This window comes from Ambystoma mexicanum, chromosome 6q (genome assembly GCF_040938575.1).
Source record: "Ambystoma mexicanum isolate Mex_15411 chromosome 6q, UKY_AmexF1_1, whole genome shotgun sequence".
NCBI classification, from domain to species: domain Eukaryota; kingdom Metazoa; phylum Chordata; class Amphibia; order Caudata; family Ambystomatidae; genus Ambystoma; species Ambystoma mexicanum.
In genome coordinates this window covers 1,527,712,396-1,527,784,484 of record NC_090937.1, presented here as the reverse complement: position 1 = coordinate 1,527,784,484, position 72,089 = coordinate 1,527,712,396, and the positions used below count along the sequence as shown (strand labels likewise).

The following is a 72,089-nucleotide window of genomic DNA, read 5'->3' as shown; positions in this document are numbered from 1 at the left end:
CAAAGGAACACGGAAGGCTAGAAGGTAGCAGTGCTGAGCTATAGGTGCTAATGTTACCTTAACGTTGAGATGCGTGGCAATGCAGTCCAAAGTGTTCTTTATGGAAATGCTGCTCATACTGCAACTCTGCTGTGCCTACCAGTGTCACATCCCTCTGACGACTAGAGTGATCAGGACACAATAAAGACATGGCCAAGCATGTCTGCCATGTTGGTCGAGGGGCTGAATGCCGTGAAACGTATAGCCCTGAAAGGGTGAGTCCTCCACCTCCGCCACAAGGACCACCTCAAACCCGGGTAACACATGACAGTAAGGTTATGAATATCAATTAGTGGTTGCGGGTAGGTAAAATGCAAAGCACAGCACAGGGCTGGGAATTATCCATCCACGGTTACAGGGGGGTAAGAATACAAAACACAGAACAGGGCTGAGCATGACAATTTAGAGGTTGCAGGTAGATAAATGCAAAGCGCAACACAGGATGCAAAAAGTCAAGTCAGTGGTTACAGATCAACGCATGTTATGGGTTGACTTCAGAGTGTTACAGACAATATTAGTTGGCAGAAGCAGTGGAGCGGCAGTTTTTTTCACGGCAATCTGAGACAGGTGTTGTAATGTATGGCTTGTCTTGTCCTGCCCTGCTGGCCATGGATGCATGCTGGTAGAATGTTGGTGAGAGTTATGATTGGCAGCTCAGGAGAATGTTGGGTGAGTGTTGTAATTGAGTGTTCCATGTGTGTCATTTGGTGACCTGAAGTGGTGACGTGAGGATGGCCAGTGGGTGTCTGTGTGTCTACACACCTGTACCATAGGTAAAAGTAAGTGGAACTGTACACATGTAAATATGAAAAATAAAGACTCCTGGAACTACCACTGAGGCTCTGCAGCAGGTCTGTGTGTGAACCCTTGAGCCCCATATGACAACCACATTGGTTGAACCCAGGAAGGGAACGGGAGCAGACAGAAACATTAAACCAAGTAAGTAGAGCTGTGGAGGGGTGGGGGGCGCGAATCAGTCACCCACTGTTCCAGAACCTGTGTTACTCCATCCTTACCTAGCGCATGTAAAAAAGTGATAGCTCCCAGCAAGCAGCAGAAATGTTTACCACACAAGTCAGTGATGTGTGGGTCCAGTATCAAGAGGTTATACCCAAAAAGATTGAGGAAGAAAAGACCAAATCCCAAAAGACCGAATTTGCAATGCCCAATTTGACTGCATATATATATGGGGGGAGGGAAATGTTAATAAAAAATGTTGAGGGGTAAGGGGACAGCGGTGGGGGTCTCCCCCCACATAAATATGCAGTTAAAGGGGGAGAAAAAAAGTTAGTCTTTTGGAATTCGTTTTTTTTGTTCTTGGACAATTGGTGGTAAACCGTATGGAGATATACCCCTCACTCAACAGCTGCAGTGCCATCACAAGCTGCGTGTATGTAGCCTTACCTGCGCACAGGGACACTGTTATGTTCAGGCCCGGGGCGGCCCTCCATTTCATTGGGACACCAACAGCATGGAGTGTACACAATCTGTAGAACAGGCGGGAGCGGGCACCCATGCGATGCCGGTACAGTGCGGGATTGCAGACCTTGGAAAGAGCACTGTGAGAAGCGGAAGAGGCCAGTGGGCAGCACGCAGGATGGCCTCCACCGGAACAACCAGGAGCTCATTTTGGCTCCATGTTCCGCAAAGAATGATGACGTTGGCCAGGAGTCTAATGGTGCCATGTTGACATCGTCATGGCAACACCAACAATTCTAGTGGATACAGAGGTATTCAAGGAAAGGCACTTGTAACGTGCCTGAGTGTGAATACAATTGTTTTTTTATGCAACACGTCTTCGTTGTTGGAAGCGGTTTCAGATTAGACTCATTACTGTAAGGAAGGCATGGCATCAACAGTAAGACAGACACAAGTGATCACAATTCAAGGGTGTTTATTGAGCTTCAACAATGGTGTGATAAACGCCTATCAAACCCTAAATCTACAGATGGAAGCAAGCTACGACCATAAAATAATAATAATGCAGTTCTAGCAGAGTCTCATCAAATTAAAAGGCATATACTAAAAAACTATTGCCAATCCTTATTGCTAAATACAAATTGTGTGAGGTAGTATTCATGTTCACACAATGATATCTCAGGATGTTCTAGTCGTTGGCCTCCGTTGTCCACGTTTTCAGCACGGGACAAGGAAGTTCACTAGATCAAAGCAGATACTCAGTCTTCTCCTGCATGAGGATTCGGTTCCATTACTAGCATCAGGGTCTTCTGTGTCCAAGTTTCTTTACTTATCAAAGCCTATTGATTCTGAGGGCCTTATGTACCAAAACAAAACACAAAGTTCCTTTCCTCTTACAAGTACTCAATTCAGGTGATTCACCCTGGATCCCCCCTCAGCCAGGCTCAGATCCCTTTTATATCACGATTGTTACTGTGGATCCCCCTCTTCTGGGCTCAGATCCCACTTTTTACAATGTTCAGAGAATATTCCTTCTCGGATGACTCACAGTTCACCCCGGAACACCCTTAGTCAGGCTCAGATCCTTACAGGATCCAGCAATGGCAGTGTCCTAACCACCTAGATGACAGATCGCCGGCGACTAGCGGGTGAGACACCTTCTGGTTTCTCTCATTACACGCGCGTAGAGGATACCATGTGTATTAAGGCACCGTCACTGGGTTGAACAGAAAAATCCAGGTTATAACTTAATGCATCGAGGAGAATCAAGGAATTTCAGTTTTGCAAATCGGTGGAAATAAAGGGAAGTTTATCTTTTAATGTACTTGTGTGACAATCAACAGCCTCTTGTTTTTGGCAGATGAAGGATGGTCAATATATTCCTGCCATTCAAAAAAGTATTTGGTTGGTTGATGTTTATTTATTATTCATAGTGCGTCTGTGTTGATCACACCGGCACACAGTGAGGTTGGATGTATCAATTAAGTGGAAAACTTGGAATTTTGACAACATTCTGCAATTATGCTCTTCGGGAAGAACTTAGGCAAGCGCAACATCACCATATGTTTGTGGTTAACATATGTATAATGGGATAGAGGTGCAGCAAAGTGCTTATTGCAAAAAAAGTTATCTTTAAGGATGTTTCATTTTCGGTTTGAAATGAACTTTAAAAAAAATAATTTTAAGGATGTTTCAGTTGCAATGTTTTGGGATGCTCCATCTTCAAGGCATATAGGGCTGCACAAGAACGTGTTTACCTTTTTTTTAAAGGAACTACTAAGCAAGAATTTGGTGAAGAAAGTCTGTACCTAGCTACGGTCATGTTTGTATGTTGCATTAGGGTAATACTCATCCTAGTTAAAATCATCTTAAAAGTGCGATTAAAAGTGTTTTATTTTATTACAGTTTGGGGTATTGCAAAACAATGTACAAAATGAAATTGCAAAAGAATGTACATCATATTTACTACGGAAAAAGAACTTAGTGAGGGTGTATTTGAAGCATTAGGGGAATGCTCATTTTATTTAAGTCTCAAGCCATTCCTGAAAAGAAAATGTTACACTGTTTCATATGTATTATTATGCGGAGTAGGAGGTTGTGTTTTTATAGAGATTTGTGACTTAAAATTGTTTCTTTGTGCAGTGTGGGCTATTGTCATGTCAACGTTGTGTTAAATGTTGCGCCCTACCTTGGTTTAAGTACCATTTGACGTCATCTCACACCTAGTGCCCTCATGCTTTTGGTGTGTGATTGTCCTGCTCGTGAATTGGACAGACTAATCCAAGCATTCCTTTGGGATTAAAAAAAACCCAGGTTGAGAATATGGAAGCTGCAACTACCTTTAGCTAAAGGTGGATTGGGAGTACCAAATTTTAGAGCATACCATCTGGCATACATTACTAATTTCATGGTACCCTTTCTTGAAACTCCAAATGATGACTGGTTGATGGCAGAAACTAGTTTCAATGGTCCACTGTCGGCGAGAGCGATCTTGACCTCAAATTCAAGGCGGTGTTGCGGAAAAGATCCATTGATTGCTTGTCTGAGACAATCTTGGAAGGAGCTGAGTGAACGGTTGAATGTGGATGCGCTTAAAGATCCTGGTGCGTCCGTAAGGATGAATGCATCTATTAAAATAGAGAGTAAAGTGGTCTTTTGGCCTGAATGCTTTCTAGGTGGAGTTCAATGGATAGATGATCTTTTTAAAGAGGGGAAATGGTTGACAGCTAGAGAAGTTCATATACAGTTTAAAATTGAGAAATTCAAGGTGTCGGACTACAGGAAACTCAGGATTGTGATTGGCGAAATTGATTTGGAGAGTAGGCTAAATCTAGACTTGTTCACTAAGAAGTCAATGATGGGGGAAAGAGGATTAGCGAGCCGTGTCTATAATATGATTGTGGCAGAATACAAAGGAAACAACTCATTAAGGGAAGAAAGGAGTAGAAGAATTGGCTCTGAAATCTCCGTAGATTTGTGGATGCGAATGTATGAAAATGGACGGCTCTACTCACTGGGTCTAACAGAAAGATCAAGACGGATTAAGATTCTAAACCGGGTCTATTGGACACCTGAAAGATTATGGAAACGAGGTGTGATATAAAATTCAGACTGTTGGGCATATGTTCATGAACCTGGCACCTTTGAACATATGTTGTAGGATTGTAGGAAGGTGAGCGTGTTTTGGACAGAGAAGGGTGCAATGTGTGAAAGGGTGATTGAAGAAAAGCCTGTATTAGACTTCAAAGCAATGGTTTTGGGGAGTGATGTAACATTAGAGGATCTTACACAATGTCAGAAAAAGTGGTTGTTTAGAGGTGCCATGATTGGAAAGAAAGTAATTTTAAGTAATTGGAAGACTGCTGTGAGTTTGAAAATTGAGAGATGGTCATCAGATGTGCTTGCCCTGGCAGAAATAGAGAAGGCACTATACAGAGGGGATGGGAAAAATGCACTGTATGAAAAGATATGGGGTAAGTTTCCTTCGCTGTACTAAAATATGTAATATGAGAAAGTTTGCTTGTGGGGAGGGGGTTCTGGAGGGGTTTGGGGGGTAGGGAGATTTGGGAGGTGGAGCAGATTCTGAAAGGGATAATGATGTAATTACACTGTAAATAGTTACAATGAACAGTATGTTTGACTGAATTTCCATTGACAATGTAATTGAATAGCTATTAATTGATTTGTATATTGTAAAACTGTAAATAAAAGGTTAAGAAAAAGGAAAAGCAGGGTGAAAGGAATTTTTTGAATTTTGTAGAATTGTACTGAATAATGTATTTCTGCTACAAGATGTAGGCTTGGTTTATGTTATCAGGAGCCCTAGCACTTACGAGTTGGAATGAGGGTGCATCATGCTCCTAGCTCAAGGTTACATTTGGTTAGCCGCACTGCCTCTTCAAAGAGAAATTGAGCAGTTGCAATTGATTAGTATAAATGGTGACAGCCTTTTCTAAGGAGCCGATTGGGCACATTTAGTAAGGTTTTGGACTGCCCCATCAAAGGTAATCATGTGGGCAATTAAAAAGGACTTGAGTTTTGATGCATCTTGGGATATGTATATATGTTGGCCAACTGGTAATTAGGTTTCAGTATGTAAAGTATAGTTAATATTTATTGAGTGTTTTAGAATGTTAAAACTTTAGCTTGATTATATGGCTCTGCCGGGAGCACCCCAAATGTTGGATTTGTCATGTTTTGTTGTTTTTCTGTTGTGTGTGGGGGGTAGGTGTAGTGGTATTTATGATGTGGTGCAGTAGGATGTATGCCGTTTACTCTGGAATGGCTGTTGTTACAGTGCATACTTGGTGCAGTGTTGTGAGGACCAAGTGTGTGGAGTGTCTTTTGTGGTTTACATTCTTGATGGGAACTGATGACTGGTTGATGAGTGGAGTTAATTGTGTGGTTTGAGTCTCTGCTTGTGAGGGTAGACGATGGCAGATTATGCACTTCTTCTTGTGTTGCTGCTCTAGGAGATGGGTAGCACCACCCTCCCTATATGTTAGTGTGTTGATGTTGGCGGCTTGGCTGGTCTGCTCAGGTGCTGCATCCACGAGTAGTGATGTACCCTGGTACGGTGGTTGGGTAATCTGTAGTTCCTTCCCATGTCATATGTTTCCTACCTCTTGGTGTGTTTGGTTTGCTGGGTGTTTTTCCTTGTGGATAGTTTGTGCCATTTTGTGACAGGCATTGTATCGGGGGGTAGCAGTCCGGGATGGAAGATTTTTGGTTGTGTTGGAGCAAGACTGTGACTGTGCATCTGAGAGTGTGTTGCAGAGTGACTGAGGTGTGCATGTTGCTCTTTGTGGTGTTGGACTTTGTGTACGGACGGGGGTGTTGTAATTTATGTCTAGCCTTGTCCTGTCATCCTGGCAATGGATGCATGCTAGTTGAATGTTGGTGAGTGTTATGATTGGTAGCTTAGGAGAATGTTGCATGAGTGTTGTAATTGAGTGTTCCATGTGTGTCAGTTGGGGGCCTGAGATGGTGATGTGAGGATGGCCAGTGGGTGTCTGCGTGTCTACATACCTATACCATAGCTAAAAGTAACTGGAACCGTACACATGTAAATATGTACAATAAAGAATCCTGGAACTACAACTGAGGCTCCGCAACTGGTCTGTGTGTGAACCCTTGAGCCCCATATGACAATCACAACAGCGGGCAAAGGCAATATCAGTGAAGGGGATACAGCGTCCCCCATAGCCAGTGGCAGCCACAGCTGCACCTGAAGGACAGAGAATTGAAGCAGAGAGCTAGGGAAGAGAAGGAGAGAGGCGAGTGCAAGAGGATGGAGTGACTGAATAGAGCTGACAAGAAGGCAGCTAGCCAAGAGCAGCAGCAAAGAAAGTAGTGAGGAGAGATTGTGGGCGAGAGTAGGAAAGAAAGATCAGACATGGTAACGGAGGTGGAAAGGCCTCCTTTCCTTACGATGAAAGGAGGAAACAGAGCAGCACTGTGGGTAGATGATGGGAGTCATGTGTAGAGATGGGTGTTAGAACAGCTCAGGAACTAGTAACAGAGACGTGGAGTTGGCTCTGTTGCACCCTCCACATCCGGACAGGCCCAGACAGAGTTAGAAAAGACCCTTATAGGTGGCCATTGGAGGGGGCCGGCACCGATTGCCAGCTCCCGGGCCACAGCCGGTCATTGAAGGCCTAAGCCCATCCGCAATCAGCAGAGGTTGGCTTGACATGGTTGCAGGCCCTCACAGTCATTCTGGTCACAGTGGCAGCCATCTTAAGAGGGCACACCACTCGTAGTAGTAGTGATCGAGTCTATGATAGAGTCATGACAATAAAAAATGCCACCTCTCTGTGATGTAGCCAGACTGGGCCCGATCACGTGGGGTAGGGTAGACCTGAGCCACGTGACTCAGGCGTAATAAAGATTCACGTGGAAGAGTTAATTCCTGCGTGATCAACCAACTTAGTGAGTCATGTGCTTTCATTGCTCTGTGCATGTGTGGGAGAACGAGTGAATGAGCGAGACGAATGAATGCTGCCCGACCTCCTAACACACACCTGAGATCAGGAAGAGTATATCACACTGGCGACGAGGATTCCAACACTGTGCACGTGTCAGAAAAAAAAAACAACGTCAACTACGTGCCGCGCTGCTGCCTGCTCAACGTTCCAGAAGGCCTAGAACAGCTCAGAAACACAGTGAGCCGCTCTGCCTGCCCAGTATTCCACACCATGGACATCTGAGGGGCCCAAGTGAGGCTCAGAGACTGCCCATACCATTGTTCCCAGGCAAACATAAAAGGGGACACAGTGGTGCACCCAGGTAATAGAGGACATACCTCCATCCCAACTACAGCGACGACGTGTGGAAACGTGCTGCCACGGGCACAGCAAGAGGGGAAAGAAGTGCACAACAAAAGGCATGCAACAGGCGATCAGCAGGCCCAGGCCAACGTAGCGAGGTGGGCCAACATGACCAGCCCATCCAGAGCAAACAGTGACAGTACTGTGAGAAGAGACAGCATTTTTCAACCAGAGAGCCAAGAAACCACACAAACTTCCTTAGTGAAACCATTAGACCCTTATACTGCGGGAGCTGCCCTCAATTGGGGAATATATCTCCAACAATTTGAGCTCCACCTACCTGGCTGTGAAAGATGGCCTGAAAGAACATTTCTTACCCCTGGCCAACCTGGACTTTGACCGCATTGTGATGACCAGCAAAAAGCAGTGGGAGGATGAGTCGCTAGATCATTTCTGTTGGAGGCTGCGAAACCTGGCCAGTACCTGCCAGTGGGAGAATGAAGAGGGGATGGTCCGTAATCAGCTCATCCAAGGCTGCAGTCCGGGGAAGCTGGGGCATCAAGTACTCTGCAAACCGGGGCTCACGCTGATGCAGATCCTACATATGGGCAGATCCTATGAAATGGCTGACAGCCGTTCCACCAGAATGGATGCAGCGGCCAAATCAGGAAAGAGTGAGGAAGCCTACGCCATTGGGCAGACAGTGAACAATGGGCCCCAACGTCCTAGATGGACCCAAAAGAAGAACGACTCGCCACAGCAATGTCAGAAATGTGGGTATGACCTTCAACACGCAAGCGAATGCCCCGCAAAAGGGAGGGTGCGTGGGCGCTGTGGGAGTGCAGGCCATTTTGCCAGAATGTGCCGGACGGCAAATCCAGTGGCCATCCCACGAGGTCCAAGCAGATACAACAGTAGTGGCCAGTGCAAACAGAAAAGTGTGGACACGGTAAAACAGTAGCTCCAGGAGCTAGACATCGCTGAGGAGAAGGAAGGAGATGAAGAAGTATTCTTCATATCGAACATTGATTCCTTCTCCAAGAAACACAGGCAGCTCACGTGTGTGGTAGACATCTGTGAGATCCCTACCCTAGTATTAATCGACATGGGTGCGTCTGTGTGTGTGATGGCAACACGACACTACGAGGCACTGCTCGGACTATCAGTACTGGCAGAAACCAAGGCGAAATTATTTTCCTTCAGAGGTGATCATCCACTTCCACTCCAAGGGTGTTCACAACATCTATCACTCACGCCGACCACTCGATCAAAGCAGAATTCTTTGTGACTAATGTCAGCCCACATTCGCTCCTGAGCTGCACCGCGTGCGAGGCGCTGGATATAGTGCACTTAGCGCTCTCGGTGTACAAAACGGACATCCAAGACATCACCAACCGACTTGCAGACCTTTCCAAAGGGGTTGGCAAGCTAAAAGGGGAGCCGATCCGGCTACACATTGACGAGTTGGTGCGCCCAACAGCTTTGAAGCAGTGACGCATACCCTTTTACTTACGAGCACTGGTGGTGCAGGAACTTCAAAACCTTGTGGATCTTGACATTATTGAGAGAATTGAGGGCCCTACACTATAGGTGTCTCCCATCGTGGTGGCGACCAAACCAAAGCAGCCGGGGGGGCTGTACGCATTTGCGTAGATATGAGGCTACCCAACCTAGCCATCAAGAGGGAACGCCACCTGACACCGACGCTAGATGATGTGGTGGGGGAACTGCAGGGTGCCAAAGCTGGATTTGCACTCAGGATACCACCAGCTGGAGCTGCACAAGGACTCCCGAGACATCATCACATTCACCACCCACAACAGCCTATATCAGTATAAACGGCTGAGTTTCGGGTTCTCCTCAGCCGCGGAGGTATTACAGAACGTCATCAGGGATGCCCTCGCCAGACTGAAAGGTGTAATCAATCTGAATGATGACATCCTGGTTTATGACACTACTGAAACTGAGCACATGATTAGGCTGTAGAAGGCGTTGGAGAGGATGCTTGATCTAGGTCTGACCCTGCATCGCGAGAAATGTGAATTTCTGAAGGCGAGTATTGAGTTTTTCAGATTCATTTTCCACACCGGAGGGATCTCACGTGATCCACAGAAGGTGAATGAAATTCAGGATGCAAGGCACCCAGACACTCCCTCCGAGGTGCGCAGCTTCCTAGGAATGGTAAATTATTGTGGACGGTTTATCAATAACCTTGCCTCCCTCTCGGGGACACCGAGCAAAGGTATTCTCAAATTCAGAGGGAAGCACTAGCCATACTGTGGGGCTGCAGGCATTTGAGAATTTTTTTTTTTCAGTTAAACATGTCTCAGTCATCACGGACCACAAGCCTCTGATCCCCATCATGACGTGTGCATCCTCCAAACCACCACCGAGGATAGAGAGGTGGATGCTCACCCTCATGGAGTATGGCGTAAAACTGTAGTACAGGCCGGGTACACCCAACCCTGCGGACTATCTGTCTGGCCATCCCAGGGGCAGTAGCTCACAGGCAAGACAGGCAGCAGGAGACTGTGAGGAAGCCATTCAACATGTAGTGGAAGCAACTATGCCAATAGCTCTGACGCTGGAGGAATTGGCCAAAGCATCAAAGGCTGATGGGTGTTTTCAGCTAATCCAGAACGCAGTGGGCAGCGGGGACTGGAAATCGGCACTGGCGGACATGTTCCGAAAAGGAAAAGACATCCAACACGACCTACAGTCGCTGTTGCGCGCACTTCATGAACTGTCCATGTCCAACAAGGGCCTGCTACTGAGGGGGAGGCAGATTGTAATCCTGTGAACTGGTGGAAAGAGTATTAGAACTTGCACACAGTGGCCATCAGGGCACTGCCAAGACAAAGGCACAACTAAGAGCCAAGGTCTGTTTCCCAGACCTTGAGAGGAGGGTCGACGAGTATATCCACTGATGCCTGTGGTGTCAAGCACCCGCACCCCTGGTCAAAGAACCATGCATCGAATCTATGGAGAGGCGCGACAAGCCCAGTGGTACCGTACATGCAGACTTTGGATCCACTGGAAGAGGAATGGACTTCCTTGTACTCATTGACCAGTGGTCTCGCTACCCAGAGGTGGAGCTGGTGGAGTCCACATCCAGTGACCAGACCATGCAAGCGATGGACAAAATCTTTGCAACCCATGGTTTTCCCCGGGTATTGTGTTCGGACAATGGTCCCCCATTTCACGGCCGCCAGTTTGCCACCTTCATGGACAAATGCGGGGTCACGCACAGGAAAGTAACTCCTGGCTGGCCGAGATTCAGTGGGGAGGTGGAGCGCTTCATGCGGACTCTCAATAAAGTTTTCCTGATCACTCAGAGCCAAGAGAGGGAATTGAGAAGAAACCTGTACCAATTCCTCCCCTAGTATCGCTCCACACCCCATCAGTCCACAGGGGTGGCCCCAGCGGAGGCCCTGTTCAACCAGTGCCCGAGGGGTTTGATACCCGAAGCCGAGGGATGACCTCCCGGGGCCATTGAGGACCACAAGACCATGGAAGAACGGCGAGTGCGCAATGAGCGTGAAAACATCCGGAGGCATTTAAAACCGGCAAGCATTGAAGTAGGTGACACTGTCCTCGTGCGGAACTGGCACCCAGAGGGGAAGCTGTCCCTAAACTATGAGCCCACCCCCGTGGGCGTGACTCATGTCAACGGGTCCATGGTGACGTGTCCAACAGAAGGGGGACGATCACTCGTATTTCTTTAAGAAAATCGATGCCCGTGATCCACTGGAAGAACATATCAAAGGTGGGTCCCCTACTTAATCCCGCACCAGGATTTGAAGAAGACACTGGAGACCCCGAACCAGAGGAACCCCACTGTGATGGTGGCCAAGAGGAAGGACGCTACCCCCGCCGCGACGGCCGAAGATGTCCGACCAGGTTCAAGGTCTACATACTGGACCCGAATCCCTGAAAAAGGAGGGACGTTACGGAGTCATGTGATGTTAAGTGTACGCGACCCTATCGCTAGCGTCATGCATGCGTGTTAAATAAAGGGGCCGCCCATGCTCAGCAGAGCCCGCAGGGAACCCGTAATGAGCAGACGTGTGTCGGAGTCATTACTGAGGTACGTTGGCTGAGCCTTCTCACACCAGGGGACTCGGGGCTAACATAAAAATACAACAACACCCACCAAAAGTGTGTGAGCTGAGAGGTATGCTGAAGTGAACATACGAAAGGAAAGCAGACGGCCCAAGCATGCACCACGATCTACCTGCCCCCATTGGACCACTTGTATACAAATTGCACGCACGAGAACAAGTGCATGAGGGAAAATGCAGACAGGGGGAGCAAGTGGGAAAAGCATAGGAGCTGCTTCTGTGGGTGTAGGAATAAATAGAATGGAAGTGAGCCTATGATTCTGTGAGGACCTGAATTTTTCTCCCTATTCATACAGTGAGTGGCCCCAACATAATTCACCACAGCGTATTATGTGCTGCTTGTAACGGGGGTGTTTTTACTTGGCAATTGGGGCTTTCTATCAGAAGTGTGTGCTGTTTGTCAAGCACTGTTTAGTGCTGCTTATAATGGTGATTTTTTTCTTCGGTAAACTCTTGGGCTTTCTGCCTCATCACAGCAACCAAAATAGATTTTCTACCCCTCCTTCCTCTCTTCAGCCACAAAGGGGCCTTTCTTCTTCGCTCTCTTACACCCCCTCTGCTGTTGCCTAGGAGATCAGCAGGTCCAGAACTGTCAGAAATTACTATGGATATAGAAAGAGGACAAGTCTTAACATCACTAAGCCAATCTAAATGCCTATCAAATAGAAGAGTACATTATTGAAAGTGATATTCTGTCAGTTGCTGAAGGGAGAGTACATAAGTATAAACTGATAAAAGAAAGGTATTGCATAAGAAATAGTTAAATATGGGTTACGTTGCTAACATTGACCAAACGCCGGTTCCCATACCCTTACAAAAGTAAAACATTTACTTTAAAAATGGTCGCTATAGAAGAAAAACAAAAACGTTTAGATAATATTAAATCTAGTCTATGTCGAAAGAAGAGGCACGGATGTTTTCTTTTATGACAGATATTCTGCGTATGAGGGTGGCCTTCTAAGCTGTCAGTGCTTAACAGCGTAGCAGCAATGCTCTGGCCTCCTAGTCCTTCCTCGGTTTTTTCTCATGAGACATTACGTGGATACCGATGCCCCATTGGTTCGGCTTGGAGCCAATCAATCGTATGCTTTGCGCAGAATGGACGGCGGATGACAGGAGGGCTGTGCAGTTAGTTCCTCCTCCAGCCCGTCAACGCAGTGCGCTCTGCAGGGGCGGGCGGGGGAGGGAGGGAGATCTGGTGCAGCAGCAGCAGCCGGGGAGCGATCGCGCGCGACGGCTAGGGCGGGGGAGTCCTCCTGCCATGGCGCCCGAGGACGAGGAAGAAGAGCAGCAGCAGCCGCGGAGCCCCACCAGCCCCTCCTCGCCGCGGTGCACGGGCGCCTCCGCCTCGGCCACTATGCGCTTTCGGCAGCAGCGGCTGGACTCCCTGAAGAAGAACCGCCCCCGTAAGTGTCAAACGCCGACCCTGAGGTTTGCTGTGCCCCGCCCCCCTCGCACCCGCTTCTGGTCACCCCATTCACACCAACCCCCCATGATCATGATTTCATTCCTGCAGTCCTGTCTTGCGTCTCTCCGACCTGTCGCTGCCTTGGCTTGCCTGCTTTTGTTTTGTAGCTCTCTAGCCCCCCCCCCCTCCAAACCTTCTTCCTTGAAGCCATCTCGCACTCCCTACGCTCTCTATAACACGCCAGAAGCCCTTAGGATTTCCCCTCTTGCCCTACGCTTCCTCTCTGCAGTTTCCCCGCCTGCCATCTTTCCCTCCCTTGCACACGCCTTCTGCTCGCTCTTCTGCATCTTTCCCAGCCTCTGTGCACACACGCCCGCCCCCCGCCCCCATATCCAGAGTGACAGCATGTATAGGGCGCAGCTCTTCCCCGTGCCACTTCCCATCCATCGCCTATGTTACGGTGCAGTGGGACCCTGTGCAGAGCCACACGGATTGTGCCCGGGTTCCTCTATGCTCCGCCTTCCTTCTGCACGTGAATCGATAGCTGATGACCAGGCGGTCTTTCTCTCGTGGGTGTTGGGAGAGTGGAGCTGCAACCTGCTTGTGTCCCACGCTCAGGGGACTATCGAGCATTGCAAGAGGAGAGAGGGAGCCACGAAAAAAAGTCCTGCTACTTTCGCCCCAAATGTACTGCTTGCCATTCCATATGGTCTCATTCGCGCTCACAAACCGCCCACCCCTGCCCAATCTACTTTTTTGGTAACATTGGTGGCAGATGGCATTCTAACACATCATTACAGATGCGGGAACCCCATCTGTTAAAGTGCTGTCCAGGCCCTCTTGGGCAAAATACAATTAAACCTCCTAATTTGCATATGGATTGCACCAACAGAACTGACTTGAAAGAAAAGGACATGTGAACGAGCATCATCAGTCTTTGATACTTTGAGGCAGCATGGGAGTGACTTTATAACAAGTTGCCATAAGCAAGAGAAGTGGCAGATAACTCTGTGGTGAAAAATACCTAAATTGCACTATTGTTATATATGCAGCGTTTCTATAGTCTATTTTTTAAATAGCATGACATATTAGCGTAAGCTCTGAAGTTAATCACTTAAATAGCTGCAGACAAGACGCTGCGATGATCTGCCCACGATAACACACTTTAGTTAAATGGTGAAACTGGGATGTGGATAATTCAAGCAACTGAGCACAGGGTTAGTTGATATAGATATTAAAGATTTCCCTTTGCATTTCATGTGTTCAAATACTTTATTTTTAGCAATGTCTTGGAAGCAACGCACATTACATAATAAACTAGATTTTCACAAGTAACTTTACACTATATACATCATTGAAGAAATATGTTGAGCAATAAGAGGATGGCTTTCATTTTATTCTCCCCACCCTACATGCAAAGTCACAATAGCATCATACAGCTTAATGTGCGCCTACCAAATCAACTTTAGGTAAAGCCATCATCATTATTTTATAAAGCCTTCAGCATTAAGCACCCTTCTCACTGCTGATCACTCATTTCTATGCACATTTCTAAAGGGACAAAATTGGGACACCTCTCCCGTTCGGAAAGGGTAAGGTGTCCTGCTGCCAGGACAATGCGGGTGCATTGTCCTCCCAGAGGTATACCTTTCCTGTTGGGCACCCTCATTTAGGTGCCGAATGGGAGAGGTGTCCCGGTCAGACTCTCAAAAGAGCCTGTGGAGATGGGGGCAGCTTGATTTCCCCCCCCCTACACTCTGCCCCACACTCGGTACGCCACTGCCCACGTTCCAAGTCTTCTGGGCAGGATACCGCCATGCTTCTTACAAAGGGAGGCAGTCCTTCCAACGCAGCTCTTTTAGGATTCCCCACTATTTCTCCCTGCGTGTGCCCTGCTATGATTCTCCCTGGGACAAGCCACATAGCTGCGAGTCCTTCTCCCACCCAATATTTTACCAGCTTTGCCTCCTCCTGCTCGATATAGATATATATCTATATACTTTTTTTAAGTACATTTTTTATTGATACAGTTGAAAAAGAAAATCAACGTTTCAATATATATTTTTTCAAAATTGAATCGGCCATTCAATTGATTAGCTTACAATGTCATCAATAAAACAATTATTACAACACTTTCTAAAAGAAAACTTGAATTTACATAAATCATTTATTTAGCACAAACAATCATAGCATAATTAACATAAACATTTTCAAAGTTGAAAATCAAGTTAGGCCAAATTCAAATATAATCAACTCATGACAAATTGCGAAATGCTCAAAGCTCTCATCTTTCAATAACGTCTTCTTCTAAATTAAATTAATGCATTCCGATCCAAAAAGACTCATTTCGCTCGCAAATATTGTACATGTATGTTGATTTAGTGTTATGTCATCGTAAATATTTTATAGTTAACAGTGCAGCCAAAATGTGTAAGTGTAGTTAATCAACTTCAAAAACTGCAATCAAAAAGTTCTCTGTGGCTGTTCTAAGGCTAGTATTTGTTGTACTTAAAAGTAGTTGCAATGAAGTTTTGGCATCAAAATGGTTTAGACGTACGTGCTGATCTGAAAATTACTTAACTCTTTGCGGAAATAAGGCTAGACACTCGGTCATCAAATGTTGTACGTTTTCTTTTTGCTCTTTGATCTGGCAAAAACAACAAAAGTTGTTTTCTTTAGTGATAATAGAGCGTTTAGCCATAATCTCTAGTGGGCCATAGATTTAGACGGAAACGCAAGATAGAGGTTCTGAACAACGGCGATGGATACTTAAGGAGATATGACTCTGCCATATGTGGGCGTTTGTTCCAGAATGGATTATTCTTGAAATCGTTTGTATTGATTAAAAAGTCTACGAGTTTCAATCCAGTCCGCAAGATATAGTTTCATTTTTGCTTGGTTGGGGTCCATAATGAGGACTTCAGTAGTTATGTCAGCGGTAGCAAGGATCTGGAATATTAACTCTCTCCTCTGAGCTGGAAATTTGTGATCAGACAAGAGAATGTAATCAGAGTTTTTAGTAGTGTTAAAGATTTTGAAGCTAAAAGACGATTTCTGAAAAGTGCACTTAAGCGCCACTGGTACATGCAGTTTAAAGATGTTAACCCCATTTGGTCCCAGATTTTGTCACTTCTGTTTGGTAATATTTTGGTAACTAGAACATTCCTAGAGACTTGGTGTAAGGCCCTGGTTGTTTTATTTTTTAAGGGAGGTGACGGACTGTGCCCGATGCATTATAGGCTGATTTCTTTGTTGGATGCCTCAAATAAAATTATTCTAATGGAATTGCAACAGGGGGATCCCTGTGAGGCAGGTTTCAAGAAGGGGGTGGAAACAGCTCTAAATAGATTTGTTTTGGCGCTTTTTGCTCAGAAGGCAAGGGATCAGGGGAGGCCTGTTTATTTGGCCTTCCTGGATATCAGAAAAGCTTTCGACCATGTTAGCAGGGCGACCCTCTTGAAGTCTTTCTGATGGTGGATGTCCCCAAGCATCGATTGGGATTTTGCAGGCTCTCCATCGTGGAACAAAAATTCAAATGAGACTGGATTCACATGGTGCCTTTTCCCGTTGGAGAAAGACAAACCAGGTACTGTGACAGGGGTATGCCTTTGGACGTTTTTTTTTAGTTTTTTTTTATATATGCTTGGCTTTTGGAAAACTGCCAGGACAAACCTACCTAAGTTGGGAAACCTGGCAGTACAATACTTAGCGTACACAGACAACGTTGTCATCTGTGATAGGACTCCGATAGTCTTGCAAAGAGGCTTGCTGGCTGTTAAGGTTTCTTTAGTAAGATAGACCTCTTAATTAACACCTTGAAATCTAACATCTTGGTGCTCAACAGGGTGAAGAGGAAATGGAAAAAATGTGGTTGGGATCTGCAAGGTCGTTTTAGAGGTGGTTAACATGTATAAATATCTGGGCTTGTGTATTTATGCTGGACATGGAAGAAAGGCCCCTGAAGCAGAGTTAGTCGCAATCTTAGGCAGCGACTAGTTGGCTGATCCAATTTGACAAAAAGTTAGGCAGGGTCTCATTTTTTATCTGAGAAAATTGTCCTGAAGTTTGTTTATGGTGCCCAAACAAGGGAAGACTGGGTTTGCTTGGCAATGTTAGAGGCTAAGTTGTGGAGCAGGGTGCTGCGCCTGTCGGCCTCAGTCCCAATCGCTGGAATTCTTTTAGAGTTCGGGCAATTGCTAAGACTCTGACTGGGGAAAGCTTCAGTTGTATGCTGGCATAGTCTGACCGCCTAATGCCTCGTTATTTGTCTACTTGAATGAATTGGGGCATATGGTGTACAGAGACTTTCTAAAATTTCCTCAATTCATGAATTGGCAACAAATCCTTTTTAGATATGTGTGGATACAGCAGAGGGCTGTTCTGTTGGAACCTCGTTGTTATAACGATCATTTTACTTGGCCTTTGAAGAATTATAACGCCCAAGCTGCATACCTGGAAAAAGTATCAGTCTAGGGAATTTATGATCCAAATGTTGAAGTTAAAGTTAAATCTGTTCCCCACTATGGATGTTTTGGGCAAAAGGAGAAGGTCCCTCGGCGGGGGGGCGGGGGGGGCTTGAGACGGGAAGCCTCTGTAGGCACTGTGCTTTATATGATGAAACTCGAAAACATTTGTGTGCATCTTGCCCAGCTCTGCGTCTGTTGTGGGCGGAAAACGCTGCGTTGAGGAGGATTTATGGATTAGAATCCTTAATACAAATAATCTCCCTGTCTTTTAGATTACTGAAATTATTGAAAATTGTTTTAGTATAGGAGAAAAGTTTCTTGCTTTCCTTTCTCATTCTCCTCTTAGTTTCGCGCAGATATTAAATGGATGGGACCTCATTTATACCCTATGGTCAGGTCGATTGGGTTATTTACTGCTCCATGTTATTAGTATATAAACTTGCTGTTGTTTTTTAGTATTTTTATACAGTGTTAACCAGAAGATCAATTTGGACTGCTGGTGTTAAGATTTGTTAAGATTTTAAACTGTGAGGTTTATCAACCATGCAAAGATTTGAAATTGTAAGTAATTAACTCATTTATTGTACTGTCTGTGATTTTAAATAATTGATGATTGATGTGTGAACATTTCAGTTTTGTACTAAACACCCTATAAATAAATAAAATATCACTAGCCAGTCACGAGTACAAATGTAGCACCCTACTTGAGGGCATTGCCTCTAGTAGGTGATGCCAAGTGAGCGGTCAGAAAAAGGTACATTTACCAAAAAAAGTTATTCAATTTCTAACCTGAACCAAAAGCAGAAGGCTTTACCTCAAAGTCGCTCAGGAGACAAAAGCAAAAAGAAAAAAAGTATCCTATACTAGTCTATAGGAGGAAAGGAGCACAGAGAAAATATTTCCTCACAGAGAACCTGCCTTTTGCTCTTTGTCAGGAGTTGGTGTCCTGCGTTTCATGGGGTTGGAGAGGAACCATCAAATTCGTTACCAACTAGGCAATCATCTTCCTTTTGCCATATCCCCATGAAGACAGCAGAAGGAGCCCAGTGCCACAATTGAAGTGATTGGTTTGGGCCAATACACACTTGTGTGCAGACAGAGGCCTGTGATCCTCATTCCCAAGGCTCATTATTTGGTGACAAGAGAAAAAGGACAACTAAAGCAAGGCTGAACTCTCTATGTAACAAAGTCAGAGTTGGTTTGGTTGTCCATATTCTATCTATTGAGTAGGCATCATGGGTAAATGCATCCTGATTACCCGTGGCTTCACAATCCTTCATACACGCACCTTTTTTTCAAACGACTGTTATCGCTTCACTCTAAACAACTGAACCAAATAATTATCAGTTATTGCTAATCTCACAGCAAATGTAAATAATAGACTCTACGAAGTTATCTTTAGAATATCAAATTCAATTAAAAACATCCAAGCCACATTTTCCTTAAACTCCTATCAAAACGTTTGGCAGCCTGCCACTTCTGACATATTACCAGTGACCAGCAGTAGTAATTACGGTATCTTGAGATGTTTCATGCCAGGATTAAATGGACAGAGACTCTTCTCTCTTTTTGTTTATTTTTATGGAATCCGTGCAGGTGTGATCACGTTCTGAAGTTCATTGTAATATACTAGTATGGAGTGGTCTGTGTGGGGGGTCGTGCTTTAGGATATGTCTAGAGTACCTATATCACAAGAGCGTTCTCAACACAAGAGCTTTGTCATCTACACAAGCAATTCACACATCTAAGTGGCTGATTACAACTGAGTCCTAATGTACTCGGTGACCTGTTAATATATATTCGTTCAGTTAGCATTATTTTATATATATTTGAAGTGCTGAGCTGTCCTTGTAGTTTTGAATGTTCATCTTCACTTTAAAATTGGCCTACTCCTTCTGTGGCATAGTGAGTACTTTCCATGCAGTGCTCCTCCAGCACAGACTGGGCACCAAGAAGAAAATACTGGCAACCTCTTTGGAGATGATTGTGTACTGTGGGGTAACTGCACTACTTATCTGTAAACCTTCCTTTCTGCAATAGTGATTGTTTTATACAGCGTGCTTTTTTGCTCCTTCATGAATACAATTAACAAATGTTCCACAGAGTAATACGATCTATTTCAATATTCCTGACTTTCAATCTCTGGCATCTGCAACCTGTTAATTTTTCAATATTTTTGTCTCCAATAACAAATGCTAAGCAAAGCTGTTGTATTCATGTCCTTAAAATTCTACAATGTGTTGGAATGGCAGATATTTAGAATGGTAGCATTACCGCCGCTGGGATTTAGAAAAAGATTACAAGTGTCCATGGGGCATGATAGTTGGTATCTGTGTTATGCAATAGTTTGCAGTGGCTCTTGAGTCAGTAGGAGGCTCTTTAGGATGTATCTCTTTAATAGTAACCCCAGAGATTTTTTTGTTTGTTTTTTGCTGCTGTTTGCCAGGGCCCATGTTAGATGTCTTTGCGGATCCGTATTTGGAGGGGGAGTTGGGTGGGATTGCAGGCAAATACCACAAGGTAAGACCCTCTTTAAAATACCAATTATTAGTGATTTGGTTCCCTTCCTTTCAGAAGTAACCACCCTAACAATTTGCTGACAGGGGTTCACCACATGTTTTTCTCCCATGTCTAATTGTATTCATTTAGGGCTGGGCGATATGGACCAAAGGTCATAACTCAACATTTTTGAGGTGTATCTCAATATTTGACCTCTCGATATTCATTGCTCCATTGTAAGCCACCAAAAACATTTGAGATGTCAAACACCTTTTATTTAGAAGACCTTGATCAAAATGAAGTGCAAATTGTCGCAAAATATTACACGGCACAAGGAAGCCAGGGATCTCCTTCCCCCTACAATGAATGTGGCGCACAAATAACACGCTTTAATTTTTACCTCCGATTCTTTCTTAAGAAGGACTCCAACCCGTCTCGCACCCAACCTCCACAAACACCCTGTGTCCTCATGGGCCATGAATCGGGCCTGTGTGTATCAATAAGATATTTAATGACAATTGGATTAAGCAAATTACAACAGCCACCGATGTTGTGGTGACCCAAAAATGCAGTGACCTCCTATAAGCGACCAGGTTAAGTTATTATGTCCCAATTACTTTTTTTAATGGTAAAACAGAATAAGAACAATTCACACACAATGATAGCACCGGTGTTAAGCACTCCCCCTGCAACACTCAACCTTCAATGGAAGGCAGTGGCAGGGAGTAAGACTGCAGGGGATAAAATTAGTTTTGGTGTGATGCCCACAGAAACAAGATGTGAAGCCAGCAAAGCAGGTGAAAATCAGTTTTTTAGAGCACAGTGGAAGAATCGGTTTTTGTTATTTCTCATCACTACTATGGGAAAGAGAGAAAACCTGGGAACTTGCTTGCTTAACTTTAGAAAGACAGGCAGGGCTTTTAGGGAATACCAGTCAGCACGCAAGGAGAAAATGGGTTTTAGGATATGCAACGCATGGGCAATGGAAAGGGAATGCAAATGGAAGTTTGTTTTTACCACACAATAGGGAAAGAGGAACAGAAGGGCAAAATCGGTTTTTCGGGTGTCAAGCTCAATTTCAATGGAAAAGAAAATGCAAATGGAATTCGTTTTTACTGAGGTTGCAAATGAAAGGAAAGGGGCCAGCTCACAGAAGGAAAATTGGTTTTTGGTTAGGATGACGGCTGCAAAAAGAAATTACATTTGCAAATAGAAAATAGTTTAGCAGGGGACAAATTAGTTTCTCAGATCACACAGGCATTAATTCCTTTGGGCTACACTTTATAACTATACCAATTCACAAGATATGGGACGAGATGGTGGGTTTCGAATTCCCACCATACAAATTCTCTGAAATAAATGGGGAAGTTAATTTATTTACTTGCAAATATACACTGAGGATTTACAGACAAATGAGGGGGTTTTCAGTGGGGATTTGATAACGTAGAAAGGCAAAAAAAAACATTCTTCAATGGGGAGATGACTAATGCACTGACAATTGGGGTTTGAATGGGAACTACATCTCTATCAGTACTCTCTGTCTACTCGGCCCTTGCGACTCTATTATTTCCTCGCTCTCTCAACTTGGCTGGCTTCCCTTCCCCTCCCAACTTAAATTCCAATTCCTCTGTCTGGTCTTCAAATCACTCCACGACCTTGCTCCCCCCCCAACCCCCATCTCTCTTCTCTTCTCTCATTCTACACTCCCTCTCGTCCTCTCCGCTCTGCTGACCTCTTCTTGCTCACTGTACCCCCGTCACCATGTGCAGCCTCTCGCTTCCATTCCTTTAAGCTCTTGGCCCCCCTACCCTGGAACTCCTTACCTCTCTCTATCCCCACCTACACCTCCTTCCGCACCTTCACCCCCCCTTGACCCTCTACATCTCTCCTCTCCATCTCCCTGTTCCTCACACCTTCCCTTCCCTTCTCACATCCACTTGACCTTATACCACATATCTGACATTATTGCTCCTCTTCCTTTTTACCTCCTCCCTTCCTTCTCGCCTTTTCCTCACCTTCACTCCCAAGGAAACTGTTCTGCCTATTAAATCGTTTTGTATCATGATTGTTAACCTGCTTCTACTATTTTTGTACCTGTTATATTGCAAAGCGCTTTGGCTTAAAGCGCTATATAAACTAAATAAACATAAACATATTGGCTGCAATGCTATGAGAATGAAGGACTTGTGCAATTTTAGGGCTGGGGTTATTGCTACTTACAGGAAATGGCTGGACTGGACATCGGAGGGCATCAGAGCACCACTGCTGGGACAGCTAAGGGGGTCAGTCAAGCTTTTCCTCCAAGGGGGTCCCCAGTCAGCTACTAGGTCTTCTGGACCCTCTGCAAGATTAGGCCGCACTGCTTGGATGTTTCTCCAGATTTCAGCATGTAGATCACTTCCGGGGTTAGTGGCAAGAGTCCTGATTTGAGGTGGAGTTACCTAGTTATAGGTCAAGTGAAATCACTAATGTGTCATAGTTCCCACAGAAGGGATTGGTGGAGTGTCACTAGTCCACACCCATCTGTGTGCTGATAGGTCCAGAACATGTAGGAATGTTTTGGGATACCGGGGGAGACCTATCATCTTCATTTGACAGGTGGTCTTGGTCTGGTTCAGGGACATAGAAATCTCACTGCATGACAAGTGCCCTGAATTTTCATATTTTGACACATATGACAGCATTTTCGAACACTAAATTTTGCTGTGAGTCCACTGACCTTACTTAGAAGTTAGTATTTCATTCCTATGTGGAGCTACAGTTTTTCCTCATATACCCCAGAACAATATATGTGAAAAAGAGGGCGCTTGGTGGCCGGAATATGAATAATATTTTACATTGTTTCCTCAAATTGTCATATCTCTCAACTACACCAGGAGTGCCCCATGATGTTTTCCTAAATAACTTGTGTAGGTCCCACAAAAATAGTTTTTGGGTGATCAGGAAGGCCTGTTTGACACCTTTTTCGGAAATTCAACGACAACTCTTGTGGGATGAATATGCTTGATTTTATATGATAAAAACCATGTCTCCTCTGTTATACAATGAGCAGCCCAAACCTCTCTTGGCCACGCCCCCCCCCCTTTTGCTGTCCTGTTCCTGGCTGTGACGTCAAGAGGGGCTTTGTTTTGGGATTAGATTACACATTCCAAGAAATAATTGCCAGCTAAGGCAAGTTCTATCGCAGCCTAAGTCATGAAACTGGAGAGCAGACCTGCCTTATCTTGTCTACAACGTGAATGAGATCTGTAAAAGTCTTTAGGATGTATATTTTAAGAGAAATCCCTCCTGTGTGAAGCTTACATGCCCGTTTTGGTCTCTATGCCAACCAAGGGAAAGAATTTAGTTTCCCATTTGAAGAACTAACAAGCAAAGAAAGAAACGAAACCAAGATTAGGGCTGCCCCCACTTGGGCAACATGGCCTTTTAACTCAGTTTCATTTTAAAACAAATTCTTCGAAATGCACACAATTTTAACATGTAAAACCCTTGCAAAGTAATTTCCTGCGCCCAGTGGTGAAAGAAGGGCAACATAATTACATTTTTTAGAGTCTTTAGTGCACATCTGGCTGTGCATAGTGTCACTTTAGAGGCAAAACCGAAATATAATTTGTCAGTTTCAGCCGTTGAAAGGCCTTCATTTTACTGTAGTTCAACATCACCTTATGGAATCTGTACACTATTTTCTGTGATGGGTTCATCAAATGTGGAGTCCCACAGGGATCCTGCATTTCTCCCACCCTCAATAACCTGTTTACAAGGCCTCTGTTCCAAATCTTGGATGCCTTGGGCATCACATATACCAACTATGCTGATGACACACATGTCCTCATCCCACTTACAGGAGACTATGAAGCCGATTTGGCCACCCTCGAGTCCATCTATTCCACTATCCAAACCTGGATGGCCGAGAACTGGTTATGCCTCAATAGGGAGAAAACAGAGCTCTTGATAATGGGATCACCGGCCACACTCAAGAAAATGGACAAACAATACAGTTCCTTTACTATTGACCACTCGTCAATCCCCGTATCACAGGCTGTAAAGACATTGGGTGTCTACCTGGACTCGGACCTCTTGATGAATAGGCAGGTCAATGCCATTTCCTCGACTTCCACCTATCACGCCAAACTGATTAACACTGCCAGACCTTATCTCTCAAAGACCAACTGCCTCATCATTGCAAGAGCCATAATCAGATCCAGATTAGACTACTGTAATGCCCTCTTCCTAGGGACTTCCAACAAAAACCTCTCCAAACTGCAGATAGTCCAGAATAACGCCCTTAGGGTAGCTACTTGCATCTCCAAAAGGGAACACATCTCTGAGACCAGACAGCAAGCTCACTTGCTCCCAATTAGAGCATAGTCTTTAAAGCCCTTGCTCTAACACACAAGTGTGTCAACAACCGTGCACCCCTATACCTAGCCCAAAGAGTTGCCAAGCAGGTTCCCACCAGACCTACCAGAAGGCCTATACAAACATGATCTCTGTTCCTAAATCTAAGAGAATGCGAGCAGGAGGCTCCAGCTTTCCAGTACTGGCAGCTACACACTGGAATACCCTCCCTCCCCTAGCCAGAAAACTTGAATCGCGCCTTGCTTTTAGGAAAGCATTCAAAACAATGCTGTTCACCTAACGGCCTCGCCCCTTCAATGTGGCTGATTTGTCACACCAGCCTATTGCTGTTCTGTACACTTGAAATGTATCTTGCTCACTGTAACCGAGAGCTATATCATGTCTATTGTATGAAGATCTCCATTTGCAATAATGCTTTCGCATGTTTCCTGCTCACTGTAACCATGAGCCAAGCATACTCGCGTAACTAAGACAAATATGTGCAAATAAGACAACTTCAGCAACAGCGCCTCGATGCCTGTGGGCTGTAAGTCCGCTTTACAAATAAATAAATGATGGACAGAAACTGAGTTCATATTTTAAACATCTTGTACACATTTTGATGAAAATTACTTAAGTTTAAAGGGAGAAACAGAAAGATTCCTTTTATTTAATGTTTATGCCATAAAACAATCTGCTTCACTGCAACTGCAGCACACAATGATGACATGCCATTGGGGGTTTTGTGGACTGTGGTTTCTGCGACTGTTATTTCAGCGCTACAAAACAAAAAACCTTGTTGCTTGTCTTTTCCCTTATGCCAGGCAGTTGGCATTATTAAATGTTATGACGTTTTGGGGCTCGATTTCACTCCCTTCTCGTTTTTGATATTGTAGCCTAATTTTCCCCATTAGTTCAGGGCAGCCCTCATAACTGACTCTGGCCTTTGAGTATGGCATCAGGGGATATTTTCACCCCACAAAATATAGGGTTCCTCTTTCTGTTTGAGAATACACACAGTTGTGTAACTCTCAACATGTAAATACAAAAATTGTAGTATTTTATAGTGTGTGATCTATATATCCATATTGAAAATATGTTGCTATATCTCAAACTCGCTATATCGTTTAATCCTATTTGCAAACTAATGCTCACAAAGAATGGACAAATGAAGTCCGATTAATTTCTTTTTTTAAATTTTTTTTTAATTGTGCTTGCACGCCAACAGACACCATCCCTTTATGCCCAACCACCTGAGCCAACTCACCTGCCCTTATATTACCCCTGTGGTCTGACTCGATCCTAAACATGTAACTTTTGCTTAACTTTTCCTGCACTACAACACAACATTGGGCACCCGTGTACACCATTTTGAGTTCTTCCTCTATTTCCAGTTCTTTCATGCAGTCACATGATGTTCCTCTTCTGGGACAACTGCCTCGATCTGACGACATCTGTTATTCACCTTTAGGTGTGGGCCGTTGGGCCACCCATGTACATCTGCTGGGGCATAAGCTTCCTCCATTGTGAAAACCGGTATGGGCAGGCCGTATCCGAAGATGGCACCTGGCTAGCCTTCACCCAGTGCAATTCAGAGCCTCCTAAGCCTGGTCTGAACAGTCACAAGCCTCACCTTAGAGCCCTAGAGTGCTACAATTTAAAGCAAAATAACACATTTTTGTGCTCATATGATGCTTGTAATGATTCAGTATTTAATGTTCATGGCAATTATCCTTAACTAGCATGCCCCTCCCAACATTGTCATTTAACCACATGTCAAAACTCGTATGGTAACTTTATGGCACTATGCCATCACTGAGTTCCCCCACCTCACTCCCTCGGGGCAGGGGGGGGAGCTGCTAACATCATCCATCTTTCATGTTGACTGTTAAACTGCTATTCTGGGAGCCCTCTTAGCCACCTACATCTGCATCCTCTAATATGTGGATGATCCTGATACCTCATGATCTACTCCTTCGAGCACATCCACAGGCTCAAAACCTACCTCTCGCTGGTCCAGCCTTGGATGTTCATTGCATTCTTGAAGCTCAACTCCTCCATGACCGAACTCCAACCCTTCACCAATAACGTGGATCACCCAGACATGAGACCTGGCTATCAACCATGAACCCTGATACTTCACACTCGAGCTCACCTCCTGCCCCAAGCCCCTTGGGAGTGACATCGATAAACACACATGGCTAAGAAAACTCAAGACCACTCGGAATCGGCTCTCCCTCCTGCGGAAAGTTAAGCCCTTCTTCCTCTGGACAGTTTTATATCCACCGCACAAGCAGTGATCCTAACCCACCTGGGTGTGGGCAATGCCCTCCTCGAAGGCTTGCCGTCGTCCTCCCTTGTGCCCCAGAGAAGTGTCCTACACGCAGCTGGACGCCTGATCAAGGGTCTACACAGATATAACACATCACCACGGCCCTCATTGACTGTCAATGGCTCCCACTGCACACACAAACCACTTTGAAGTCTTGCTGCATCACCTATAAGGCAGTTGCCCTCAAGTCACCCAGCTCCCTTGTTGAGAAATTCAGCTTCTCCGGCAGACGGCGCCCCATCAGAAGCCAGGGCAAATCCACAGCTGCATATAGGAAAGGAACAGAAAATAAGCTGCTTCTGCCTATGCCCCCAATACTATGGAACATCCTCCCTGTCAGCATCAGAATACTCCCCACAATTCAAGACCCACCTCACACTGAAGAGATGCCACAGAAGGAGAAGGCCAGTTTTAAAGCGAAGATGAACATTAAAACTACTATCAAGGATAGGTCAGCACTTTAAATAATGCTGAGTCAATATATAATGCTGTGTCAATATATATTAACAAGTCTAACAGGTCCCTGAGTACCTAAGGACTCAGTTTTAATCAGACATTTAGATGTGTGAATTGCTTGAGTAGATGACCATGCGCTTGAGTTTAATAAGTACTCTAGACTTGTCCTGAAGCACGACCACCCACACTAGTATATTACAGTGCACTTCAGAACGTGATCACACCAATTTGACAAAATAACAGAAGAGCCATTTAATCCTGGCAGGAAACATCTCCGAGACCGTAATTACTACTGCTGGTCACTGGTTATATGTCAGAAGTGACAGGCTGGCAAACGTTTTGATGGGAGTTGAAGGAAAATGTGACTTGTATGTTTTTAATTGAATTTGGTATTACAAGGGTAACTTCTTAAAGTGTTATTTGAATTTGCTGTGAAGCTAAATTTCTTATTTGGCATAGGTGTTATTTAGAGTGAAGTGATAACAGTAGTTTGGAAAAAGGTGCATGTATAAAGAGGATTGTGAAGCCAAGGGTAATCGGGATACATTTACCCACGATGCCTTGAGAAAGGAGCTTGCCAACTCTGAAACACTTGTTGGCTGGACTGATATTTGGAGACTCGATGGCAACGTGCTTTCAAATGAAGCAATAAATGGTGTTATATGATGTACTTTGGTCATTTTTGCTGCATGGAGTCTCGTATGAACCCTTCTATCAATGTATATTGGTTCCAGTCAATCTTTCACATTGACAGTGAGCTTTAGATTCACTAACCTAAACTGAAACACTTGAGTAAATGCCGTGTTTTGCAGTAGCAATTTGTTGCTACTTTTTTAGGCATGGAATTGCAAGACAGTTTATAAAAATAAATTAAGTCGGCACAGATTGGCCTTTGACAAACCGGATATAGTTAGGTTGTAATTAGTTCCCCGATTTACTTTCGGTTTGCAATTATTTGAATACGCACTTTTCTTTGCTAGCACTACCACACAGTGCTTTGGCACTAAGTGTTGAAGAGATGATTACTGCTGCACTTGTTCTTCATTAGCCTATTTGAACTTGCAGTGAACAGCGAAAAGTGGGTAGACAGCTTTCTGTGCAACATTTTATCAGCAAACTTACAGAATTGCATAGCAAAATGCTATGACACTAATTATGCATTGTATTTTTTTTAATTTGTTTTTGTCATTCACATTTTTATTGCAATAAAATGCTGCGCATTCTTCGCCCTGTTGTAGACTCCGTGGCTACATGCCGAGCTCTAGTTTTCTGTGGCCATATTTAGGCCATCCAGCTTTTGGATTCGTGGACTTGTCATTTTTTTCTTTTTGGAATTTTAGAAAACAAAAGATCCCAGCTTTCCAAGCAAAAACAGAATCTGTTCGCTGTCTCACGCATGGCCACAGGAAGCGTGAGAGCTCTGCACGTGATTTTATATTTCACGGCAGTGGCTTGGATTTTCAGTGACAAATTTCAGTTAATCAATGTTTATTCGTGGGAAATGATTGTCATTGAGTACAAACCTGCAGTGATGGTGTTTGAAAATATTTCTTAAGCATAGTTGGGATTTTGAAGTTTCCAGTTTGGATTAAGTTGCAGTTTAACACTTTTGCTCGCAAAACCATCGTAAATGTAAGACAGTGTAAAACGAAGTATGCTTTTTAAAACCAGAATTTAAGACTAAAAGGATGAGCTCAATCGTGCTGTGTCCTTTTAAACATCTGATCTTGGATGTGAGGGAATGGCATAGCAGGGTTTGAAAAGATTCGATGCAGGAGCTAAAACCAGCTCATGGCTGTGGGGTATCCCTCAACAGGCAGGAGCTACTTCTGGGGAAACAGGAGCGAGTACACCACACACTGCAAATCGAAACTCCACATGAGATGCACACTTTACCTTTTTGCTCATTATCTATAGTCCATTATGATTAAATGTGTTATAGATGTGTCCTAATGGATCTTTATTAACATTCTCAAACGCTCAAAGTTAATTTCGCTTATGCATGTTTCTTTAGGCACATGTTGGCCGTGAAACAAAAGGAGCTCCTGGCTTCAAGCTAACCAGGCTCTTCTAGGCTAGTAGCAGGAGTTAAATGGCTCCCAGCTATTTCAAATCTACACCTATCTAGTGTCCTCTCTGATAGCTTTGCTTATGGCATTGTTTTTTTTTTCTGTTGCCCTTATTACAGCGCACATAGCCTGGAGGCATCTAGGCATTAGTTACTTAGTTACAGAAAGTGCATAGTACATTAGAGAAGTGCAAGAGTACTCAAGATTGTTACAGACGGGATAGGTAGTGCATACAAACCAGCAAAGCCTCAAATCCTGGTGAGGGGGGGCTACATCCAATGTACGGGTACAAATAGGTAAGATGCAACATGATCTAGATGCACAGTTTGTGAAAGCCTTGTGGTGTGGGGGGCTACATCAAATGTACAGTTTTTTCCTTTCTTCAATCTCTTTATTCAGATTTAGTGAACGATGCAATCCCCGTGCAGCCCAAACTAAGGACAAAGACCATGCACTTTCAATAAACGTATAACATTGGTGCGTTGCATTACATCGGAACGATCAGGCTGCATCAAAAAGCATCAGGTGTAGAGACGATCGATCTACAGAGTTTGCCCTGCCACTGACTTGCGTGCTACCATTTTAAAGGAATGGTTCCGTCAAAAATGTTTATTGGCCCTACGGGTCGGCCATGTGTTTTTAAGCCTAAATCGCTTGATTTTAGAAAAATTTCCTATGGACCTTACCTGAGTTTTTGTCCATTAAATACACGTGAAAACAGGCAGTAGGGCGCCACCATTTTGTGATAATCCTATCACTTGCCGCATCGCCCTGGCTGACCTGCTTTTGCGGCACTAAATCATATCCCCCACCCCTGAGCCTGTCATCAGCAGACGCGTACCGCCCATTTCACAATGCCAAAGCACGTCTCGTGTCAACATTCGCTGCGTTTCAGCTAATGACGTGTCGCCATGGAAATGGCAGGACGCCTCTTTCCTCAATAAGTGTAAACAGACCGTTTCACAACACACAGCAGCAGATTTTCGATTCCATTCCTCTCTCTGTTACTTTGAGTATTCTGTGACTCGTTTCTGTGCTCTGGTCAGCTACCTTTGTTGCTTGTACCCCGTGTGAACAGATACCAGTACCACCGCTATAAATTATTTGTGTTTGTTTAAAACACAATGGCTACAATAATGCCCTACATGTACGAGCCCGAGTATACTGAAGAGGAACAACTGGAAAGGGAAACCCGCGAAAACGATGGGTCTTCGGACGGCAGTTGGGAGGACGATTCAACAGCTGAAGAGCCTGGACCTAGTCGCATGGACAGTGTTTCTACCTGGTGCATTTGCAATCGGGGCAAGCTAATGCTAACCGAGGACGATAACTGCTGCTGCTGTGAAAACTCGGGATGCGTGGCCTACATTTCGGAAGGCGAGCCACGACCGCAATGCATCACCGAGCTGCCAGACTTCAGGGCAGCCTGCCTCACACGGTCCGTGTTGAGGAAAATGATGGTGCTTATGCACGAACTTCGCGCAACTGTTCGTCCTCGTAATCCGAGTAACGAGTAAGTATACTTGTTAGGATATCAATGTTACATATATATGGAAACAGGTTGCCCAGAGTTATTGCATATTATAATGTTAGTATGTTGCAGTTTGTCTGTGCGCTTGGAATGTGGATCCTCAACCTCAGGGGTTCCAGGTTCCGAGCACGGGGTGAGATTGGAGAGAAGACAAGGCTGTGGACGGTGGTTGAGTTCCCCCCGGGGGTCGTCCCACAGACTTAAATAAAAGACTTCTTGGTGGTACACTACTGAGTTCCTGGTGATTATTGAACTTAACAGCTGGCGACGAGGATAAAGGATTTTTCAGACGACCCCCGGCACGATACCAGCTAGAAAGGCTACGGATCGTAAAATAAAAGTGAGCGGCCACGCATCGACATACGCTCGGGAGCCACAGGATAAGAACTGTTTGAAATACAGGTACCGGCGATAACTATATTAATTACAGAAAATGACATTTTGAAGGAGCGGTAGAAAAGAAGCCAGCACGCGAAGTGTTTACATTTAAAGTTGAAATACCTGCGCGCGTATTCCAACGCGACTCCGCTATACGCACCGATAGCGTTCCAAAGCAGGACCCAATGACGTGACAGAGTCAGCTGAAAAGAGGACCCTACGGCGTGATGAACGCCGTGATCGACGTCTACACGCAACAAAAGAGAATGCACATATGGAGCGGTAGCCAAATGTAAACAAACGAAGAACAATTCAGCACAGCGGAGCGCTCATCGACGCATTGCGAGACGATTAACAGAGAGTGGCAACCAGCTGGACGCCGGGCGAGTTTGCGCTCCAACGAACTTTGCAAGTCTTGCAGAACAAGCGGACAGCCCCACATACTATAACCTAGCTGGTGAGTTACAAATAACACAGCTATTTACATGAGTAATTGAGGGAAATTTGGCAAATAAATAAACCAATCGTACCACAGCGTAGTAACTACAGCCACTGGCATCACAATATAATGGCAAATGTTCCAGCTCCAGTGTTTTTCTTACCTTCACCTGGAGAACCCAGAGTACGATGGATAGATTGGAAAGAAGGTTTCCACAAATATGCGTTAGCAGTATTTGGCCCCAATTATTCTAATGAACGGAAAGAAGCCTTGTTATTTCATTGTCTTGGGACAGCAGGTCAGGAAGTTCTAAGAAAATTACCAGAACCTATAGATACACCAGACACAGGCCCATATGAGAAGGCATTAGCCAAGTTGGACAAACATTATAAAGTAGAGGAAAACATCATTCTAGAGAGGTACAAATTTGCTACCAGGGGGCAAAAGAATGGAGAGAGCATAGAAGATTTTATTACGGCTCTGAGGGGATTGGCGGTGAAATGTAGATTCAATCACTGTCAGGAAGAACATATACGTGATCAATTAATGATCAAATGCAACAACAACAACAACATTAGGAAAGAACTATGGAAGGAGAAAGATCCCACATTGGATAGAGCTATAGAGATTGCAAAGATGGTGGAACACACTGATAAATGCATAAAGTTACTCCAAGCAGACAATCATTCAAACATTGAGAAACCCAAGTTGGAGGAAAATGAGGGTGCAGTTCAGAAAGTATCAAAAGTTAATCCGAGGATGGGCTCAGGTTTTCCAAAGAGACAGTTGCAGTTTGGAAAAAAAGGCGAAGACCGACAAGGGAGTAGACCTCCAGTGGGGAAAAGTTGGAATCACCAAGGGTTAGTCAAAGACAACAGGAATTTTTCCAGAGAGTCTAATTTCTCCAGAGGTTTTAGAGAGGCAATGACAAACAGAGATTCCACGACAAGAAGGTGTTTCCGGTGTGGGAGTTTCTCACTTGTAGCATCGGACAAGGAGTGTTTTGCAGTGCACATTATATGCAACAATTGTGGCATACGTGGACACATTGCCAGATGTTGTAAAAACTTTAATTCCAATTCAGGTCAAGTTTTTGATGTTGGTGTAAATAATGAGGAAGATGATTATATTGAAAGTGGTAGAGAAGTGGTGTTTATGGTGAACGCCATTGATGGGAAAGTGAAGAAGAAAAAACCTTATGCCATAGTATTGGTTAATGGGATACAAATATCGATGCTTATGGATAGTGGGGCAGATTATACATTAATAGGAGTGCAGGTATGGAAAGAGAGATTTAATTGCTGTACATTACGAGAAAACAAAATTAAGGCGAATGCATATGGTGACAAACCAATAGAGATAATAGGATATTTTGACGCTAAACTGCAGTTTAAAGATAGGAAAGCCACCACTACTATTTATGTTGCCAACAAAGGGGGAGAGTTACTGTCGTGGAGCGATCAAGCTGAGCTAAAAACCAGACTTGAAGCAGGTCATCCTGAACAGGTCTTAACAGTGAGTGGTGAGAGACTGATTGAAGAGGAACATAAGCTTGGATGTATGAAAGGATTTGTTCATAAGATACGACTAAAAAAGGGGGCGGTTCCCAAGATTGCGAAATTGCGCACCATTCCGCTGGCACTCAAGGAGGGTGTAGAAGATGAATTAAAGAGAATGGAGAATGAAGGGGTTATTGAGAGAATAGATTCTTCAGAATGGGTGAGTCCCATTGTGGTAGTCAGAAAATCCTCTGGATCTTTGAGGATATGCATTGACTTAAGACATCTTAACAGTATGGTGGTGGCAGATAGATTTCCATTACCCAGGATAGATGACCTACTTGTGGGTGTCTCTGGATCCAAAATATTTTCAATTTTAGACCTCAAGTCTGCTTATCACCAGATTGAGTTACATCCGGATTCTAGAGATTTAACAGCATTTATCACTCCTAACGGTTTATTTAGATGTGTACGCATGCCGTTTGGCTTGGTGTCTGCTGCGAGTGTATTTCAGAGTATTATGTACAGGTTACTAGGTGGAGAAAAAGGGGTGATGTACTACCAAGATGATGTTTTAGTATGTGGCAGTGATGAGGTGGAACATGATAGACGGTTAAAAAGGGTGCTAGACATATTAGGAGAAGCTGGTCTAACAATAGCATCAGAGAAGTGTACATTCAAAGCAAGTAAAGTGGTTTATTTAGGTCACGAGATCACCGCTGAGGGAGTCAAACCCAAAGAGGACGCCATTGAAGCAATAAGGAAAATGGAAGATCCCAAATCAAAAGCAGAAGTGTTGTCGTTTTTTGGGTTAGTTGAATTCTATGGCAAATTCATTAAGAATTTGTCAGGCATGTCAAGACACATGAGAAGGCTTACTCGCAAAGGCGTGATATTTAAATGGAGTGAAGACTGTAAGTTGGAGTTTGAAATGATAAAAAAGTCCATAATCAATGCTCCCATTCTAAAGACATTTGAAGAAGGGAAACCCACATTACTTTTTGTAGATGCTAGTGATTATGGCATAGGTGCAGTTCTTATGCAAGAAGATTCAGAAGGTCTGCACACTATAGCATTTGCCTCAAGGTCACTTAAAGATCCTGAAATTAGATATTCAGTAGTTGAGAAAGAAGCTCTTGCTTGCATCTGGGGAGTTGAAAAATTCAAAAGGTTTCTGTGGGGAAGGAAATTTGAGATTTGCACTGATCATAAACCATTAGTTAGTATTTTTACAAAAGGTGGGCTGGAAGGAGTATCGAGACGCATTATGAAGTGGGTCACAGCTCTTCAAGGTTTGCAATTTACCATGATTCACATTAGTGGTGAAGTCAATGTAGTGGCAGATGCCTTGTCAAGATCTGTTCACAGAGAAGGCCATATCAGTATAGATCAATCAGATCAGGAAGAAACATTTGAGATTTTCCAAGTACATGATTCCCTAAAAAAATATGAGTGGGATAAAGCTAGTAGTGAAGATTTAATGTACCAGAAAACACTAACATTGGTTAAAGAAAACAGAATAATGAACTATAAAGGTGACATGGGTGGATTTGCCAGAGTTAAAGGGGATTTATGGATCAATGACAAACATCTACATAGAGGGCATCAGATGATAGTTCCTCAGGGTATGAGGAAAGAGGTAATGGAACTAGCCCATGAGGGACATTTAGGTCTAGCTAGGTCTAAAGGTATAATAAGATCTGAGTTCTGGTGGCCTGGAATTGATAAAGATATTGAAGAGCAAGTTAAGGAGTGTCCAGAGTGCCTGGAGGGAAACAAGGGTTTGAGCGTACAAAAAGTACCTATGGTTATCAGGGAAAGTCCGCGGGTACCATGGGATGAGATTGCAATAGATCTTTTAGGACCATTTAACATAGGAGGGACCAGAGACAGTTATCTGCTGGTGGTCATAGATTTATTGTCCAAATGGCCTGAGATATGTCTACTTAGAGATATTTCCAGCAGCAGTGTTACGAAATTTTTAGAACAATTATTTTGGAGAGAGGGTTTTCCTAGAAAATGTTTGTCGGATAATGGATCCCAATTAGTATCCAAGGAATTTAGAGAATTTTTGGATAAGAATGGAATTGAACAGGCAAACACCTCTCTCTATCATCCCCAAAGTAATGGTTGCGTTGAACGCTTCAATAGGACATTGATGGAAGCCATAAGGATTGCGGTAGCAACTGGTGGGGATTGGTTCAGGACAGCGATGGAAAGGACATTCCAGTATAGAATAACACCTCATAGTGTCACAGGATTAACGCCATTTGAGATTTTGAGAGGTAGGAAACCTAATTCACATCTATGTCCAGGATGGATGGGAAAATCCAAGATGGTTGGTGTGGATGTGGAAAAAGTGAGGAGTAGAATGTTTGAAGCAGGAGTTAAATCTAAGGAAAGATATGATCAAAAAAATTGTTGTAAGGAATTTAAGATTAATGAAGGTGATTGGATCAAAATCAAATTACCTACCAAAGTTCGTAAAGGAGCATCTTTATATTCTGAGCCTAAACAAGTGGTAAAAGATTTAGGTTCATCAGTATTGGTCAGAGGTGGTGGTATTTGGAACAAGGAGAGAGTAGCAATTGCAAAGTTCGTCAATGGAAGGGAGTGATGGAATCGCATATAGGGTCACGGATACCACCATCACTGATAGACATATAATATTATCAGTACAATGTAAGACATTTCACTTATTCAGAGTTCTACTCTATCTTAAGTTTATAGCACATATGTTTCAGGCAAATATGTTTAGACATTGTTTTCAATTATTAGTTCAAGGAAAGGAAGGAGGTGTTAGGATATCAATGTTACATATATATGGAAACAGGTTGCCCAGAGTTATTGCATATTATAATGTTAGTATGTTGCAGTTTGTCTGTGCGCTTGGAATGTGGATCCTCAACCTCAGGGGTTCCAGGTTCCGAGCACGGGGTGAGATTGGAGAGAAGACAAGGCTGTGGACGGTGGTTGAGTTCCCCCCGGGGGTCGTCCCACAGACTTAAATAAAAGACTTCTTGGTGGTACACTACTGAGTTCCTGGTGATTATTGAACTTAACAATACTCTGCTTGTCATGCCACTTCTATTTCATGGTCTTCTACTATATCCAAAATTACATATACATATCATTGTAACGCATGAGTCGTTCAATAGTGTGCAGTGTCTAGATAGCATTTGTCCGAGCAGAATGCCATTAGTTACAAGAATTGTCATTGACAACAAACGTTTATTAAACTTATCTTGGTCATTTAAAAACAGTTTGTTTCATTCCTTTTCACAGGTGGTACAGGCTGGTGGCCTATCGTTCCTTTACACGGTGGCTTCACGGGAGGCTTCGACACCGCGTTCGAAAATACCCGCCTGTGCCGTTCGTGCCATAAGAGAAACTTTCCCCAGTGACAGCGCTCAGTACAGGGGATTTTCTCTTGGTGTGCTGCAACCTGACCTGTACAATGTGTAAAGTTTTGTATGTTTGTGTCATCAAAATAAGATACAAAATAAAACACCACATATATTTTACCAACGGTTGTTTCGATTTCTTTTCTTTTTTTTTTTTTTTTTTTAATGAATCAAGTGTGTCTCCATTCAAGGATGGACATCAGACATCTGTGCTCCGAATGGGTGAAGATCAGGTCGCTGTGAAGCAGGGTGGTCACTATCTAAGCTAACATAATATACTCTCAATAATGCATGCACTAAATAACACTTGTTCAAAGTCTTTCAGTCGGTTATGTCTCTATAAAAGTCACATATACTATCAATTAACATTGGATTTTACAGGCCTTGGGTTAAGGGTCTTGACCACTATAATACACTGTTGGAAGTGTGGGTCTGTGCTCACAAGAATCTCCGGTATGTGGCATTTGTTATTGATGGGCAACGATATACTGCAGTAGGGGTTTAATGTTAGTTAGGAATCTGCTAGGTGGGCATCATGGCGTGGTCAGCGGTCTAGCACATGAAGAGAATACCTTTCAGGGACACAGGGTCAGAATGGCAGTAAGTTACCACTGGCGAGGGTGCGTGGGCAAGGACACGTTTGTGGAGATGAACGAGCTATGTGCTTAGTTCAGGCTGGTTCACATGCAGGACAGTGATCTCAGAGGAAGAGTGATGTGTTACATTTATTAGCTGTTGCAAATACCTCTGGCGTTTTCCAGTCAGAGTGGGAACGAGGGTGGGGGGCCATGTGCTCTGCGCGGTGAGGCCTGGTCACCAAGATGGAGTGGAAGGGGGGGTACAAAAATGGATGCCCCGTGTCCTGCTCAGTGGTCTCATCTACGCGAATGTCAACCAAAGTTATCATCACATAAGAGCAAGGAGCGAGCCCACTACTGGAGGCACTTGGGCCGAGTTTCTACTGAGAAGTAAAGGATTAGAGGGGCCTGATGGCCCCTCGCTCCCACACACCTGCCTGCACGCCCCAGGCCCATCCATCCCACCCCCTCTATCAAAGGCGGTTCGCTCCCGGGGATGAGCACTGGCATGGGGGGCTGTCACGGGCGCAAATGGCCATGGTGCCAAACAGCATGTATACTTCAAAAGGTATCCCACGTCCAGGGGCCATCGCTCACATGGCCTCCTCAGACCCCGTGTCCCCAGGCAGACCTCCTCTGAGGCAGGCCGCCCCCCTGCAAACCACATAATACCACGACATACACACGTCATTCATTCACAAACACACCCCTGTTTCTAATACTTTATAAACCACTTGATATGTCTCATGAGAACATCTTTGTGCTTTGCAAGTCAACTCCTGAACCTTCTACCTGAGAAGCACTGAGATCTATGCTAATCTGCTCATCACCGTGCTATCTGTTACCGCTTCGAGCAAACTCGTCAGTGTGCTACCTGTGGCCATCTACCTGTTCTCCTGCAACATACTGCTCGGCCTGCTGAATCCAACTGTTTGTTGGTCAAGGTAAGGCCATGTATCCTAGTCATATTTCGGTCATTTTTACATTTCTATCTATTTGCGATTACAGTACCCAATAGTGTTATGGTCATTGACTTTACTTGAGTTTCAATTGTTATGCTATCAATAGATCTATTTATTTTCATCTGTGTCAATTGTCATCGAATTGCATCCTTCGGGGGTCCAGTCTATAATGTAAGCATGTTTCCTTCTCGTTTAAGACAGAACATCCAAGGGACGAGTCACATGTTCAGAGTTTAGTCACATCATTTAAAACATTTCTGTAATTTAGGCAAATACTAAGCCGCACATGATGAACTGGTATAGTTCCGGCGACCAAAACAATCCTTGCATTGAACATGGTATAGTTCATTTACTTTTTTATGACATTTTTATTCATCAAGGTTTTATAATAATATAGATATTTACTTTTCAGAATTTTCAACAATGCCTGCCTGTTCGATTATCAGTTGCCCTTCGAAGACCCATGCTAAATCTGAAGGCACTACAATGCATGTATTCCCTAAAATTGTTGATCGAATAAGAGAATGGGTCAGACATTGCGGTTATCCACCGGAAGAGCTTGAAAGTAGAGTCCTGCAAGTCTTTGAGGACAAGAGGGGTGATCGATACCGCATCTGCAGCCGTCACTTTTCCTCGAACATGTATGCCACATCTTGGGTAACAAAGAAGAATAAACGGCGAACGACACAAATTGCTCGCAAACGCTATTCCAACTCTATTTGTCCACATTCCGCCACTGCTGAGTCAAGTGTCCAGATTTAGCTTTAGGCCTTGCGGTAGTGTGTAGGTAGCCGAATGGATTCATTGATATTTTAGGTGTTGTGTCCCTTGTAATACTTCGATATTGATATGAGTGTATAGCTTTTTGAATAATGGCATTTATCAATAAATTATTTTTTGATTTTATAACCCCCAAAGGAAATCTATTTATAAGCACAGGGAACTGTGCTATATTGCAAATTTTCAATAGCATTATTCTCAAGTATTCTGTCAGTTTACATGGCAATTTTTTAATATTTGCATTTCATTATCAAACAATTTACCTTTACAACTGCTTGACTATCCACTGAATCTGAAGCAAGAACATTCTACATCCGTGACGTGCCCGCAGTTATCAACCACTTCTAGCGCGTATCAGGTAATAATAATTGGCTATTCCGCGACAGACTTGTTTTATGCATGTCAAGTAATAGTTTTTATGTATCTTCTACTTATTTTACCACTTGTTTGGTTAGTGCTTTCCAATTGATATACACCTTAGTTGCCGTCCTCTGGTGTTTGTTTTCAGTTATAATTAGTGTTATCCATACTAATGCAAGTACTGTCTTTCAGGGAGATGCTGAAGCGTCCACCACATTGACAACAGCCCTAGATGATGTTCAGCAGCACGAGGTATGGATACTGACAGCTCCATCGACCGTGATCATCAGGACTGGAACACTTATCGTTTGATTGTTCTACACCATGTTTCATTCGTGGTTAGCCATTGATCTGTACCTGTGCGGTCGACCCAAGTGTGTGTTGTGTTTTCAATATTGTAATCCTTACTAATGCAAATACTATGTTTCAGGCAGTTGTTGAAGCGTCAACCCACGCACTTGATGCAGAGCCTGTCATTCAAGTAATTCCAGGGGAAGTGGAAGCGGGACCATGCGGATACGAATCGTTGCAACAGCTTTCGGAAGAGCGCACCACATTTACAACATCCATAGATATTCTTCAGCAGCACGAGGTATGGATACTGACAGCTCCATCGAGCGTGATCATATAATGTGATTCCATTTGCTATACTTTCTTCCCTATTAACGCAAGTACTGTGTTTCAGGGAGACGATGGAGCTTCCACTACAATCACAAGATCCCATTTAGATGATGCAGATGTAAAGAAATCTGAGAAATAAGTCGATTAAATGTGATCATATTTAAATATCCCTTGATTCTTTTAGACAATGCATCATTTGTGGTTATCTCTTTATATGTACCTGTGCCGTCGACGCCAAGTGTGTGTTATGTTTACAATATTGAAAACCATACTAACGCAAGTACTGTGTTTCAGGGAGTTGCTGATGCCTCCTCTCCAATACAATTATGGCAGTCCATGCAGAGCCAGAGGTATGGATACTGACAGTTCCATGGAACTAGGTCATCAGAGCTCGAATACTTGTCGTTTGATTGTTCTAAACAATGTTTAATTCGTGTTGAGCTATTGAGATGTACCTGTGTGTTCGTCCTCACGTGTGTTTTATGTTATCAATATTGTGATATATAGTAATGAAACTACTATGTTTCAGGGATTCGATGGAGCCTCATTCCGTGCTGTCTATGCGGATACAGAAAATATAGTCGTTGCAGCGCAAGAGGAAGGGAAGAGGTGCGGAAACGAATCTGAGCTACAGCGTGCAGATGTTGAAGGTCGAGTCAAGAAAGTTGCAAAGAAAAGAAACAAAAATAAGGTTAGTTACAAACAGTTCATAACTTTAGACTTTCTTTGTGCTGGGGACTATTTTATGTTTTTTCCAGTCAATTGTACTATACTTTAAACTGAACATCCCTTTTCCAATCTGTCCTCTAGTTACCCGTGGGTGTATGAACTATACATACATACACAGACAGTGAAGCGAATGAGAGCTGTTGCTTGCCACCATTTACACTATGGAGGAACTATTAATGTAGACGCCGCGTGTTGAGACTAGAGATGCTAATATCCAATGGCCAGAACATGAAATGAATGTGTCCGGAGAATCCAGTAAAGTTGTAATGGACCATTGCTACAGTGCGACTGCAACACAAGAAGATGATACTGAATCTATTGAGGATAGCTCGGAAGTAGTCGCAGATCAATTCACACAATCTACACCCGCCAAAAAATTGCCACCAAAAAAGCTGTCGACATTGTTGTGTTCTCCCATCAATGTTGAAGTAACACATGTTGAAATGACAGAGAATGAACCAGCAGCAGCATTCACTGACGCATCAGAACCTGATATCGGCGATATTTCTTTCAATGCTGCTGATATGTCCTCAACGATGCAGTCCGAAACAAGTGTGATGCCGGATGACAGTCTAATGAAAGAGGGCAAATACATAGTATTCGACAGTTGTTTGATGGATATTATAAGTATGCTGAAATGTGGGCATTCTGTCAGAGGGAAAGTATGTGGGAAGCCATTGATTTATGGAACTCGTCAAAAACAAGGCAGTAACGTCAAAATGCATGCCGCCTGTAGATTAAATCATACGTTCTCATGGTCTGCACAACCAATGCTGGGGAAACTGCCAGCAGGCAATCTACTGTGTGCAGCTGCATCACTTTTTAGTGGCTCCAGTTTTAGAAAGTTAGTCTTTCTTTTAGTTTGTGGGACTTCGTTTCATTTCTAAAACGCAGTACTACTAATACCAACATGATTATCTGCTTCTGGCTATTAGTGATGCTTGGAAAATTGAACAATTGTCTCTAGCAAGTACATTCAAAGTGAAACGATTCAGGCTAGCCGGCGATGGACAGTGCGACAGCCCTGGATTTTCTGCCAAGTACTGCACCTACCACTTTCAAGGCATGGATAGTAAGAAAATTGTGAGTTCGGTGGTCGTGCAGGTAACACAATGTACATCCTCAGTGGCCATGGAGAAACTAGGATTTATAAAATCAGTGGAATATCTACAATCGAGGGGAATGCACATCGACCACATAGCCACGGACAGACACGTTTCAATTGCCAAGACAATGAGGGAGCAGTTCCCACATATTAAACATCAATTTGATGTATGGCATCTTGCTAAATCAATCAATAAGAAAATCTCGGCTACAGGGAAAAAAAAGGTTTGGAAAGTATTTCACAGTGGTCCCAGTCTGTCAGCAACCATCTTTGGTGGAGCTCCAAAACTTGTGAAGCGTCAGTGGAAATACTACTTGAAAAATGGCGGTCACTGATGCACCACTGTACCAACGTTCACCGCTGGTCAGAAAACCTACATTTCCACCAATGTGAACATGGCCCTTTGTCCCCAGAGGAGGCAAGGAAGAAGAAGTGGTTGATTCCATCTTCACCGACACACAAAGCCACTGAGAAGATTGTTTTCGATAAAACACTATCAAGAGATTTGAGGGGACTGACAGAATTCTGTCACACAGGAGGTTTGGAGGTGTTCCACAATATGGAGTATTGTGGAACCTTGTATAAAGTACAGGCCAAAGCGTTTGCATTTCATCATACAGGGCATGAAACATAGGACTCTACTTGCGGTCTTGGCCCATAACGAGAATCTCTGCCATGAACAATCTAGGACTACGCATAATGTAAGGATGCCTCGCTACACTAAGGTGTTTTCTAAAAGAAGTAAGCAATGGGTGATCAAACCAGTCTATGAGGAAATGGACTTCGACTTTGTAAAAAGCCTTATTGTTGCTGTACTCTAGAAGCACAGATATGGAATTTTGAATGTTTTCTGTGCAGAGCACTGATACATTGCCACTGTGCCATGTCCACCCAAAGCAGAGCTGGTTGTGAAGTACAAATCCCGGTTTAAATAGTTGTAATATGATTGTCTTTTTGTAAATAAATTTTATTGTACAGTGTACATACAAAGTATGCTAACCCTAACCCCTCCCTTCACCATCCTGGGTGACGAACAACCTGGGTGTCATCTTTGACTTCTCTCTCTATTCACCTCATATCGCTGACCTTGTCAATATGTGTATGTATATATTTTTGTTGCTGTAACTAAGTTTCGCAATCTCATGTAAATGCTGCGCACTGTTAACCGAGGGGAGGCTTGCGTATTGCAAATAATAAAACAAACAATAAATCTCACTTTCAACTCAACTCCTCGGGTACGTTATACTTTCCCTGACCTTCCTCCAAAAAGTCAATGTCTCCATAGTTATGGTTCTCTAGGGCTGCAAAGCTCGCGGACAACGAGGACAAAATTGGGGGCCTCAGAACGCGCCAAGTGAGCCGTTGCAGATGGGAGAGAAGCCAGTTTGCATTTGCACATTGAGGCCTAGTACATAGATGGATTCGAAGTTCTCAAAGATGGCTTTACACGGGATGTTTTCAAAGGAAGAATGTATGCTCATTTAGAGTGAAGGTCAGCGGCTTTGATTTTGAGCTGGCGGCCTGAAGAGGCCCACAACTCGCACTGGTAGTATAAGGTTCTATTGTTTTTTGACCTTGAGAGACAGGGACCATGCCGAAAGGACTTCATTTGAAGGAGGGGTGCAATAACGTAAAAGACGATGAGGCAAAAAATGCTGAAACTAGTTTCATGTTAGTTCAGTATACGAAAAACCGTTCTCAAGAGCAGTGCGATTTACGGACTGCATTACGCAGAGACACAATGGAAATTGCAAATATAATGTAACTAACTCTTTAGACGCTTTTATACCGGAATGAAGAATTAATGAATGGATGAATGAATGAAGAGCAAGTAAAACGTTTGTGGGATCGTCTTTGTACCGGGCACATGGGCATTCAGGTCCACATTCCACATGCGTGTAGACAAACAGTCGTTTCTCATTGTGTGTTAACCTCGATTTATTTTGTTAGTTTTCACATTGATTTTAGAGCCGAACATATTCCATTGCACTATCCTTGAAAGCAAATAGTTTCAGATCGGCCGTAATAAATAAAATGAATAATATTAATAAAGATCGGCTGGCGAGACTAATTATAATTTTTATGTTTTCAAAACGGGTATATCGTACCCTACTGCTATTGCCACCAGTTTCAGACCCCAGCAGATGGTTTTTTCAACCGCCAGCTGCAGCTTATCGTAAACAACTGCACCACTTTGACGATCTTATGGGACGATTGCCAAGCGGCCATATGCCCTTACGCGGTACTAGCGGCTAGAAGCAACATATCAACCTTTACGCTGGCCTAGTGCCTAGTTGATGGACCAGCCTTGCGGTTCACCGTGCGACCAAAGTGCTTCTTTTAACGAAAACCAACACCGTGTGTACCATAAAGAAACAGCGCGTGACTCGCGATAAAACGGAACAGGATTTGCGGATAGAGAGAAAAGAAAAAAAAATCACTTTCCGATTTGATATGCCAATTGCTGAATATTCTATAAACATTTAATGTTAATAAATGTACTTTACCAAATGTACTGTGTTGCTGTTTGATTTGAAAGTACAGTTTCATACTCCGAATTGTGGCGCGCTGTGTTGTGAGTTGATCTGTGTTGGGTTCTGGGTTCTGTGTGAAGTCGCGTAGAAGACGACTGGGCGCGTTTGCCTACGCAGCAAAGTAACGTCACGGAGAGAGGCGGGGAATATGAATGTTTTGATAATGTCAGGCTCAGGGCCGGGGGATATGATTTAGTGCCGCAAAAGCAGATCAGCCAGAGCGATGCGGCCAGTGATAGGATTATCACAAAATGGCGGCGCCCTACTTCCTGTTTTCGCGTGTTTAATGGACGAAAACTCGGGTAAGGTCCATAGGAAATTCTAAAATCGAGCGACTTAGGCTTAAAAACACATGGCCGACCCGTAGGGCCAATAAAATTTTTTTGACCGGACCATTCCTTTAAGCTTAAACGTTATGCCACAGCCTTTGTGCTAATTGTGCTAAACGGACACTAGCTGTACAGTTCCCAGCATACTTCACAGTTGCCTGTCTCAGCTCGCCCACCATGAGGGGGGGGGGGGGAGTGGCATCAAATCAGGTGACGTCAAAATTGCATCCAGAAATTCATCTCACAGGGATTAAGAACCCTCATCCTCTGCATATTGTGCTCTAAGCACCCTTATGCCTTTTTCAGATGTCACCCACTTTATCATCCCTGGTTCATTTACCCACGGTTGGTGGAGACGAATGCTTTCATAACCTGGTGTTCTGCCGTTTGGCCAATGTAAACTTTTTTTTGTTTAAACTTTTAACTTTTAAAAAATGCATTGTGGCAGTGTTACATTGCGGGTATACCCTCGGCACAATCCCTGTACTTTCTTCATGTTACTCTGTCCTCTACCAGCTGTCAAGAGTGCTCAACCCCAGGTGGCTCTCTATTTACTGTTGTCGGCCTTTCATACTATAGCGTTGTAATGTGGCTCCCAGAGGCACTCCCAGTGCTTCATACAAAGTGTCATCAAATGTATGATATGATAGGTTATTTATAACATGCTTAATACCCAGAGGTTTCTAAGCGCTGACCCGGTGATCGAACCAGTGTTGTTCCACCTTGTCTTGCTTCCAAAGCAAGCGCGTTGCCCATGAGCTATCCTCCAAGACAAATGTGTACAGTTACACATATGTATGATGCGACATGATATAGGCCTAACTAGGTGATGAAAGTCAATGGAGGATACCTGTGTCCCAAGAACAATAACACAATTAGTTAAGCACACAGACCTGCAATGCCACGCCTCATGGCGTGAGGGGATGCATCGGGATTAAAAGTGCTGGAGACAGGAAGGCACACATTCTGGTAAAGGTTTCAGAGTTGGTGGGCGGTTACGTATACAGTTATATCATTGGGATGCCGACTACAACAGTTACAGCGGCACCATGGTGTGAGGCGCCAGATGGTGTTGGTAGAGTGAGGCATGGGAGGGTAAAAGGGGCGAGGGGAAGCCTGCATCACGTAATACAATTGGGTGGCAAGGTAGCAGTATCATAGTGTGGGAGGAGAGGATTCAGTGTATGACATCAAAGAGGGTGGGAGGAAAGGGAGTGTAGCAAGGTGCCGTAATGGCGAAGAATGGGCATGGTTGAGTTATGTGCAAAAGGTGAGCTGATGGTTAGTAGGCCTTGAAGGGGGCCGTCCGAGTAACAGGGACGGAGGCGGATAGGCAGACATTGTAGGACCATGCAAAGTGGCGTATCGGGAACGAGAGAAGAATCCGTGTTCGTCTTACCCTTTAAGGTGATGAAGATAGTTGCATACGGTGACGATGATAATGAAAAGATTGTTTTAGTATTGTCAGTGCAACATTGAAGGCAGCGAGAAGGCAAAAGTTATGATGGTGAACTCTGGTGCTGAAGTATGTGAAGCCATGCAGAGACACGCTGAGACGAGTAAGAGCAGCAGGCACCACAGCCTTGCAGCAGGGCAGGCATCAAGTACATGCTTGGGACCCTATCCAGAGGCCAGACAGGCAAAGACAGGCACAGAGGAGAGCCTTAGTGTGAAGCCTTGGGGTAAGGCTGGCTCTGCCTTCTGGCTCCGAGTCCTTTCCTTCTACAGGGAGCCAATCGGATGCCTCGGCAGTGGTCACTCGCTGCAGGGCTGTTAGGCCCAAGTCGAATCTTGTTGTTTTCTTCGTCGGCCATCTTCAAATGATCACTGGAATGAGTGCAGGCATGCTGGAAATGCTGGAGGCTCGATGTTCTTCCCTGGCCAGATGGTTTCAATGTGGGCAAAGACGGGCACAGATGAGAGCCTTGGGGTAAGACTGGCTCAACGGCTGGGAGTCACTTTCCGTCTATATGGACCCAATCTGATGGCTTGACAGCAGTGGGTGGTTGCAGGTCTGTTAGGCTGAATCTTGTTTAATAATGAACATGCTGTTTCTACCTTGTGACATGCTGTTTCTTTGTTAGGGGCAGGATGTTTCTTCGCCCTGGTGTAAAAATGTGAAGGTGGCATGCGTCTTGTGCTATGGTTGATGGAATCAAAATCTCGCCACGGAGGTGACTTTCATTGCAAGCAGCAATTTTTCTCTTTTCTTGCCCAGCGCTTAAACTTAATGGTCTATTGAAAACTACACTTTAAACCCTCTTTAAGACTAACTTTTGTATGAAGTAGAACATCTTAGGCTTTATTAACGACTTTCTTTCAATGTTTTCGAATCATTTACATTATTTTGCCGAGACGATGCAAGGGTTTAAAATGAATTTTGTCGGAAACGTTGAAAAGCAGGTGTTGAAGCAAGCCTGACTTGCCCAACATCAAATTTAATCCGCCCATTTGAACAACATCCGTGTCCATCCCATTGAATTTTAAGTGGTAACAGAAAATGCTTACGTCTCCCTGATTCCCTCTGAGCTAGTCTTCAATGTGTGTAAAACGTAGCCTTCGTTACATTAACCTTTCTACTTACTACCGATGGTCAGGCAGGCTGTGTGTGTTGCAGTTTTCTTTGAGAATATATTTTTTTGGATCCGTTTTAGCTTTGTTCCGTTTCCAAGAGTTTCGCAGTAGTAGCACTCTGTTTTATTATTTGAAATGAGAATGCTGTGCTTGACGCTCTTTCTGCAATCACTATTTAGACAAATTTCATGTGTAATAATATAATAATACTGTGTGCACTACCTCCATGCATGCTTTTCTTCCCTTCCACACCGCCACCCTAAGTTTTTCTCAGCTGTGCTGTTTCCAGTTTAGAGAAAAGCAAGCCATCAACATCAGGACACCCACATCCATGAAATTAATTGGCACTGAGCTTCTCACCCTGTCCTATTAATACTGGGTGACATGGTCTGTGATTAGGACCACCCCTCCCCCCTCCAATAGGCCACGTGATGTTTATTTATTTCAATTGTTAATTTATAAGACACTTAATACCAGCGAGTGGTTTCTAAGCGTAGGATCCGGATTCCTCCCTGAGTGGGTGTCTTAGCAAGAACCATATTTAAATGCATCCCCGTCCACAGGCTACACTGACCTCCCACCTTACTCTACATGACTGGGGATCTATCAACATCAGAATCTTTGTGTTTGCCCTCCATGTGACCGTCAGTTTATGATCCCTCTTGTCAATGTTGGCATAATCTGTGCGAATTGTGGTGTGGTTGAGGGGAGGATCTTGGCTAGATCCCCAATAAGCATGTCGAATTAAATATTCGATAGCAAGGAGAGATTGCTCAGGCACAGAGAATCACCGTTGCCTGTGGTTGATCCGAAGTAGTTGCATATATATATTGCAGTATGTAGAAATTGTGTCTTCTCTAGGGCCAGCATATCTGTCTAGTAAACTGTAGTTTGCTTTTTCTGTGGAACGAACATTGTGGGGGTGTGTTTGTACCCATGCTTGCACAGTGATTTGATCAACTATAAAAGATGCCAGGTTGGCACATTGTGAACTAACTGAACGCTAACTGGGGAACTGTTTATGAAAGTACTATGCCCGTTGATGGTACAGTGCTATACATTTGAATATTATGCAGCTATTATGTTTTGGGGTGCAATTGCGTTTAAAAAAACATGTGTATAAACAATGCATACTTTTTTAGGTATCCCACTTTTCCTGCCCCTCTCCCCCTCAAAACCCCACACATTATCTCTGCTAGAGCCAACCAAGTCATAGCCTACTCACTTGCAACCTCAATTCCATACATAAAACATAGCACACCATTTCTTACTCGCTGGGTCCAGTTTCACTAGCCAATGCGTTTTGCACCCTGGCCTAGACCTCTACCTAGCTCTAAGTCTCTAAAGAGTTGTCTAATGTCAATTTGCCATTTTTGCGCCTCGTTTATATATTCAGTCATTTTTGTTTAGGAAGGGGCGCTAAACCTTTATAATGTTGCACAATATTAAAGCAGTAATTGAGTTTACTTACTGGATGTCTGTACTCTAAAATCATGCTTTGCAAGCAAAGTTAAAGATATAGAACGTTTATATGCCCCGCACAACCCTTCAAGGAAAAGTAGTTGAGTCATTAAATCCCAGACCTCTGAGCAAGTGTTAACTGCTTAATATGACTCGTGTGTGTTTATTTTTGTGGGAAGTACATCCTTTTTTAATTGATTTTCTCTCCTCTTACTTGGGTGCTCTACACTGGGGCCGGGGTATGGCCTTGTTACTGGTCTCATCTTTCTGTGCTTCCATCCTACATTATTAACTTTTAGACTTGGAGAAGCAAATACGTGCTAGTATCAACGTGTTCAACTGCCAAATGTCATTGTTCCATTATGAGAAATACACTGTTTTGTGTTTTTTAGCTTTTCCCTGGTTTGGCTTGGATATTGGAGGGACTCTGGTTAAGCTGGTCTACTTTGAACCAAAAGATATCACGGCAGAGGAAGAGCAAGAGGAGGTGGACAACCTGAAGACCATCCGAAAGTATTTGACCTCCAATGTAGCGTATGGGCTTACAGGTATTCGGGATGTGCATCTTGAACTGAAGGACTTAACAATGTTCGGGCGAAAAGGAAACCTCCACTTTATCCGTTTTCCGACCCATGACATGCCTACCTTTCTCCAGATGGCCAGAGACAAACATTTCTCAAGCCTTCACACATCCTTGTGTGCCACAGGAGGTGGAGCCTACAAATTTGAAGAGGATTTTCTCACAGTATGCGTCTTCAGCTTGTAATTGTGATACTTGTTTGGGAAAAATAAGCTTTTCATCACTTTCTGTTATTTTCCTAAATATTAACCTATGTTTCCTAATCCAACTCTGGTTACCGTCCCTACCCCCAACCATTTAAGTGAAAATCTTTTCAGACACCAGCCATTTTGCCTGGGAGGTTGATGGAGCTCCTACCACCTGAGGGGTCTCTATATTTAGCCCTTGTCTGAGGGTCGTTTGTCTGTAGTAGGGGGCATTATGGGTGAATTTGGAGGGTATTTGAAGAACATTGCTCTATGCTAGTTAGCAACTGTTAAGTTTCCTGAAATTCGTATTAAAAATCAATCGTCACTTTTCTTTCTTCCAAACTAAGCTAGATTTACTTTTTGTTTTTTTTTATTAAAGTACTTCCTGCTTTCTATTTTGGCACTGTTCTAGCCAAATATTTTCGAGACCTCTTGGAAAAAGGGGGAACCCTGTCCACCTCATAATAGTTGTCGACAAATAAGGTGGGGCCGAGTCCTTTGGATAAGCGTCAAACTGCCTTCTAGTCCATGTACCATTAGTAAAGCCTACTGGGATTTAAAGAAATGGAATAACTAGCCCAAGATATAATTAGAGAAATGTATGCATTTGAAAAACATCTTGTTTGGGGTCTTATTAAAGAGAAGTCATTCTTTTTCCATCATCTAAAACGTGAGTGTGTAGGAGATTATTTTAATTTACAGTAAACTCCTGTCTCTGATCTCTTGTAAACTGTAATACTAGGCTAATCTATAGCAGCATGTGAACGTAGGTAGCACATTTGCTTTGTGAAATGTGTGGGGTTTCTGTACAATAACTTGTATTTTCTCCCCGTAAATAGGTCAGTGATCTTCAGCTGCACAAACTAGATGAACTGGACTGCTTGATCAAAGGTGTCTTGTACATCGATTCTATTGGCTTCAATGGACAGTCTCAATGTTACTACCTTGAAAACCCAAAAGACCCTGTTGGGTGTCGGAAGATAGCTTACAACCTGGAGAACCCATACCCTCTTCTGCTGGTGAATATTGGCTCAGGGGTTAGCTTCTTGGCTGTGTATTCCAAAGACAATTATAAGCGGGTAACTGGGACTAGGTAAGGGCTCTAGATTTTACAATCGTGTTACTCGTCCTATAAAGCCATAGGTGAAATGCAGGTGTTAGTGCAGAAACTGTTGTTTTTGTTGCTTGAATGTTCTAATTTTGCTACGTTCATGTTTCTTTTAGTCTTGGGGGAGGCACGTTCTTTGGCTTGTGCTGTCTGCTTACTGGCTGTTCAACATTTGAAGAAGCTCTTGAAATGGCATCCAACGGAGACAGCACTAAAGTCGATAAACTGGTGCGAGATATTTATGGGGGAGACTATGACCGCTTTGGATTGCCAGGCTACGCTGTAGCATCAAGGTATGCAAGCTTTTTAATCGCAGATTGTTTTAAATTTTAAATGAAAATTGCTTACCTTTTGTGCAAATTGCCATGTCCCATTTTCTGTAAGAATATCATTGTGCCAACATCCAAAGGTAGGATTTTGCCGGTCATCAGTTTCATCATAAATCATGAGCCATAAAAGTAAGTGGAGGGTGGGGGTTTGAAGGCTTTGGTCAACCCCACGCCCCCTTTTTTATTTTATTTTATTATTTTTTTTTTTTAATTAGAGCTTGCCAATAGTGAAAATACAACTGGGTTTTTTTTCACCCACACAATCATTGGGTACGATTCCTAGAAAACCATTTCCAAGGAGTCCCTGAATAATGCAACTCTCATTTGATGGCACAGTCAGGGCAGGAGGTCCCTGGGAAATGTAGCTTATAGTAGCATCTCCACACCACCTGCTTGGGGAAACTTAAGTCAGATGTATGTTTAAATCTGTAATAAAAATGTGTTTTGATCCGAACGCCACCACTCCAACTCCAATGTGCTATACAAGTTAATATACACTGGATATTACTTGGATAACTACTCGGACACAAGTATACTAATGTAGTATTTTTTCCAAGTTTTTTTCCCATGCGATTTAATTTATTTCTATACAAAATATTTATCATAGGTACCCTGCCACCATTTTATGTACTCGCCAAAATACACTGATTGGCTGTGTTCTGCCTTTAACTTCCCTGAAATCCCTCTCTTTCTACCACACATCGGGCCCGAACGTTTTCAGAATTCTCTCCCCTTTCTGTTTTTTCTTTTCTCATCCCGCTGCCATTTTCGCATACACAGCATCTCCAGTGCCATAATGATTTTCTTAAATGCGCTCCCACAAATCTGTCCTGTGACATCTAACTTCCTGATGTTTAAAATGAAACTTTTTTGATGTCACTGTATTTCTTCATTTTAATTGATGCAGTATTCATGATTTCATGAATTAATTTTATGCATAGCTACTGTGTTCAATATATTGCTGTAGTATTAATTTTCATTTAACACCAACTAATGTTTCCAAATTCCTTTCCAACATGGCTGGCTGCCAGACACCAGCTGTAATATGAACGAAAGGAAATATCCCTAAAGAAGCTCACCATAGGATAGTTACTTTCATGCCCTATGTTCTGAAACACATGTAGGCTAAGATCAATTCGTGAATTTGTGGTATCATTAAGTAACAGATTGCTATGAACACTATTGGGCTATTTACTATAATAAATTGAAGTCGCGGATGCAAGGAAGTTGTAAGTACTGCAATTTCCTGCCGATTGTGGCTAAAAATAAATGTACCCAGTGATTGCAAACTTTCCAAAACCACCACTCAGTCATAATCATTAAGGGCATCCCGAGAAGGGAGCAGATCTCCACAGAGGGGAAATTACTACACTGGCTGCCTATTGTGGCCCGGAATAACTTCAAAGCAGCTAATATCGTCCATAAGTCTCTTTATGGTCGGGCTTAAGTATCCAAAGACCCGTACATTTCCTTGGGTCCCCACCCAGGCGCTAAAATCGGCCACTTTGGGAATAATTGAATTGCTCCGATTCAGAACGGCTGGAGAATCAGGTTGAGCTTTCCCGACTAGGGCAGAACAGATTTGGAATAGGCTTCCAAGCAAACTCCGGCTGGAAAAAAATAATATGAACCGTTTCAACGACCAATTAAAAATGTTACTGTTTAAAGGGGTTAACTAGCACCACCTACCATTCTCCTGAGAATACCACATAAAAAGTTCAGTCCCGTCTAATAAATGTCCTTCGTGTCTGTGTGCCCTGATGCCTGAAGGTTTCTGGTGCTATATAAGTAAATCAGTAAAGCTGAGCTCTGCCCCCTAGGGGAGAAGGGATGACATCCTCAGATTCGTCACACACTCCTTTTATTTTGATTTCATATTGTTATGAACATTCCTTCATTAAATGTAACCCATATCTATAAACAGCTAACCGGATCTAGATTATTTCTAAGAAGGCATCACAAACCAGTCTAATCAAACCACCAATGGAGGGTGTATTGGGAAAAGTCAGATTTTTTTCGGGGGAAAAAATGGAGGAAGAAAAATACAAATTCCTCCTCTTGATGCAGAGGCAGATAGCCCAAGGACTATTTTAGCAATTCCAGTCTCCACCAAATCATGGACTAGGTTTTTCAATATTAAGAAGAAAAATAAATCCGAACCATTTTAGAGGATTTTTCACAATGAATGTGAAAAATAGGGAGTGGTGGCGAGAGAAAAACGGAATCCTAAGAATTATTTAGAAGAAAAAAAAAATGAATGAGAGTTTGTCGCATTTCGGCTATACGAAAATTATATATAGCTGAGAATTTCGATTTCGAGTCTCCCATTCGGAGCAATTCATTGAGCACGAAGATCAGGGGAGTCTCGCCCCCCCCCCCCTGCACCCTCCGCACCCGTGTTCACTGTAGTGGCCTTGAGGGGATGGTGGGGCGGTTGCAGAGGTGTCTGCCGCTTCCCAAAGAATAAAGTTTTTAAAAAGTCCCTGCGGCGCTGGTTCCCGATCACGGAAGTGAAGGGAAATGGCGTTACAGGAACTAAGCGAGTCGGCGACACACAGCGATGTGAGCTGCAGAGGGATAAATAAAAGGGCGGGGTGTAGCAAGTTAACTGAAGGGGCCGGGGACATTTATTTTTGAAAACATAACTTTTCTCCCTCAGTCATCTCGGTAATCCCCAAAAAAACAGACTAATGGGAGTTACAATCTTCTACCGCAATGAGGAACAGGATGTGGCCGTTGTAGGCTCGACTAATAGATTTCATAAGTGTTGTCACAGATCGTTAGACCTTCATTCCCTCACAGAGGAAAGGAACAGGACCAACCTCAAAACAGATTGTTATAGAGGGGGGTCGTCAGACTCTCGTCTGGAAGATTTGGCAATCACAACTGTGTGTGCGGGGGCGAGAGTTGGTTTGCCAAGGCCAAATGCAGACGCGAAGCAGGGACAGAACTTTTTTCTTATATATTGTCCTTGTGGGCTCTAACTTCGAAGATTAAAAATGCATTGAATTTTAAGAGGAGCTGTCGCTTAGTTATAGTGCAGTTTTATTCTAGTTTGGTATTCAATCTTGTGCAGGAGATGCATGAAGCTCTTTTACAGTGTGGCTATGACTGTTATTTACCCAATGTTTTTTAGTAAAAAATAGATACCCTTCGTACTGAAACTGGATGGATATGTTTGCTTCTATGAGTTTAAATATGATGGGTTAAATAGTTCAGGTCTCGGGCGGGTCAGTTCAGGGTAATTCCATCAAATCTAATTGGTCAAATAAGAACAGGTAGATTTTGCTGCTTAATTACTTAAAACACCCCCCCCCCCCACATTTATATGTGGCGAATTCGCCGTTGATCAATTTGTGCAGTATCTGCCAATCCCAGGATGGTCTACCAAGATATTGACTGTTATTGCACCCAGAAAGACTGGTTGTGGGTTACTGCAGCCTTGCCTGTCCAAAGGGGTTCCTGCCCAAGACATAAATAAGATTCCCTTTTCTTAAGTGGAATTCTAGAGGCTTCAGTAAGCTTCCTCTGTGGATATTTGGAGGCCTTTGGAAAATGTGATATTTATTTTCTCAGAGGACTTACAGGAAACATGGTTGTTAGCCTATCATAGATTGTTTTGTTTGGTGCGCATTTCTAATGCGCACCAGACCCAGAGGAAACCGGGCGCAGCAATAAGAAGGTGCAAGGCTTACAAGTTCCAAAATGGATAACAATATGACATAATAAATGTACAGGTGGGGTTAAATACAAGACAGATTGTAGATATGAACATTCAGATAAAATAAAATTCCAATACAGTTAGTTCCAACGATAAAGTACAATAAATTACAGTGATGGGTAGCGTAGTGTGTGCAATTGTCTCAATACACGCTAGCCTTCAGTCAGGTGATATAATTAAGTGTAGATAAGGTTGGTCAGCTCTTAGCTCGTGGGGCAAGGAGAGTTCACTGGGAAACTGTTGCCGCCAATCTTGGTAAGTTTGAATCTCGGGAACCACAAGACAATTCATATTAATAACTCTAGTAGGCCTGTTGGATGTTCTTCTCATCAATTTGTCAGTTAAGTAACTAGGGGCAGCATTGTTTAATGCTTTGTGTCAAGGAGACGATTTGTAGCTGTATCTTGTCATGTGTGGACAGCCATTTATATTGACGTCTGGTGGAGGTCATGTGTGCTCTTCTGTTGATGCCTAGAGCAGCTCTAAGAGCGTTGTTTTGTAGTATTTGTATTCTTTGGATGCTAGCTTTATTGGCGCCACTAGAGAGAGCATTGCAGTAATCTAATCTAGAGAGAATTAATGCTCTAGCCAAGATGATGCAGCTGTCGTTTGAGATGAAAGGCTTGCCAGCTCTGATAAGCTTGCAGGTGTAGGCTTTAGTAGAGGCCAAGGATTTCACTTGTTTATTGAAGGACATAGTTGCGTCCAGGTAGAAACCCAAGGTTTTTACCTCCTTGGAGACTATCCATCACTAATGAATGATGCATATTCATGACCTAGTTTAGTGATGTTAGAGGGGGTGTCTAAAATTATCAATTCTGTCTTGTTGTCATTCAGGCAGAGACCGTGAGTGGCCATCCATGTCTGAATGATGAGATGGATCCTATTCACCAGCGCCAAGTCCTTGCCATGATCCCCAGAATGCGGGAGGAGAATCTTTTTTGTCATCTGCATAGTTAGTGTAGGTGATACCCAGAAGGTCCAGATCATCGAACAAGGTTTGGTGAATATGTTGTATAGAGTTGGAGACACGCATGAACCATGAGTTCGGAAAGCAAATGAAGGCAAGACAGCTAGGCCCTTTGGGGATCTCATGTTAAAACAAATTTGGGTGCCACGCTACCACTAGTTAATTTCAAATCCCCTTTTATGTTAATAGGGTTACTAGTTGGAGGTCATGGTGTTCAATATAAGAATATATTTTATTGCTGAATTTATATTGCAATCTGAGGTTTTTAGTATAAGGATGTGGTCAGAAGTGATTTGGATAACTTAATTTTATTGGAATGAACTACAAAAGCATCCCCCATGTGCAGGATATTTTAAATTTTCCCTAATCTATATAATTGAATAAGATTTTAATAAGAACTAATCAATGTTTGGAGAGACTGTCCTGGTCAACCAACTCAATCCATATTATTTTCACACTCGACAATGGACTACATTTATTATATGGTTGATAAAGCAGTTACTGAAAGTGATTTAAATCTTCAAAGAGTGACCACGCTATCTTTGTTTTGAAATGTAATTACTCTTTTGATAATTGTAGATTGCAGCTCTGCAAATGGCTCATTTGACAGTAATACATTTTAAATCACTGTTTGAATGATTTGGGAGATCCTAGGGAGTCTCTGAAAGGTTGTTTAGATGTTCCCCTGAGTATTTTAATGAGTCAGAAATAGTATTACTGATACTGCATCCAAGAATAATTGTCATTCACGTCCTTTTTTTTTTTTTTTTTTTTTTTTTTTTTAATATATAGGCCAGTATTTTTTTTTAAATATAAATAAAGGAATGGAGAAAGGGATATAATTGCCGAATTAACAATAGGGAAAACCATGAGGGCTAGAGTGATCCATAAAAACTGGTTTAAACAACACAAAATAAGGAATTCTATAAAAGCAACCCAACGGATAATCAAATTACTGGTTAAAAGGGACATCCGGGTCTCTTGACCAATTCTGCAGCAGTCCAAATTTGTATACAAGCTAAACTCATTTCTGAATCTGCATGAAAAATACCATTTGGCCTATTAAATATGCTCCTGCTATCCATTGAGACAATAGCTTTCAGATAAGTTTAGATGTTGCTGGAGGATCTCTTGCAGAAGAAATTAAAAATGAGGTTTGTCAGTGGTGCATGCTGGCACCCTGTCTTTACATGTCTGATATTCAAGAAGTACTAACTAAGCCTATTCTTTTATTATAATTTTTTTATTTTTTATTTTATTTTTTGAAAATGGACTCCAGTCCTGTGGTGATGTTGGGCTACGCGGATGACATAATTCTTTTTGATTCCATCCCTATAAGTCCAATCTCTGCAAAGAAGTTTAACATGTTTTGGTGATTTTATAAAGGTCCATGGTTTTCAATTTGATAGGGGTGATTTCCAAATTATCACTAAGAGCGAGTGCAAACATGAAAAATGTACCTGCCATTTTAATAACAAGGTATATAAAATAATTTGCTTGGGGTTTGTAATGGCGAATAAAAAAACTGCTGGCGTTGGTGAAAGACCAATTGCTTGGCAAAACCAATGCTTACAGTTCAAATAAAAAATACTTGCCAGACATAGTTTTTTTTCTTGCAACCTTTGATTTTAAATTGTATGGCCTTGAATTGTTAGAAATTAGTAATGAAGGGAATTTATGGCAGGCGGGAGTCTATAACTAAATGTGAATTTGATATATGTACTGTCAGACAATCCAGGGATTCTAAAAAGAACATAAGGGGAACGTAACACTATTGAAAACGGGGAACATGTAGCTACATTGGTATCTGGTTTATTACAAACGATACAATTAAATTGAAATCTCTTAAATTGCATTCTTTCAAATATCATAAAATATACCAATTACATCAATACAAACCCAGCAATTTCCCCATTTTAACATCACACTCTAGAAAAATATCTTGGTGCAAATATGAATTTAAATCCCCCCCCCCCTCCCCCCACAGCACAAATATGCCACCATTCAGATGCACTCATTATTGACTGGGTTTCAATTTTGAGATTGCTTGGATATAACCTCCTCGAGGCTGGGAAGTGAAGTATTAAATGCTTCGTGTTTTGCGCTATTGTACGATCTACACACCAACATTTGCATATATTTAAAACTTCTCTTGTGTGAAACAAATTCATGCGGACTCTCATAAAGGTCACAATGATATGGACTTATATTTAGGAAGGATATTCGGCACCCTAATTTCTTTTATTATGCTATCAAATAATGTATACTTGGTAAATAGGGTAAACCGGGCTAGCATCAATGGGCATCCCGGTTTCACTCGGTATGTGGGGGATCGTCTTTGAGAGCAAGCCAGTTTGTTTCATACTTGCTCGTATTGATGGTACAGCTGCTTGTTTGGAAGGCAGTCCCACACTAGTGTTTAGTTCCATAGTATATCTCTATCAAAAGCCTGTGCAAGATCGATAAAGAATATGAGGATCTTAGACCCTTCCTTTAGAACCATGAGTTTAAAAATATGAATCCAATAAATTCAGACTGCACCCAACCTCTTTCACAAAGCCTGTTTGTCTACAATCCTCATGTCCCGATGACATCACCCACTTCTTTAAGAGGCTAAGAGCAGGGTGGCAAAGATCTTACCCAAAACATCAAATAGGGCAATAGTTCTTAGGATCAGCTCTATTGCCCTTCTTGAAAATCAGCACTACTACAGCTGACTTCCATGAGTTTTCTCTCTCACTCGTGCAAACAAAATTATGCAGAATCTGGTCCCAGCGCTTTTGAATTGCTCAGCCCCCTGATCACATCAACAATCTCCTCTTGATCAAATAACAATGCAAAAGAACACGATCTAACTGATTATCACAAAAAAACTCCACTGCTGCTATATCACAAGTCTATTGCTCATAATTTAGGAACATGATGAAGCATTCCCAAAACATTGCTACGATTTTAATATTGGTCCATTGACCATATCCTCTCCAAAATCAAAATAGACCTGCAACCTCTTCCATCAAACTATTTAGGTACCTGAATGTTTATCTATCTCCCCCACCCCCTTTAGCAAGACACGATGTTGCTGGAACTGTAGAGATTTAACCCTTTTTAGTTTTATAATACCTCTGTCAATTGGAGGATGGTAAAAACTAGCTGCTGCGCTCTCTGCTCTCCTCCGTTTTTTGAAAACCAGTCTGACTGCAAGTGAAGCCCAACTGTACATTCCTGTTCTTCGCACCCCCCCACCCCCACATGAGAGGAATTATCTAAGGATCTCCATTTTTAAATAGCATATCAGACCGAAGGCATTTTTCCTCCAATAGCAAAGTAAGAGTTGATGGCTGGAACGTTTTAGAATAAATCGTAACCTCTGGCATAGCTCTGGGTAACCTCCGGACTATAGTTCTTCTCCTGCCAAGCATTACAAAAAGGGAAAGACCATATGCAAATCGGCTTGGTCCCACCCCAGAAGGAGCAGTCCAGCCCGAACTGCTGGGTCACATCCCTTCTGCACGAGACCACCAACACCCACAGACATGTTTCAGTTTTTCCTCCAATGTTAGATGACCAGCTGATTCTCGACTATTTTTTCTCATCATGATTTCCTCTTGATTTTATCCTGTCTCAACAGCAAAAAATCTGATTTTGGTGGTGAACCCTCAGAGGCCTGGTCCATGATATCTTCATAAACCGAGATGTTTAATAATTCACAATGGAAGTTTGCAGAATTTCTTCTCTCTTGTTTCTGGTTTTGGATGTGTACTTCCACAGACAAAAGATTTTCTGGGACTCGTGAGCGACTCTATATAGCCAAGTGGTTTTTTTTTTTTTTTTTTTTTTTTTTTTTTTTTTTTTTTTTCTCCTTCACCGTCTGTTTTCTCTTTCTTGGAGGATAAAAAAATGTCTTCTGTATCATCGGGTACCAAGACCTTAATTTACAGATCCTAAATTGACAATGTTTACAATTACAGCCAATGGAGGCAGGGTTTCTTTCTCTTCCGGCTGTAATTCTATTTCAGTAGTGATTAAAGTTTCATGTTGCTAAATCAAAACTGCTCCAATGATTGCCCTGTTTTACGTTAACCAATGGCTTAATATTTTGAAATTTCCTTCGTCCTCTCAGATATTAGTTCTAGATTTTGTTTTAATATACTACACATGTTAGAAATGATAGGCCCTCGTCTTTAAAATCCCCGTTGAATAACATTTTTGTAAAACTAATCCGGAAGAGACGTTGCTCGCTTGATCTTAGAATGTACTTCGCTTGTCCATAGACGTCAACGGCAGTTTGAGAAAGTTATACGTTCCGGAATTTGGGTGCCTTCTGATGCCCTGTGGTTAAGATGAATGAATGGGAGAGCTTTTTTGTCTTTAGATCTAATTGCTTTCTTGAAGGAAATATTTCATATGTGGAGGACGTTTTTCTTTCACTATAAAGGTTTGGATTTACTTTAATTTTTTTTTAGTAGTTCTATATTTAAAAACACATGCTGATAAGCGGCAACACACGAAAGGAAATGTAAATTGCATTGTGATATTTAGGAAGAGATAACGTATGTATGCGAAAATAGATTTTACATGCATATTTGTTTTCTTTGGTAGACCAGATCCAAATGGCTTTAAGTTACTATGGTGACATCCCCAGCGTACATTTTGTGGACCACCTTGGTTTTGAGTTTCAACTCTAAATATAGACCGAATCATGGTGTGGGATTGTATGTTGTAGGGGGATAAATCAAAGGATGTACCTCAGCGTAACTATAAATCCGACATAGATCAGGAACACACGTTTTTACACTTTATTTTATGTTGTATACTCTAAGACTCAAGAACATCTATTTTAATGTCATAATTGAACAAGCAATGGCAAAGTCACCTATTTTGGATATTGTGTAGGGGTGGGATTTGCCACGCCCTGTCATAATGCTATTACCTGGCCAAATGACGTCAATAGCTGGAAATTGATGCAAGTTTCTGGGTATAGGTCTGTGCCTGCCAATTGCCGAATGCCAATGCACAAGCCATCATTATTGGGTTTAGCTTAGCTTCTTTCTAACTGGACCTCTGTGCCAGCAACAGATGGGAGGACATGGCTGACGGCACACTTCGTCAAGACATTTTATTACCACAATAGCTCATTTAGAGCTTCAATGAAATCATTCAACTCTCAGAAGCTGGATTAGAAATAACAGGCTTGGGCTCTATACAGGACAACATTTGATGTTCTGCATCATAGAGCTAACTCTAAGATATGCTGTCAGGGGGTGTTTTGACGTTGGGGCTAGCAGATGGTGGGTGGCACTGACCATAGGATTAGCATTTTGATCTGTGACCAATGGGTAAAAAGCCAAACAACCACAATTTGTGCGTCCCGTCTCACATGCCATCGCCTTGTATCTGTACTGCAATTGCTTCGCTTTGGTTTAAATTCTACATAGTAGCAGAAACTAAAGGGCTTTGTACAATGTTGGTCAACTTTGTTTTATTAATAAATTGATTCATCTTTTACAACGTGATGTAATACTGGAGACTGTCTCTAAGCGCAGGACTGGGTTTCGAACTTGTCGCTCTGTGTTGTCTTGCTTCCAAGACAAACCCATTGCCCCTGAGCTGTCCTATATCTATGCTACGCGAGTGAAGGCGATCTCTCCTGTGCTTTGTGCATACAGAATAATTTTTTTCTTGTATAGAAAACATGTGTTTACTGAAATAGTGACTTTGGCCAAGGTTGAACACGGCCTGACTGGCTAGAGATTTTAATCCTATTGGTAATAGCGGTTTATTGGACACCTTGAAAATTGCACTTAATCTAACCAGCAGGTGAGAGTATGTTACTGGTTTGCCTCAACCACAAACTCTGGTGCCCCTAATCGTCCAGCCTTGAATATCTATTCCTATCACAACTGCTTGCCTTTGGGTGGATATCGTTTGCCAGATGTGCTTTCCTCTGTCAGCTTTACCTGCTTACAAAGCAGTACCTACCCCCATAGCTTTTTCAGACCTTATTCACCTGGCTCCCTACCATGCCTCCAGTGATCATTATTTTCTGTTACCGTTGGTACTTTAATTCGAAGTTGTCTGATTAGTGGAATGTTAAATCCTGACAACCACTTCGGTACCAACCTGCCCCAGTGTGCTATTCCTGCACAACCTCCCCATGCTAGATGGCTGTCTTTAGCCATGTACTTTCTGCATGTGGCTTGCACCGTCTTGGCTCCATCAGATCGCCTTTCTTTTTAGCAAAAGTACCAACTATAATTGGGAGTCCCACAAACAAGATCTCGGGACCATCCTCGCCCATATAGCTATCCAACTGCAGTAAGGGCAGTTCTGCGTGTGCCTCTGGTTTAGACCCACTTCTTCCCCTCAACTGGACCCCCTACTATGGCTTTTTGACTTTCATATCAGGCAAATTCATTTTTTAAGCACACTTTCTAAATCTGCAAACCTTTCTGAACAAAGACCGTGTTGAATATGGGCCTTTCTGTGTTTTTTTTCCAGAAAATGTCCCATACCGCAAATAACTGGATGCATGCCCAATGATTCTGAACGTTTTATACCTTAACCTTGTTTCCTTTTATAGAACTGACCTTATTGCGTTTCTATATCTATATCTATATATTTTTTTTTTCTTCTCCCTTTACAGTTTTGGAAATATGATGAGCAAGGAAAAGAGAGACACTGTTAGTAAGGAAGACCTCGCCAGGGCCACTTTAATCACCATCACGAACAACATTGGCTCCATAGCGAGGATGTGCGCACTAAACGAGGTTCGGGCCCTTGCAACAGCCTTGCACTGTTTAACTTGTTCTTTTGTGAGTGATGATAGCAACATGTTTTGCTTTTCAGTCTTTTTTTTTTTATGCAAGCGCACGACAGTGCCTTTTATTGAGCTACGGAAAGTTAAGAAATCCCCAAAGGAAGGAAGAAAGGGTGGGTGGGGTAGAGAGGCCTGTGTTAACAGTAGAGTTCACTGCAAGTGTATAAAGCACACGCTTGGTCACGCGTCACCACACCAAAGCCTCTTCAAGTTCATGTGGTGGGGAATGTTTAACTTGCCATTCGGTGGAAATCCTTGGGACAGAATTCCTCAAATTAAAATTTGATGTCGCTCTTCTAGTCCCTCTGATCTAGTTCTTTGCAACTGTAGAATCTGTACATTTGGGGATTCACTGTTTTTTTTAAACCGATCTGCTTAGTCCCATTACAAATGTGTGCTTTATAAACATGCAACCCTTTGTGTTGTTGCCTAGCCTGGTCAGTTTTAACTGACCTCCAGAAAGATCACTGGCTAGGCTGTACTTGTTCTGGTAGCGGCCGGCTTCCAAAGCCACAGACCCTCTGATTGGCAAAGTTTTGTCCGGTTGTTCCTTGGTCTTTATAATGTAACAACTGGTCTTTATAAAAATTCCACCCTGGGTTGTACATTGCAATATACGAAGAAAGGGTGACTTCAATAAAGAGTCGGATGTGTGAAGATCCATTCAGCAGCCTTGAATGTCCTTTTTATGTGAAATTTCAAATGCATTTCGTACCGATATGATGGCTTAGCTTTCCAATGCTGCTGCTAAGACGGAGGTCTACATCAGCATCTCTACTCTTCGTCTCCATTTACCATCGAATGAACCTAGGCTTCTGCAGCATGTCCAGTGTGAGGCGGGCCTTCATTTGACCAATGTGCCTGGCTTTCAGCTTCTTTACAGTGCTGCCTTGTAGGATTCATGTCAAGCAGCATTGTACAGGGCTATGAAAGAAGGGTGACTTATCCATCGGATCCTTCGTGTAGCATTGGCTTCCGTTGATCTGTGATGTTATCTAATGGACAGAATGTATGGCATGCCATGTTGTCAAGCATCAGAACTAATTAGTGGCACAATCAGTCTAAATGGACAATTGGAATAAATGGTCCCCTAGCCCAATTTTAAAGTATTTAAATGCTGTCCGTAAGACCTGACAGCAAACCAATTGGCCGCAATTGGATTTTGAGTGCGCAGCCACTGCGCTTTTGGGGGCATCTTCTGGTTAAATGGGATGCTTTGTGGCACCCAGTTTTCAATAACCTACTCTTGTTTAATGCTACAAAGACACCTTTTTTAATTGTGTATTGTGACTCCTTTTTCTATCAGTAGAATAGCTATTGAAATACTTGATGATCTTTGCCCAGTTATTCATAACTTTTCTAGTTGCTGTGTTTTATCATCTGCCCAAACAATAGTAGACTGCCCATGCCTAGTCATATAGCATTACATGTTTAGCTTTAAAAAGTAGATTCTTGTATTTGCATTTTCTTTTTTTCTCACTTTAAGCGTCTTTTGGAAATGATTGAATTTAGTTCTTCCTCTATCTCTCAGTGAGGTATATCAGCAGTTATGCCATTCAAGAGCGACATACTAAAGAGTAGATGGCGATGCTCTACCAAAGTGTGTTAAAGGGATGCCAGTAGCTTGATCTCCTTCAGCCCACCTTGGGTGCCCTTATTAAGTGAGGGTTTTGTAACACTCAACAATGGTTGACTGCTTCCATCTGAGCAACCAACAAGCTTCCAATATTGCTGCTGTAATTCTGCTTGCCTCCTGTTTTGGACAATGGAATCGAATGAAACTCTGACATGTAATATTGGATAGGAACTGCTTCTTGTGTTCTACTTCACATTAGTTCTGTCACATTTTGTATTACGCCAGGTTCTTGACTGTGTAGATTCATGCTAATGGTTGCCTGCTATGTCTGATCTGTATACCTGTAAAAGCTGTTCAAAGAACGCCTTGACATGAGAAGTCTACATGGGCCCGCTTATTTACAGTGTAAACCAAGTTACCTTTGAACTGTGCCTTTCACTATTGACTAATTGGGGTCTGACCATTGGGAGGGTAAAGCACTTCAATGTGCACTGTCTACTGTGTTTAGTCTTGGCTCACTTTTTTCCAGGGAAAACCTAGAAATGGCGCAGGTGAGGCAATGGTGGTTGTTCTCTCACAATAATTGTATTTCTCCAGTATCTGTGGGAATGCATGCCTTTAAAAGTGGTGTGAGGGCACACTTGTACAATGTCCATTCTCCTCCTGTTTGTGTGCTTTGTTGGGCTTTGGAACGTTTCTTGTGTACCTCTTAAACTTTAAAGGTGTAACATTTTTCAATGAAAGAAGGCATATGTATATTTGATGAAGAGCATATAGCGTTTGGCATTTGAGACCGATTTCTCTTGTTTGCAATGTATATGTTTGTGTATTCTATTCAGTCTCCATTATAACCCCACATTGTAAAGTAAACTCCATATATGATTGACCCGTTTAATTGACGGGGGTGATTCCCCCACCAAATATTAGTTTGGTGCTGATGTTTGACAATCTGAAATTGGTTCATGGCACAGTTAAGATTAGCAATTCTTATTTGTTAAGAATCCTGAAATTAGTCAATTGAGGGGCAGGCAGGTCCATTTTACTTTCTTCTTGTTCAAAAGACTTAACCATGTTGTATTTTTTTCTAAATATACTGTCTATTTTCCTGATCTAGAACATAAATCGAGTGGTGTTTGTTGGAAACTTTTTGCGCATCAATACAATATCAATGAAGCTCTTGGCCTACGCTTTGGAGTATTGGTCTAAAGGGCAGTTAAAAGCCCTTTTTCTTGAACATGAGGTAAGCATGCATGCCGGCTATTTGAACTTGTACAGGAAAACTGTTTTGTTTTTCAATATGCAAGAAATATTTTGTACAGTTGGTTGGTGACCAAGAGTGTCATACCTGTACAATACATGCCCGCTTTAGAATCCTGCCATGTCTTCAAGATTCAACTTAAACTGCACCAGGTAACTCACTATAAAAAGCTACATCAAACTGGAAATCCCATGTAATCTGACTCCTCATCCCTCAGTCCTCCCCGATTGCCAAATGCTACCTCATTCAGCCTCCACCCAGCCGTTGAGTCATTACTTGCTGTGAAAAAGTTCATTACAACTTACTTTGTGGGTGGCCTTATTTTGAACATGGGAGCCTCTGGAAGAAAGCCCCACTCTACTGCTATCGTTCATCAAAAGACACAGGACCCAGTGAGCCCCTCCACTCCTAGCTGGGTGATTAGGCACGAAGTTCCAAAGCCTGAAGAGGAAGAAATTGACCTCTTAGACTATTGACCCAACCGATCCGAAGAGCGTGTGGTTGGGCTACATCACCAAGGACTGTACCGTTCCATTCAGTCATTTTTAGAGCAACACAGTCATGGTTAACTTTTCAAAAACTGTCAATACAACAAACTGCTTTGCAGCGAAGTTTGTGGATGCTCATGGGCCTATCTTACTGCATCCACACTCTTCAACTGAAGCTAGCCCCTTTTAGATGTGCTCCTGCCCTCTATACCTTTTGGCCTTCATTCTAGTGCATACCTATATTAAGACTACGTATTGTCTCAACATGAGGAATTCAATCTAGGATTCTTTTGCACTGGCTTACAACAACAAAAAAACCTCTTTGTGGCTTTGATTAACGCAACAGATGTCACCATTTCCCAATGATTAACTTCGCTCCAAGATTCTGAAATTGCACCAGCCCATAGCAACACTGATCTTGATGGTCACAGCGTTTCCTCATTAATGGTGTTATCCGGTAACTGTGTGTATGGAACCACTTTAAATGCTGTGCTGTGTAGATTGGATGCTGTCCAGGATGAACAAACCATAGCATTGCACACTTCTACATCATGGCTCCTGAGTGCCTGCCGTGCGGCCATAAGAATCTTCCTCAACCTGGCTTGGAAGTCTTTGTCTCCTCTCTTCTAGCTCTTCTTCCCCCTCCCCTCCTCTTTTCTTACTATTCTTCTCGCGCCTGCGCTTTTATCTCTAGCTCTTTCTCACGTTTCCCGCTTACAAAAGCTATGAGTAAACACAAGATCTCATTGGGGGGTGATTTTGTGAAAAGCAGCTCTACTAAGATGTTGTAAGTTGGTGTCATGTAATTTTGCCGTGTTCATTCCTAATGATCACTTCTGGTATATATTTGGGTTATAAGAACATTACACTTGTTTTACAGTAACATATGTACTAGTTTGGATAATATGGCAGCAATATCATTTACTCCATTTGTTTCCAAAGGTTGTCTACGAAGAATTTGTAGTCGGGGATTTTAGGAGAAGGATGTGTACAAGTGCTTGGAACAAAATATCTAGTATTGCATTTTATCTTTATTTTCTAAAAAAAAAGGGGGCAGATGAGTGAGGTGGCAAATTGACTTATTTGTTCATTTAACGGCCATCACAGGAAGGAAATCTTTCGGGGATTAATCTTTTTTTTTTGTTGTCATTTAAGGGTTTATTTGAAGGATTAAAGATTCATCTCTTGTTGCGCAACACCTTCTCCCCACCACTCCCCGTATACTAATGTGTTGGCTAAACCTATACACATCAAACTTGCATGCAAAAAAGTGAGTCTTGGTGATGTTGTGGTCCTATAAACCCTAGAGCCTTTGTACAACTGTCCATTCCCTTAGGACACACTGTTCCTTATAGATGTAGTTTCTATTCTTTTTATTTGACAAAAACGTCTTTCTTTTCTAATCTATCCACCTTTCTGCCACAGAAAAATTCCTACTTCGAGGAAGGATTGTTTCATGAGGCCATGGGTGTATTATAGGTAGAAACCGAACTGCATAACCTCTTCAGTGCCATACATCCTCTGCAACATTTTCGTTGGTGGGGGCTAAGGCCAATTTAGCAACTTAAAGGTGGGCAGATGGGGCCAATGTTTGAGCCCATGCTTAGAGAGACTTAACCTACCTCAGGGCTAACCACATTCCTAGTAGCTGTGAGGTATACGTTTCAGGCTGTATTAATGTTGATCCTCTTGCCTACTTTTGCCAACACCTGTTTGAACTGTTTATTCTCCGTCATTGGATCTTTCATAGATCCACTTTGACGGTTACCTGCCATTAGGCTGGGAATTGTGGGATACAGTTGACCGTAGGCAGCAGATGGGACTGCAGTTTCTTTTTAACTGTCTTTGTTTTGTCCATTTGCCATGCTCTGGTTCGAACTGCACGTTTTGCTGTGAATTTTCCAGTTTGTATTTTTGAGGCAATGTTTTCTGGCTTGCTGATCAATTGAACACCGGAGTCTTTGTTCTAGACTTGCATCTTTGGGTATCGTCTGTGGAGTTTGGTACCTTGCCTGGGTATTTTAGGTATGCAAAATTCAGATCCACTCCCTTCGCACCTAAAGGTCATTTTGGGTTTACTATACACAACTGCTTTATTTGGCATGTCCTAGATTAGAACATGTACCAACTGTGGCCTTACATGTACGTGGAAATCTGGCATGAAGTCTTGATATTGTTGCACCCTCAACAGTTTTGAAGATTGCGAAATCTGTACAGTTTTTAATGACAAACCCTGAAAGACGCGCACCACAAGGTTGGTCTGCTTGCTGAATTGGGGAAAGTATCTTGCCTCTATTTTATTTATTTGTATAGTGCTCCGAGTCCTGAGGCAACTGGGCACATTTCTTGCTACAGGAATTACAGTATTTACAGTTACAGGCATATTCATATACATCGTTTGTACACTGCAGGTAATCTGATTATCAAGGTCATATAGTCACCATATATACATTAGAAAATGTTTACACAGTATTGCCAGAATGTCGTGAGGAAATTCACAAGAGGTAAGTTGTGTGGCAGGGTTGGCGGGATTAGTTTTCGTTCAGTATGAGCCAGGCTTTGGCTTCTTTCTGGAATTTGTTAAATGGGGGTTCTAGTCTAATGTTTGGTGTCTGTCAGTTTTAATAAAGACAGAAACCAAGATCTCCTTAGAGGTCTGCAGAAAGGCGTTATAAGAGCGAAAGGTACTCGCCTGACCCAGGCCCCAAGAGGTGAGGCGTGCCTCATGGCACATCAACAGCCATCACTTACCCTGTCCAGATCACTGGCAATAGATGGGAACCTCATCAAAGGAGAATTCTATATCCTCCCACGCTGAATATTCAGTTCCATGCATTAACATGAGAGCATTTGCATTGGCTGTCTTTCTTGTAGTGGCTTTGCTGTCTTTCTTGTAGTGGCTTTATTGCGTTTAGTTCCTCACAATTCCCTACCCACTGTCCCACTCTGGCCACGTTTCTCCTTTTTGAGAGTGATGGTGGCGCTTTATCACCGTTTGTAAAAGGCAGTGCAACTTTGTCTCCCCCTCCCTCCCTATGCCATGCAGCGGATCTCTTCAAACTGACACTGTGCTCCTTCTGTATGGACTCTTGTTTATCTTTCTTACTTATTTGTTCCCTCTGTGCATTTAGAAACATTGCTTTTACCCAAACTTAAATGACACGTGTCTCTACATTGCTATTTTCTTTTTCCTTGCTCTACAGTGCCATTGCAGAGTATCTGGCACCCTGTGTGTACACATCAGCCCTTTTCCTCAATCTGGATGTTGTGGTTATCGTCGGCAGCGCTGCCGCTCCATTGTGTGCCCTCACTCTGTGCATGCCCTTTGCAAGTTGCTGGTGTGATGCTTGCTTTCACTGATGCTTCCAGCTTAAGGCGTCTTACCAAATCTACCGATAATGGGGAGATGATTGCAAGCAACGTTTTATCCTGAGTACACTAAGCCAAATGCTGCTCATGGTGAATTTCATATCAGGTGTGCCACCCTAGCTCGAATGTGGCACGTTTCGCAAAGTCTTAACTAATACAATGTTTATATTTCGTAGGGATATTTTGGGGCTGTCGGAGCACTTTTGGAGTTGGTGAATACGATTTGATGAGCTCATAGCTTGGACCAAAAAAAAGAAAATAAAAATCACTTAAACTGTCAACGCTGAAAGCGTATGTTCCGGTTTCAGGTGGATAAATTGGGGCTTCACGCAGGAAAAGAATATTCAGAGCTAACCTAGTACTTCCTAATACGTTCTTATTGATGGAATCACTAAATTGATGAACTTTTCATTCAATACAATCCCTTATGTAATCTGGTTGACAAAATTGTAAGTTTCTTAATGGTGTATATTTATTTTGTCAATCAAATGATGCAGTTACTAAGCTTATTTTTTATTTTTTAATTTAGCTATTTTATTTTTTCCAATTACATATTGTATTGTACAGCTTTATACTTCATGGTTCTGTTACTTAATGTTCTTACTCCATGTTGTGGTACATGGACAGACCTTTTATGTGCAATTCAGAATTCTACAGAAGAAATCTATAGAACTACTTGCTTCGAAAGCTTGTTGTATAACCTTTTATTTTATTGTTAATGGTATACTTGAGGCACCACCGTGTTTTATTAATCATCCACTCCAAGCACAAATGCACAGTTGCATTGTAACCTGTACTTATTGATGATTTTGTCCTTACACAGGCATGCATTTGCCAAAATAGAATGATTTCGCTGTTTTTATAATGGCAGTTACTGGAAATCCTTCCTGTTCTGGGCAGTGCACATAATGCTTTAAAGTTTCCCAACATGGGTGGGTGTTTGTGTTTTTGTTTTATCATTTTTGTGTTCAGTATTTTAAAATGTACTTTTTATTTTAGTGTATGATGTTACGCATATTAAAATTAATTTAGATGCTTACTAAGAAAATATATTCATAATATACTATTTTAAAAGAAAAGCGCAGAAGAACATTATACCAACCTCCTATAATATGTTCTGTTCTTCTTTGCTCACAAACATGTCTGTAAACATGGCTGCTTCTGATCCTTTTACTTCAAAGCATTAAATCGCTGCTCAAGGAAATATGGTGTAGCTAAAGCACAAGTGCCTTTAAAGGATTTCTAATGGCTGAATGATACCGTAAATACGTATTACTACATTTGCAATTCTGTATAGAACAGTCATTCCACTTTTTAGCAAATATTTTAAGATTTCCTTTTAAAACCAGTTTCAGTAGCATTATAAAAACCTTCCACGCCTTCCCTGTTTTGTGCTTTTGTGTAATCCTTATATACACTAGTCTGTCTTTTATAAGCGTTACTTATGTTTTCAGAATATCATTGTGCCAGCTAAAACTAACATATTCACACGTTTTCCTAGTCCAAAATGAATCTAGAAAGGTAATCCACCTGGTGTGGACTTTGTAAATTAAGAACTACTTTTGTATGTTTGCCATACAACATAAACTGTTCCATGTTCAGGTAGGAAATCCTCCTCGACAGTCGTTTTGTTTGTTTCCCTAAAAGATGCAAACAGGTACTGCTTAAATGACGGTTAAAAAGCAAAGGTTGGAGCGTTTGCCATTTCCATTCATTGTCGCTTTTAGTTGTGGTCCAAAATGCAAAGTACTCTTTTTAAAAGATTAAATTACTTTATTTTTCTACAAGTGCTCTTAAAGAACATGGCTTAAATCCCTTATAAAACACAACAATTCTGGCAAATCTAATAAATTTGTGATGCTATAGCTGTACTAATTTTAGGTTGTTTAATCTTTGTGGCTTAGAAAATCAAATGTTAAACTTTCACATTTGTTTTGTACCTGACTGATTTATATTTGGTTTCAATTGCTTGACAATCGGTAACTCAAACTGATAGGTTGCTAAAAAGACAAATATTTTTCTCCTCCAAAAATATTCTGCTATGGATGGGAATATCTGTTACAACTGTGGCCTCTTTCCTCTACAACTGTCTTCACACAAACCTGCAATGTTCTTTCCTCCATTTATGCAGACTGAAACCATGGGACCCACACAGCCTACCCCAAGTGTTTCTGTCACTGTTCGGTCCTTCCATTTTCTAGTAGGTTGAACTGAGGTAACATTGTTCTTGTACAGTTAATCAACATTTGTAAATAAAATGCTTCTGTTGAACCAAGTGCCTGAGATCTTTTAATTTAAAATGGCGACCTAATTATAATGCTTTCCAAAACCCTGTTGGTTACAAAACAATTTATGGATAGGTATGTGATTAAAGGACCACTTCAGATTGGAAAGATTCAGTCATTCTTTTTTTGTTTTATCATTTCAGCTTCAGTAATCTTTACTTCCTCAGTACTACATGTTTCACCCCATTCACTTTTGACATCCTCTCTAAAAGGCAAAGAAAGTCACACTCCTTTAATCCAGGTTCATACTTTGGTACTTCTATATATAAAGTATTTGAAGGGGTTTTTGGGAATGGACATATAAATTCAAGATCAACCCAAGGTGAGGGGGCAAAAAAATTCTGAGCGATTTGGGCTGAGAATGGGGAAAACCCCATATTAGAAGCTGCTCAAAACGTGATCAAAGCAAACCAAATGTAAGCTTTAATGTAGAAACCTGACAGTTGTATGCGCAGGCTGCTGCCTTCGAATATTACTCAAGTACATTTTCAGATTATATTTCATGCAAGCGTTTTGAAATGTATTGTCATTTTCTACAACCGTCGGAGACTTCGTCTTAACCTAAATAATGCCTTTTTCTAATACGAAGGCATAATGTGGGATTTGCTCAATTGCTACTTAAAAATAAAATAATAATTATCGTACCTTAATCTGCAGAGCTCCAACACTTAGCTATACTGGATTATCCATGCTCTTCTAT

At 42.6% G+C, this 72,089-nt stretch overlaps 1 protein-coding gene across 3 annotated transcripts; it reads left to right on the top strand.

Moving 5' to 3' along the window:
• Positions 1-13,009: 13,009 nt before the first annotated feature.
• Positions 13,010-71,375, top strand: PANK2 (pantothenate kinase 2). 3 transcript variants are annotated; one of them, XM_069632221.1, is made up of 7 exons: positions 13,010-13,254; positions 49,093-49,445; positions 50,308-50,561; positions 50,693-50,869; positions 62,240-62,363; positions 65,104-65,229; positions 69,281-71,375. In XM_069632221.1, the coding sequence occupies exons 1-7, from the start codon at positions 13,110-13,112 to the stop codon at positions 69,329-69,331; spliced, it is 1,230 nt and encodes a 409-aa protein (XP_069488322.1). In that variant the 5' UTR covers positions 13,010-13,109; the 3' UTR covers positions 69,332-71,375. The 3 variants fall into 3 exon arrangements, with proteins under 3 accessions (XP_069488322.1, XP_069488323.1, XP_069488324.1); XM_069632222.1 differs by lacking the exon at positions 13,010-13,254 and having other exon boundaries at positions 49,100-49,248; XM_069632223.1 differs by lacking the exons at positions 13,010-13,254; positions 49,093-49,445 and having other exon boundaries at positions 50,351-50,487.
• The last annotated feature ends 714 nt before the right edge of the window (positions 71,376-72,089 follow it).

What these genes read in the sequence shown, in the direction of transcription:
- PANK2 (XM_069632221.1), top strand. Translation starts at nt 13,110, where the DNA reads ATGGCGCCCGAGGACGAGGAAGAAGAGCAGCAGCAGCCGCGGAGCCCC. An exon ending in CCTGAAGAAGAACCGCCCCC is followed by an intron (nt 13,255 to 49,092) that starts GTAAGTGTCAAA and finishes TGTGTTTTTTAG; the next exon opens with CTTTTCCCTGGTTTGGCTTG. An exon ending in TTGAAGAGGATTTTCTCACA is followed by an intron (nt 49,446 to 50,307) that starts GTATGCGTCTTC and finishes CCCCGTAAATAG; the next exon opens with GTCAGTGATCTTCAGCTGCA.